The sequence below is a fragment of the Dryas octopetala genome, chromosome 8, assembly GCF_963921425.1.
Source record: "Dryas octopetala chromosome 8, drDryOcto1.1, whole genome shotgun sequence".
NCBI lineage: Eukaryota > Viridiplantae > Streptophyta > Magnoliopsida > Rosales > Rosaceae > Dryas > Dryas octopetala.
Genome location: NC_141373.1, coordinates 18569660 through 18630607, shown reverse-complemented (window position 1 = coordinate 18630607; position 60948 = coordinate 18569660). Strand labels below are relative to the sequence as shown.

Below are 60948 nucleotides of genomic sequence, written 5' to 3'. Positions count from 1 at the left end.
GAGCATAATTCTAGTTTGCATTTCTCATCCCATCCAATATTTCTCTAGCCATTGTTTTTTTTTTTTTTTTTGCAACTTGTTAATAAAAAGTAATTCCCTATATATAGAAAAAATTTGTTTTCCTATTATGGCAAAATATGTCACCTTTTGCTTATCTCCATCATGAGTTTCTTTTTCTTTTTTAAAGCATATATAATTCCTGTTTGCAGTGCTGAAATTCACTAAAAGATATAGGAATAGGCTTTAGAATTATCTGTTTTATTATTCTTTTCTAAGTAGAGGAAATAAATAGCTTATAGCCATTACATAAAAAAAGAAAGTAATTAAGCTAATTAAGCCTAAAAGTCAACTTCTAAATCTAAGCCTATAATTAAGCTAATTACAATTAACCTATAATTACGGTAATTACAATAAATCAGCTATACAAATAAATATTGAACATGTCAACACTTCCCCTCAAGCTAGTGAATAGATATCTCGAATTCCCAGCTTGGAAAGAATAAAATTGAAGACTCTGTTTGATACTTCTTTTGTTAGAATATCTGCAAGTTGATGTTCTGTTTTCACAAATGGAGTACAAATTAAGGCCTATGTTATCTTCTCCATGATAAAATGTCTATCCACCTCCACATGTTTGGTTTGATCGTGTTGGAATAGATTATGAGCCATACTAATTGCTACATTATTATCACAATACAACTTTATAGGGCCATTGACAACAACTCCTAACTAACCCAATAAGATCCTCAACCACAATAGCTCACATACACTTTGAGCCAAGGCTCTTATTCCGCTTTTGCACTAGACCTAGCAACCACTGACTGTTTTTTACTGCGCCAAGTGACTAAGTTTCCACCTACAAATGAGCAATACCCTGAAGTTGACCTGAGGTCAATTTTAGAGCCAGCCCAATCTACATCTGTGTATGCTTCGACAACCATATGATCATGCTTAAAGAATAGCAAACCTTCTTCGGGAGCTGATTTCAAGTATTTGAGTATCTTCATCACGGCATCCATATGTGGTTCACGTGAGTCATGCATAAATTGGCTAACAATACTCACAACATAAACTATATCAGGACGAGTGTGTGCCAAATATATCAATTTACCCACTAACCTCTGATATTTGCCTTTGTCAACCGGTGTTTTATCAACATGCTTGCCTAATTTGTGATTTTGTTCAATCGGCATGTCCACAGGCTTGCAAGCTAACATCCATGTCTCTGTTAATAAATCAACTACGTATTTTCGCTGCGAGACAAAGATTCCCTGATTTGAACGAGCCACTTCAATCCCTAGAAAATATCGCAAGGCACCCAGATCTTTAATTTCAAATTCCTTGGCAAAATATATTTTCAGTCTTGCAATCTCCTCTGTATCATCTCCTGTCACAATAATATCATCAACATATACAATAACAATTTTAATTTTTCCTCCCTAAGAATGGCGAAGGAACAAAGTATGATCTGCCTTACTAGGATGATACCCATATTTCCGCATAGTCTGTGAGAATCTACCAAACTAGGCTCTAGGTGATTGTTTGATGCCATATAGGGACTTCTTTAATCTGCACACTTCCCCTTTATTAGAACTCTCATCAATGCCGGGAGGAATATCCATGTACACCTCCTCCTTCAGATTGCAATGAAGAAAAGCATTCTTCACATCAAACTACTGAAAAGTCCAATCGAGATTTGTTGCTAAAGATAACAGAACTGGAATTGTGTTCATCGTTGCAACGGGCGCAAACGTCTCCTGATAGTCAATCCCATAGGTCTACGTGTATCCTTTTGCCAACAATTTTGCTTTGTACCTATCAATTGTGCCATCAGCTTTGTATTTTATCGTAAAAACCCGCTTGCAGCCAACTGGTTTATTCCCTTTTGGCCATTTCACTATCTCCTAAGTAGAGTTTTTCCGAAGGGCCCTCAATTCTTCAGCCATTGCCTCTTTCCACCTTGGATTGTCAAGTGCATCATGCAGATTCTTAGGAACAGATACAGAGGACAACTGATAGGAAAATTTTTTAAAACATGGTGAGAGACGATATGAAGACATAAAATTAGAAATTGGGTGTTTATATTTGGATTGACAAGTACTAATAGGTAAATCTGAGTCATCAGTTGCATGAGAATTAAGTGGAGCATCAAGAAAAGTATCAATAGAGGAAGAAAGAGGTTCAATAGATTGTACCTCAGGATTATCCATCGCAGGGGCAGATTGATCGGTGTCTTCGAGAGGTGTTGTGTTTCTCATTTGATACACCAGCTTATACGGTGAAATACGATGATTTTATGGGAAAAGTGTAGCACTAGGGTCCTTAGAGTCCATAATTTTTCCATTTTCACTTGCTTGATTTTTTTCATCTTTTTTTTAGGTTGTACATATTTCTTATTTTCAGACTCAAGTGTAGGCACACTATCCCAAGACTTATCTTCACTACTCAAGGTCTCCCCCGAAGAGAAGTCTCAGAGGAAGAAGAAAAATAAGCCTGATCTTCATGAAAAGTAACATCGATGGAGACAAGAAATTTTTTGGATGGAGGATGAAAACACTTCTAACCTTTTTGAGTAGTCGAATAGCCCAAGAAAACACATTTGAGAGCTCGTGGGTCAAGCTTACCTCGTGAAGAACGATGGATATGAACATAGCATGTGCATCCAAAGACTCGAAGAGGAAGATGATTAACAATAGAAGGAGAGTAAGATGTGGTGAATACCTGAAGTGGAGTTTGGAATTGAAGAACCCTGGATGGCAGCCTATTGATCAGATAGGTTGCTGTAAGAATAGCCTACCCCCAATAGGTTTTTGGAACCTGCATAGAAATAAGTAGAGAACGGGCCACCTCGAGAAGATGACGATTTTTTTGCTCTGCTACGCCATTTTGTTGAGAAGTATGACTGCAAGTTGTTTGATGAATAATTCCATTTTCAGAAAAAAAAAAAAAAAAAAAAGATTTGAGGCCAGAATTAATGTATTCACCCTCATTATTTGAGCGGAAGACTTTTATTGATAAACCATATTGTGTTTGAACCATTTGATGAAAGGATTGGAAAAGAGAAAAAACATCACTTTTTTCCTTCATCAAATAAACCCAAGTAATACGAGAACAATCATCTATAAAAGTAACGAACCACCGAGAGCCAGAAATATTAGTTACCTGAGAAGAGCCCTGTCACACCCCGAACCCTGGGTATGCGACAGAGGCACCTTTCCTGAGAATCTCGAGAGATCAATGTCAAACCACCAACGTTAATCCCCCAAGACGCTCGAGAAAAGGTTGAGCCTTTTATAATTAAATGGATCGGGTTGGAGTAAAGTACTTATTACACAACAGGATCTTTAAGAAAAAAATAAGATCAAAATAAAGATTAACCAACCCGTTAGTATGAAATAATTAAATCAACACCCAGAAAGGGAATTACCAAAGTATAAGTAAAACCCACATAAGTTCTCAAAATAAGGAAATCAAAATAACATTGTTCCAAAATGGGTTCCCAATAGGAAAGCAAGAACCACAGCAATATCAAAAGATATGACAATAGAGACCTTGAGACACCCAATAAGAGAATCCAAGTTGCGCACCCCTTTAGTCAAGACCTCTTCCAAGAGACAAATCTGTATAAGCAATAATATAGAAACAAAACAAACAAAGAAAGTAGGGGGTAAGCATCTCATACGATCATAACTTCCCTCAAGGGACCCTACTAGGTTTGAAAACCTTCAAATACATTTTCCTGTGAAAGATTGATTTCTAAAATCTAAAAACATTTCCACAAAATCGATTTAATACCTCAGCTGCAGCAATATATGGTAAACATGCATAAAAACCCATAAATAATAATAACTCATTTGGTCGATACACATTAGGTACAACTACGGCCAGCTATAATCAAAGAAATATCATTTATAGCGAGAGTGCCACGGTAAACAGAAATAGGAATTTGCAATTGAGAAGCCGTATTTACTGCCACCTGATCAATCATGGGTCCCCGTTTCGCACAAGCACACGTAGCCACGTGTTAGCCTGGCTAGACTCCCCATAATATACAGATTAATTCTTCTAGAAGGTTTAGGGATTTAAACCCAAGATCAAGTACTACGCTACCCAAACTCTCAGACCAATCACAATAATAATAACAGCATGTTATCACAGTTTAAAAACTATACATACATACACACACAAAGTCCATAGTCAGAAATGTAGGATAAATCCCCTTACCTAAAATCCAATGCACTTCAAGTATTCTCTTTCACAAGCCTTCCACGTTCGCGCACAGTCATATCTTGGTAAATCTATCGTAACTAAACAAATACGGCAACCTTAACCCTTTAACAACTCGGCAACTAGGTAATCCGATAGAAACAAACACGACAAGAGAAAACAAAATCAAAGTTAGGGACAAATTACAATAAGGGAAGACGATATGACCTTTCCTTTAGTCACACGTCGCTCGTTTCTAGTTCTAAGTGGACAAAACTCTTCTTTTTAGAGTTTACTTAAGGGTTCACGAGTTTCAACTTTTATCTTAAAGTCAAACCAATTGACTAGTTGCTTTAACTCAAAGCGATCCTCAAAATAATTTAGATTAATCCAATTTAATCTCTACAATTGAAACTTGTTAATCCTAGCATGCTAATTACTCTTAATTAAATAAATAAGTCTCAAAAAATAAGGATAGACATGCCTAATTAATAAATAAATATTGCTTAATTAATCTAAGCATGCATCTTAAAATTAAAGCCTACAAATAAATAAATAAAGTGGAAATAATAAAATACTTACCCGGTTGTAAACCTCCAAAGCTAGACTCCACTCCTAGGGTCTTCTTCTTACACTCCCAAAACTTTAAACTTTAGGAAGTTTATTCCATTTTGGTATGTCTCTTCTTAGAGAGACTCCCAAATAACCAAGGAGTGAGTAACTCTAACTTCACTTGGTGGTGCAAGTGAAAATGAGGGACAAATGTCTCTATTTATAGGCACTAGAGGGTTGGAAGAAGTTGTAAATCTCCAATGTGGGGACAAAGTGCACTAAAAATGCTCAAAAGAGGCTTAAAAGTCAAACTGGGTTGGAAAATCCTATGAAAAACCCATTTAGAGACACATGCAGACCCACGGGTCGGCCCAAATCAAACACGCGGGTCAGCCTTGACCCGCGCTACAATGACCGATTCCAGCCCCCAAATCAACGGCCAAGATCGACTTCAATTAATGAAGTCGGATGCTCCAGATTAGAACAGAGAAGAGGATCCGTTGCGACGTATGTAGGACAGCTCCCGTGAGCTCGCCCAATCTGCTACCAGCTGAGATTTTACTACCACATCATCTATGTAGACTTCAACCGTTTTGCCAATTAGTTTGTGAAAAATCGCATTCATGGCCCTTTGATATGTTGCCCCAGCATTCTTTAAACCAAAAGGCATAACCACCCATTCATAAATTCCTATTGGCGGAGGACATCTAAACACAGTTTTGTGTATATCTTCCTCGGCGATAAAAATCTGATTATAACCGGCGTGGCCATCCAAGAATGACAAGATCTCATGTTTGGCTGCGCCATCCACTAATAAGTCAATCATGAGCATTGGATATTCGTCCTTGAGTGTGGCGAGGTTGAGGTTTCCAAAGTCCACGCATACCCTTAACTTACCGTTCTGTTTTTAGCACAGGTACCACGTGAAACTCAAGTAATGTATTTCGCCGTCCTCATGAATTTTGCCTCGTGAAGTCGGCGTATTTCATATTTAATCCGCCGTTGTACTTCTACAGCGAAGCGTTTCGGCGGCTGGGCATACGGCCTGAAATTTTCTCTGAGGTTTAACCTATGCTCTACCAACTCGCAGTCGAGACTTGACATCTCCTTGTAATGCCATGCAAAGCAATCTTTGTACTCTTGGACGAGTGTTACTAGTTTGTTTCTCAATTCTGCCGTGATCAACTGGCTAACAAAAATTGGTCGTGGGTCTTCGTCAGTTCCTAAGTTAACCTCATCCAATGGATGCTGAACTTCAGCCTTTGAATCTTCAAGTTCGGCCAGAGCTGGATCTAAGTCGTCAATTCCCCATTTTTTCCTGACTTGATCTTGCTCATTAATGAACTCGGCGTTGACCACCGTTTCTTTCTACCTATAGACTTTGAGTCTTCTAGCAAGGTCTTCAAGCAACATCTAAATTTTTTTTTTGAAAAGAGTAGAGATTGCTGCAAGAACTTCCATTTTGGCGATCTGGTTGACCTTCTTGTTAGTTGTGACCTTTGTTGGTCGCCCATTTTCATCTGCCCCTTCAAAAACTAAGTAGCCCAAATTGTCATCATAGTATTGGGCCTCTACGACTCCTGTCATAACTTCAAATGGCCTTCCATCGGCAAGAACTACTTGAAATTGGTCGTCATTCCAAAATATCAATATTTGGTGAAGAGAGGATGGTATGCACCAATTGGCATGAATCCAATCTTGCTGAGTAGCAGATTGTAGTTGGTCGTGGATTCAACCACATAAAAAGCTGTAAGACGTGATTTACTTCTCACGGTAAGCTCCATAAGCAAGACACCCTTTGCCTTCATCCTTTCCTCGGCAAAACCAGTGAGCATAAGGTCAATGCTTAGAAGATCTGCCTCTGTCTTATGAAACTTTCTCATCAACCCAAAAGGAATAACATTGACCGTAGCTCCACTATCTATCATAACCTTCGAAACTGGCACTCATTCCATATGTGCCGTGATGTATAACGGTTTCGAATGACATGTCATCTCTTCAGTTGGCTTCTGAAAATATGCCTGGCCGGCCTTTGTTACAGCGACATTGCCAATTACTTAAACAATCTCCTCTTCAGCTGGGATATCCATATCGTTGACTTCGACTCCTGACAACCCTTTATCAACAAAATCTCCTTCAAGAAATCTTTTTTGGCCGGGTGGAGCATCAAATTCTGCCGATAGAGTGCACACCACATTGCACTCGGCTTCTGTCAAACCGGTTGCATCCTCGACTTTAAACTCCATTGAGCCAAAATTCCGAACCCTACTCTGTTTGGGTCTCTATTTTTCCCTTTGATCATTTTCTAGAGGTTCCTCCTTTTCTGGCTCTGGCTTGAGGTTATCTAACCTTTCTTTTGACTGGATTTGCTTTTCTTCTTGATCTGTTGAAGTCTCTTTTACGACTGATTCCAATTATCGACTACCCAGTCTCTCCTTGGCCGGGATACTTTTCGTCTCTTGCCCCCTGAGTGAAAGCTTTTCTCGCTTGGTTAGATCCATTTTGGCCTTGGTTGATTTGAGCTTTCGCCTTCGAGTCTTACCTGCAAGCCCGCCGAAGTTGACTGTGTGATCTGAACAGTTGGTTCAAACTCAATCTTTCTTTCTAAAGCTAAGCCTTCATTCTTTTTTGCCGCTCTGAATGCAATCATTTCTCTCTGAAACCTCCTGAATTGAGTCATAGTCATGGCCTCAATGGCCTCATTTCTTCTTTGCCGATACCACCTATTATCCCTCGGCACAGGTGGTTTGAAAGTTCTTGGCGGCGATCGCAGTTTAACTGGTTCTTCTCTCCGTGACCTCTGAGGTGAGTAATCGTGACGCGTCTCATTGAACTCCAGACGCCTTCCCACACTAGACCTTTCTTGCTCCATGGTCTTAGGTTATCATGTTTTGATTTCTTTTCTTTTCCGAAAATTCTTCTTTGGCGATGCCTTTCGAGACTCCTTCACCGGGATTCTTTCCACTTGACTCGGCAATACCCTTTGCCGAGGTCTCTGCTCCTGTATCATCTGGGCCTTTCTTTTTTCCTCTCTTGTCGGACCCTTTTTGATTCCAACAGCCTCCTTGAGGAATTCTTAATACCAACTTCACACTTGCACCTTGTGCACAACATAACCGGCCTTTCTGGTTGTGAAGGTACTTCTTCACTCTTCTCAGTCTGCCCTCCGAGTATGGCGAGGTCGATCCTAGTCTTCGGGTGATTTTCTGCAAGTTTTGGCACCCCCAATGATACTATGTTTACCGATACCTCACCGAAAGGCTTTGTATCGATTTTCATTTGTTGCTTCTCTTTTTGGGGAAATTTCAGCTTTGCAGACTCAATCAATTTCTGGACAAGTTCTCTAAAGGTAATGCAAGCTGCCTTAGCATGAGTCCACTTGGTGTGGTACTTGCAGAACACCTTCCCGGCCAGTTCCTCCTTTGGCGGAATCACATAATCTGCCAGCAATGTGATGATCTTATCTGCTCGCATTTGCTCAAAAATCTGATCGGCCTTTGACAAGTCAAAACTATACTCTTTAGTTATATTCAACCTGAGAGTATTGCCCCGTACTTGATAGGAAATCACTTGGCCGGTTGATCCTGGCTTTGCTAGTGAAGGTCTAGCCAAGGCCGAGCATTCATAAGGTTTCTCAATGTTGATCTCGGCGAGGATACTTCAACTTCCTCCGAGGGTTCCTCTCTCGTGCCTAAGAAGTTCATCACCATGACCTTACCTGCCCTGGCCATGACCCTTTTCTGCATTTCTTCTTTAATCAACGATTCAAACGTGCCACTCTGTCAGCCAACTCATAAAGGTCTCGAAAGTTCACCCCCTTCAAAGTGTTTCCTATATTCAAAGGTAAAGCCTGACCTAAGCAAGCTTGGCAAACTTCTTTTCAGCCAAGGCCACCCGGCAGTTCATCCTAACCCTTCTGAACCTTGCAATGTGTGCCGAAGTTGACTCATTCTCCTTATGGTATAGCTTTGCCAGATCGGCAACATAAACTTCCTTCTCATAATGATAAAATTGCTCATGGAAAACATCTTCTAACTCTCTCTATGTAGCTATGGTGTTTGGGCGCAAGACCATGAACCATTTAAATGATGCCCCTGTAAGGGAAGTAACAAACATCTTCATCTTCAATTGTTCATCTCGGCCGTGTTCACCACACTGAGCCGTAAATTTAGCAATGTGCTCCACCGAGGAAACTCTATCATCCTCGCCAGAAAAAACAATAAAATATGGCTGCCTGAAGTTCCTTGGATATTCATAATTCAAAATCATGGCCGTGAAAGGCAAAGTGTATGCTGGTCTTCGGCGCTTGCCCTAATTTCCATTGCGGCAATAGTGACCGGGTGGTCGTGGTTGGCATAGTGTGCTGCCTCCTCCTCGGCGTCTTTGAATGGAGCTCTCAATGCTATTCTTTGGCCTATATTATTTCCATTGCTGTTGCCATTACCATTACGGTTGTTCTGGCGTGAGGCGCAACATAGTGATGCTGCTGGTTCGACAGAAAAGGTTCTTGCTCTTGTGGAGGTAGTTGAAACACTGGCCTTACGTTATTTTCAACCTCTGGCGGAGGTGGTACCGGCCCTCTGTGGGGTTATGGTTGGTCGTGGCCTGCTAACCTTTGGTTCTGAACCTGTAAAAAAGCGCTCATGGTCTGGTGCATACGTTCAATACTTGCGGCCAAGTTATCCCCTATTTGATCCAAGTTTGCTGTCATGGTCATAGTTAAGGTAGAGATATTGCCTTATATACTGCCTTATATACCGGCTTGTATGACCTGCATCCTGTCTCCCAAATTCGTCTCAATACCGCCGAAGGTTGCTTCCATCATGTTCACATTATTTTGCACACCTTGGATTTCAGTCGTTATCCTTTGAGTATTCTGATCCTCGGTAACTTGTGCCGCAGCTCGATTTTCGGCCGCATTGGCTATGGCAGCCGCTGCAACCCGCTGTTGCTCGATCATCATTTCATTAGTTGGGGCTATACCGTGTTCGGCCATTATCGCCGTGAGTTCTTCGTAAGTCACTCCGTATTGCTTAGGTTCTTTAAGAAAATCTTCGATCTTTTTGTGAAACGTTCTAGTTACAGTCATCCACCAATGAAAAGTCCCACAGGGCGTGCCAAATTATGTTACCCTAAAATATTACGGCAGAGATTCCCGAAATCCTTGAATAAGAACACTGAAGTCCTTTAAATAAATTTGCGGGCGTGCCACTATCTTTCGGCCGATAAGCCGTGGACAAAATTTATAATTGAATTAGTGTATTGCGCTGTGAACTAATCTTCTAACTAAACAATTGTTCGGCGAGAAAGGAACATGAAACTCGCCTTGATTCTTGATGCATTGATCCTCAAGGACTTCTAAATATCACTAATTTCAACGATTCTATGCTCAAATTCGTAAATGCGCAAAATTGTATCCTGAGTAACAGGATGAACCGCAAAATAATGTACTTTAATGAAAAAGATGTGAATTATCTGATTATTTCTAAATTGAGTAACAATACGGGTTCTTACGATAAATCTCATAGAAAAATAAACAACGAAGGAAATGTAATAACAACGAAATCGATACTAAGAATGGATCTTAGCAGAGCCAAAAAAAAACCAAAGAACTAGGTCTTGAATAAACAAAGAAACTAAAGATCACTGAAACCTGTGAAAATTTGGGAACTTAAGGTATTGAAAAGCTTGTGCTTGATTTTTGTGAGATGTGTTGAGAGAGATTTTCTTTCTAATGCCTTGGTTTATATTGTGATTGCTCCTAGGGTTAAGAAACCTTCTCCCACTTGACTTTGGACTTCTATTTCCTTCTTGATTCTTCCCTTTCTTTACGCCCAAGTTATTGAATTCTTTCCTTATCTTGATTTTAACATTCCTACCTCGCTAAGGATTCTCGGCCGAACAAGGAAACTTTCTTCAAATATAAGTTTGGCAGTTTGGGCTTTTTAATTATGTAACACATCGTGGGCTTCACCTTCAACCATAAATGAGCTTTATTATTAACGCCATGGACCTGGCCGTTATCTCGGCCCAAAACCAAAATAGGGTGTAAACACTATCCCACATTGAAAAATTATAAAAACTTATCACTCTCAAGTGCCTATAAATAGAGACCATTGTACCTCATTTTCACTTGCACTACCAAGTAAAGTTAGAATTACTCACTTTTTGGTTCTTTGAGAATCTCTCTAAGAAGAAACATACCAAAATGGAAGAAAATTCTCATAGTTTAAAAGTTTTCTTTGGAGAGCTTGTCGAGGAGGAGGAGTCCCTAGGAGTAGAGCTTTGAATGTCTACAACCGGGTAAGTATTTTTTTATTTCTGCTTTATTTATTTTTCTTAGGTTTTAATATTAGGTTGCATGTTTAGATTGATTAAGTAGGATTTATTTATTAATTAAGCATGTCTAGATTTATTTTGAAAATTTAATTGCTTAATTTATTTGGTTAATTAAGCATGATTAGTTGTAACATTAATTTGAATATTTAATTAAAGGCTAATAACTTGTTAGGTTTAGCAAGTTTCTATTGTAGATATTAAATTGGATTTAAGCTATTATTCAAGCTTGATTAATTAGTGAAATATTTTAGAGAAATACTAATTAATTAAGTACTTGAATAATACTTAGTTTTGATTTATTCTAACATAAATTAATTTGTAGAATTTTTTTTGAACTAAAGCAATTACTCAAGTAATTTGATTTTAAGATAAAACTTGAAACTTAGAAACCCTAAAGAATAAAGTTTAGTTCACTCAGGATTAGAGTCTTTAGAGACGTGTGACCTAAAAGGATGAGTTATAACGAGATTCTATTGAACTTAATTTTTGATTAAGTTGTCGTATTGTTGGATACTAGGAACATCAGTTGCCGAAAGATTTATTTGTGACATGATAAGAAAGCGATGGATTCAAGACGGATGAGGATGCACTGGCTATGTAAAAGAATACATGAAGAGCATTGGATTCCAAGTATGGAGATTTATCCTACATTTCTGATTATGGACTTTGTGTGTGTTTTTGTTTTAAAATTATTATAACATTCTATTATTATGATTGATTTGAGAGTTAAGGTAGCCTAGTCAGTGACCTTGAGTTCAAGTTCCTAAACCTTCTAGAAGTGATCGGTCAAGATTATAGGGTGCCTAGCCAAGACAATATGTGTGACGTGTGCTTGTGCGAAGCCAGAGCTCATAACTGATCAAATGGCAGGTGACAGGACCGTCCTCGGATTCCACCTTGAAACTCGGAGAGGTCTTGTGGGATCCAAAATCAAGGAAAATCCTACCGAAATTCGATAGAATCTCTCCTGAAATTGGACTAACCCAAAAATTTATAAACCTGTAAATAACACTTCTAAAATTCAACAGCCACCTCTACCGCAAACAACAGGGAGTCTTAAATTCAATAAATAAAAATAATTTATTCGTAAGGTCCAGATGCGGTTATTAGAGCCACTAATACAACAAGTTTCATACTAGAGCTAAAAGAAATAACAAAGTGGACATGTCGCCTACAATGTCCGAGGAATGAGAGTGGAAAAATTATGTTTCAACGTATATGGCTCGACCTCTACCACCGCTACTACCTGGGGAGAAAATTTAAAACAAAATATAGAGGAAAAACGTGAGATAATCTCAGAAAGTGGACGAGTTAAGAAAACGAAACCTAAAATTTATTTATTCTTTTAGAAGTCTTAAAATAATAATCTCTAATTGGTCAAAAAAAAATAATAATAATCTCTAGGACCTCACAATCGTTCTTTGAAATTCCCCAGTTTTAAAACTATTTTGGAATCTTTTCTAAAACGTCATAAAACTATTTAACATAAGATATATAAATAAAACCGATATGCAGTCATTCATTGAGAACTTTCTAAATAAAAGTATCATGCAAAACTAGAAGTCCAAGAATCAAGATAAAGCATAAAAAGAACTTCTCATTTAAACTTTTGTAATATAATTCCTTGGAAGAATAATGAAACTACACCATACTCATACCTGTACTGTAGACAATGTCCTGGCCACATTCCCGAGCACGGGCAGGCTCAAATCCTGGCCACAATCTCATACATAGAGGTTACTTTGCACGAGCAGGCTCATATCCTGGCCACAATCTCGTACGGAGAGGTCACTCCGCACGAGCAGGCTCATATCCTGGCCAAAATCCCGTGCATTTTACACAGGCAGGCTTGTCCGATCAATACTTGTATTTTCACATCAGTTTTTAAATATTCCTTAAATCTCTACTTACTTTTGAGATAAATGGTTAAGCATTTTTTAATTCCTTCCAAAACTCTCCTTAACAATCCAACTCATCAAAATGTGTCTTTCCTCAGAATCACAACGTCTCAAACCAAACATAAATATTCAAATAAATGAACATCCAAGTTATAATATAATCTTTTAATAAACTAAGTAACAATTAAAGACCCCTTTTTTAAAATAAAGAATTTCTTCGATAGAAATCACATCCAAAAGCTTGTCGAAATATTTCTTAATCGTCTAAAATATAAATTCTAAGATAAGGGAAATCGAACTATACGAATAATAATTTAAGCAAGCTTAAGAATTAAAACTCAAATTGATTTCAAATTAAATTAAGGAGACCGAAATCACATGGTAAAACATAATTTAATAAAAAGAATCAAGGTCCACTCACAAATTGGGGAAGTCTAGCTCGGATCCTCCGTCGGATCGTTACGTGTCACGGCAGTGTCACCTATAAAGTAGAACCATAAAAAAACAATGAAATAAGGAATTAGACCCTACTCAATGACATTTCAAAGTGCATGTGTGTGATGCCTAGACGTTCCGCAAAATTCTGAAATTTTCTCACGGTTCATTTATAATTTCTCTTAAACCCCATATACTCAAATTCATCTCGGCTCAAATCCAAACATTTCCCCACACCTTTTAATTCGTCAATTTCATCCCAACAAAACTTACGTACGATATACGTCCGGGAGTTCCTTCGGTACTGAAAAAGTGTCTAGTTATGTCCAATTTGGGGTTTTATAATTCCCAGCTACTTCAACTCATCTAAACTCAAAAACTAACTAAAAATAAACTTCAATTTCATAATATTTAAAGAATTTGACAGCTAGGTGATCGAAACCATCGCCGTCGCCACCCAAAGTGACCGTGTCTAAACCAAAAGTCACCAATTCTTCAAATTTCTTTAAATTTCTAAATCTAATAATCAATTAAAGGTTCCTAAGGATGTGAATTGTCCAAAAATAACTCAAAACACCACTAAATTTTGAATTCCTAAGAGAACCCGAATTGGGTTCCAAATCCCCAAAATTTCAACTTCTAAATATTCAAAATAAATCAACAATTTCATAAGGGAAAATGAAGCCCAAAGTGAGGGGAGAAAAACCCACCTGAAATTGAGGGAATTGGTGTCAGAAATTGGCTGGAAATGAGGAGAGAGGCCGGCGGCCTGTGGTGGTTTCCGAGTAGAAATCGTGCAGGTGGAGGGACGGGCTGGTGCGAGAAAGCAGCTGGGAGCTTGACCGGCGCCAGGGGATCACGCCGGTGGGTCTGGGTCGGTGAGAGGGGCCGACGGTGTGAGTTTCGGTGGTGGTTGTGTGTGTGCGGATGGGAGGTGCAAGAGAGAGAGGGAGAGAGAGAAAGAGATAGAGAAAGAGAGAGAGGGAGATCAGGGGAGGTTGGTCGGTGTCTGGGGGTGCTTGCTAAAGATCGAGGTCGGCGGGGATGGCAGACGATGGTGGCTGGGAGGGGGGTGTGTGTGCGCGGGGAGGAAGATTAGAGAGAGAGAGAGAGAGAGAGAGAGAGAGAGTGAGTGAAGTCAGGGGGAGAGAGAAAATGAGGAGAGAGAGAGACTAATTTTGGGATTTTAAAACTCATTTTGTAAATTTACAAAATTGCCCCTCACTTTAAATGCCTGTATCTCTCAAACCGTAACTCGGATCAACGCATGCTACGTGACTACGAACTCGTGGACTCAAGACCTATTCAACTTGCCCAAAGTCAAAGACGAAAGCCCACTAATTTTAAAAGTCAACTTTTTGGTCAAGCCCAATTTAAAACAAAAATTAAAAATTAAATCCAAAACTTTTTATTTCTCAAATAAATTCTCAAAATATTTAGAATAAATTCTTGAAAAATACGAGGGCTCACAATTTAATCTCCCACTACGCCTCTAAATGACCATTACGAATAAAAATTTAAATTTTTCGTGAAATTTGGGTTGGGTCGTTACAGCAGGTGGTACGGTTCTCAAATCCCTACCTCTATAATTATGGCAGTCTCACTATGGATGATATTTCTTTTAATAGCTGATCATAGTTGTACCTAACGTGTACAGATCATCAGGTATGAATGATTTGTTGTGAATTTGCATGTTTATAATCATATTGTTGTACAGCCGAGTTATAAATGTTTTGAAAATGATTTAAAAGGAAAGATTTGGAGAACTTATTTTGATGATTTGAGGATCCGTAAGAAAATAATTTTCACTATGATTTACATTGAGAAATGTTTTGTGGTTTTCAAACTAGTCAAGGTCCCCTGAAGGAAAACTATGATCGAATCAGATGCTTACCCCTACATTATTTTTGTGTTCCTTGTTTATTAGATGTTTTTATAGGTACGAGCATGGTAAAGAGACGAACTTGGAAGAGGGTCGAGTAGAGCAGCATCTTGAGATTTGTCAACTATTTGGATTTAATTAGTGATGTCATTTAATTATTTTCTCGTATTGAGAATGTTTTGAATGATTTTCCTCCATTGTTTGGAGATGATTTGAGCTATTTACTTTAATTTTAAATTTGTGTGGTTTTGAAACCTTTATTCTATACTTGCTATGTATTTCGAATTATGTAATTCTTCAAAGTTGCAATGAACTACCGTAACCTTGGGAGTTGGTTTAATAAAGAAGTTTTATTTTTACTGAATATGTTTTCCGCTATTTATTATCTCTGATCCAACCTGTACTAAACACAAAAGGCTTAACCCGTCTTGAGTATCTTAGGAGATTAATACTTGATTTAGTGGTATTAATCTTTTGGGGCATTCAAGGTAAATGCCTCTGTTGCATACCCGGGGTTCGAGGTGTGACACAAAGTATATAAATGAAGTTTAGGGTTTAGAAATGAGGTTTAGGGTTTAGAATTAAGGTTTCGGAGCTTATAACTTAGGGTTTAGGTCAAAGCCCAAAACCCGACAGCTAAATCCTAAGACGTTTTGCTACGTAGCAGTCAAATACAAACCTAATACAAATATAAATATAAATAGTAATGTATGTTTTTTAATTTATTGTAATTCATATTTTTTCATTTTTGTCAATAGTGATTAAAATAAAATTATGAAAAAGTGCATTGATTAAAATGTAATTATAAAAAATTTTATTGACTTCTTTGTAATTAACCCTACAAAAAATTATATCTATTTAAAATTAGGAACAGAAAACAAATCAAACTAAGTTGAGAGAGGGGGACACGTGTACCCCGATCTTGTTGTGGCTCCGCCACTGGGAGAGAGATTCAACAGTAATTAAAATAGGTGGGCCTACAGTGGCACGACCGTAAATTTGTTGAAGTTCACCCTTTTTTATTTTTTATTTTTTCAATTGAAAATATAAATTGGTCTGCAACTTATGTTTTGGGCCAGTTGGATTTAGAGTTAAATTTTCTAATAGTTTAGGCCTGGAAATTAAAGCATCCTTTATATTTTGGCACCGAAACTAAATATCATAACTCCGGCCCTACCTCTAACATAAAGCATCATCCATTGTTGGGAATTTTCTAAAATGCCTCACATTCTCTAATGATGGGCAATATTATTTTACTTCTAAGAAGGAGCATGCGTTAGAGTTGACTGAGAGCTGCGCTTCTGAACTGCCAGGTCTGAGGTCGCAGAATGATCAAGCTCCATAAAAATGGAGTTCAGCTCATTGTAGTACTCGGTGAAAGGCCGGTCACCATACATTCTTAACAGCATCAAAATAGCTCCTCTTAGTTCATTAGTTCATAAACCTGAGAAGAGTCAGAAGCATCAAAATAGCTCCTCTTAACAGCATCCCATACATTCTTCGTCGTTCCACACTGAGCAAAATGTGACATAAGATTAGGGGTCATGGAGTTGATGAGCCACGACTTAACTAGAGCATCTTGACTTTTCCATTCATCGTAGCCTGGATCATTCTCTGCAGGGGCAACCTTCCTCCTTATAATATAGCCCTTCTTCATCCTACCAGCAATATGCATTTTCAGAATTTTAGACCAAACACGATAATTCGTACCATCCAGTTTAACATGGATTTGAGAAGAATTCTCCTGAATAGTCACAATAGATGGCAACTTGTTGTCATAAGTCGCAGGGGCCTTGTTGTTTGATAGAGCCTGAGATATAACTTCGTCATACATGATGATCAAGTAGGAAGAGAGGCTTATCGACTAAGAAGACAGGGATGATTGGCTATTTTTTTTTTATATTATATATTTTCTATTTTATATTAGTAAAATAAAACAAAAATATACAATAGACTTTACGAGACCCATCTCAATTATCAAAATACCCCAACTTAATTAATCTTACCAAATTTCATTTACACACCTTACTCAATCCATTCAAACAATACATACCTCACTCAACTCATTCAGACAACACACATCCCACCCCCACCCCCACCCCTACCCCTACCCCTCCTCCTCTTACCTCGACCACCTCTCTCTCTCTCTCTCTCTCTCTCTCTCTCTCTCTCTCTCTCTCTCTCTCTCTCTCTCTCTCTCTCTCTCTCTCTCTCTACGGCAACCACCCCACCCCGTCCCTGCCCTTCCGACGACCACCCCCTCCCTTTCCTTCTCTCCTCTCTCCCTTTCTCTGTCTCTGTCCAGCTCCGACAACCACCCCACCCCCTCCCTTTCCCTCTCCCTCTCTCCTTTCTCCCTTTCTCCCTTTCTCTGTCTTTGTCCAGCTTCGGCGACCACCCCACCTCCTCTCTCGCTGCACCCCAACTCCAGCGACCAACCCACCTAAATTTTTCTTTATACTAATTTTATCAAGTACATTAGAGAACCATGATGGTCATTTTCAATCTATACAACAAAGTCAGAGAACACCAAAGCATTCTTAGCAATAGTGTGAGTCACCTGATTACAGACATGAAGAACATAAGCACAAACAAAAGAAACAAACAAACCACATTATTTCTTAATTTCATCTACTAGAGCATCTTCGGTCATCAAACAATTTTTATCTGCACTAAGAGCGTTGACAACAATATGCAGTAGCTATCTATATTGTTAAATATCTTGTACAAACTGTATTGTTAAATATTCAGTTAAATATATATACAAGCAACTCATTTTTTGAGAAAAAAACATTTAGGACAGAGTCAGCAGACTTGGTGCATCATAACAGATTGGATTGGTTTCAATAAAAAATATATATAAAAAATAAAAGATTGGATTGGGTTGTACTATAATATGTAATGGCTAAGATTTGATAATTAATATTAGTAATAAATGGCTAAGATGCTTTTATAAAAGTAATAAAATGCAGAATTTATATTTTGGCCCCGAAACTAAATATCATAACTCCGGCCCTACCTCTGACATAAAGCATCATCCATTGTTGGCAATTTTCTAAAATGCCTCACATTCTCTAATGATGGGCACTATTATGTTACTTGTATGTTTATCCTTTGATTAATTGGATATGATGAACTTCATAGTGGGTAGAAAATAGAAAGAACCAGTGAGCTGCTAAATTACCTTTTAAAGTCCAATTTGTTTCTGTCACTAATCGAATCTCCGAAAAAATTAAAATGAATTTTCTTGTAGCCTTGAACAACTAACAAGACTGAAACAAAAGGTATCGTGCCAAAAGTTTACCAATCAACATATAGGATCATTTGGCAAAGTGCTTGTATCTTTCAACACATATATAAAGCATATATAGGTGACTTCATCGATCAGGTATGTTTTGGAAGCTTCATATGCATGGTGGACTAACACAAAAGCCAAAACAAAAAGAAAAGAGAAAATCCTTGCTCCTATAAGGTCCATTGGAAATAGATAGTTCAAAGAGAGTCACCACATATATACCAGTGGTGCAACTATTAACACCGAATAATAGTGCTTCTTTCTCACACAAACTAAGTAGAAATACATGTAGTGAAAAACTATAGATGGACAAATACATGTAGTCTTACTCTTACATGATTTATGTAAGAAAAATGCTAGCCATCTCTGCGTGAGCAAGTGATTGGCAACTGTCGATAGATTTGGATCTCACTTTAAATCCAGTACTTATTGATGATTTGAAATTGTACAAATAAAACAATTTATGCTATCGAATTCTTTATGTAAACTGGTCTCTTGGCACGCGCTCACGCACGCGCTAATTTGCCTTTTGATAAAATAAGAAAATAAATAAATAAATAAATAGTTGTTTAGTGTGTTAGTTTTTTAAATATAGTTTTTTAGAAAGATTATTTTGTTAGTGGTAATAGATAATATATATAAATATAAATAAATAGATAAATTGATATATTTGAGTATAAAAATCACAACGCTTCACATCTCATTGAACCTCAAATGGTTCTTATGAATTAGGGAGTTAATTGTTAACAATTTGCTAATCTTTGTAGTGTTGATCTTCTGTTTATATACAAAACGACACCAATTTGGGGTTGAAGGGTTAAACCTTTTGGGTTTAGAGTTTAGCACTTAAAAATGATTTTGGAAAAACAATTATATTAAAGTTTAAAACAACGTAATTTTAAATATAAACACAATGACAACATCAAAAGAATTAGTAGAGGATCTAGCTAGAAGCCAAGAAGTTACAGTTCAGAATGGTTGCTAGCTAAACTCTATGTAAATATATTTGTATAAAATTCACAACGCTTAAGACTTTACACCGAAATGGTTGTTAGAATTAGAGATTAAAGTGTTGAAAAAATAGCTCATAGTTGAGAAGGATATCATTTTTCCTTTTGCTTGTAACCCTTGTAACCCAGTTGGTTTGATAGAATATGTCACATTCAGAGCCCACAAAGCATAGATTATGTATGGATGTTGGATATGGACATTGTAGAATTTAATTAATTAATTGGATTGGAGGTCCCTTTCAATTGAGAGGTTCAGTGAATGAGGGAGAAACTTGAGGGACAGTTTGGTAAACACTGGGTCCTATCCTGATTTTCTATATCTAATAATGGGGGAACTGGGTCCAGCATGAGCTAAGCCTCCATGACTTCAGATCACACTCACAGTGATACTATTGATTAGGATGATTGAAAATCCAAAAGAAAAAAAAAGGAAAAACTTTCACAGAGCAAAACGTCAAAACTTACAAGATATCTAAGAGTGACACAAGGCGTCCATGGCTCCATGGTTTGTAGTGTTAGTCAAGCAGCGAATTTTGGAAGCCATTTGATTTTGCTGACGAGCTGGATATTAAGTTGTATAAAATTTATAGGGCACCACTCACATATTCACCAAAATATCTATAACTCACATGTATACACTTATTAAAGGGCACCCAATTAAATAGCAATGATTGGGTTCTTAGATTATATGTAAATCTACCACAGTGTATGAGTGTATCTTACATAACTCACTTTTCACAAACCAAAGAAATGTATGTCCTCTAGACATGCTCACTCTAATTAAGTAGAATTGTATAGGCAATTCCCTGAGTGACCTGAATAGATCCATCTTTCAATTTTACATGTTTATCAAGAGCATCAGGAGGAGAAACAGAGCTGACTTGTCCGAAATATAGTGTAGTCGCCTTTAAGTTGTGAAATGGGCTTCTCAGTTTTGTGTGTTGGAACAAGTTCAATATAACATAACGACCCAAGGCTTCCTATAAAATGCTGGCTACAATTAGCATTTGGGTTTTTAGACCTTACTCAAGACCCTAAATCTCCCCAACACATAACCAATATAAGACTTGGGAGAATCACACCGCATTCTACCACAAAGAGATGAATGGCACCTAACAACACAATTCAGGAATCAGAGCCCCTACAAGCACAAAGGGCTGAAATTTCTTTAACTTCATTCCCAAACTCATAAATTTTTCAGTCCTATATTGAGCCTAACCATCAATTTCAGTCCTATATATAGCCTTGCTAAATGCTAAGGAGGTTACATACAATACAATTATTGCTAGAAAAGTGAGCAAGCAACCTGCTATGCTACTCACAAGAACACACTTTACAGGAACAGGAATCAGCAACACAATCATACCACATGCCTCACGAATGACAAACTATGCCCACATGTAGCAGCACTCAATGATAAGTTATTTAATGAAGACAAAGCTTCCATTTAGCTTTACATAAAAATCAAACCAGTTTTATACAGGTCTTTTGAATTTTGCACAATACGCTTCCTACCTACAGATCATCCACAACTTACCATATTTGATTCTTATAAAAAAACAAGTTACCAAGGTTGACTCCACCAACATGATGGGGTTAATACTTCAGCTCTATGCATTGGCTCTGATGATAAAGAGATGGGTGTAGTTGGTTTTTGTTTGTAGCCAAACTATACGGATTTTTTTATTTTTTTATTTTTTTGAGAAGCAACATAATTTATTGAACAAACAAACAAAAGGCACACCAAGAGTAGAAAAGAAGTCCACTGAAAAAAAGGAAAAAACTAACTACATTATAGTTAAGCTAAACACCAGCAGCTTAGGAATTATCTAAGAATGGCTTTCCAACCTAGCAAAATAGTCGTAAGGGATAGGTCCTTGAACTCTGTTGAGACTGAGGCCCAAAGAGAGGACAAAAACCTCACCCTTTCCCAAAGATCCACCACTCCCACCCCTTTATAATTATAAAAAATTCTTCTATTCCTTCCCATCCAAACCACCCAAAGAACAGCCAGCCTGCAGCAGCCCCAGAGAACTTTGGCTTTCTTTCCTCTACCAAAAGAGGCAGGATTTTCGCTAAGAAAAGAATAGCAGCCAGCTGAAATTACCCAACTCACTCCAGCTTCTTTAAACAGAATGCGGCAGAGTTGAATGGTTAATGGGCAATGAACGAACAAGTAATCCGCAGTCTCCCCCTTCATCTTGCACACGATGCACCAACTAGGAGAAAAACAGCAACTGGGTCTCCTTCTTTGAAGAAGATCACACGTATTTATCCTCTTATTAGCCACTAACCAGCCAAAAATCTTCACCTTGGTTGAAACCGGTATGGCCAAACCATACTAGTTATAATAATATAATTATAATTATCATTGCTTGAAAGAGTCATATGTAACTAATTGCCACAGGCCCACATATGATACATATTTAAAGTAACCTGTCAAACTGCTGAATTGAACTTCAGCTCAGATTTAATAAATTATGAATTATTAAACAATACGAATCTGGATAGGGTTGTCTGAAAATAGATCGATTATATGTCCAATGGAGCAAAAAACTTCCCTAAATTATAGTTTGCTTAGCTATTCTTCGTTTCCTTTTTATTCCTTGATTGGGATGAAATCATTTCCTTCTAATTTACAAAAAGGTGTCACTTAATGACAGCTAGATGAGTCACAAAGCTAGTTGTAGTATAAAATGGTCAAAAAACCTAGTTATAGACATAACTATAAGCATTTACTGGCACCATCAGCCATTAAAGACCATAACCTAGTGCTATATTTAAGTCATTGAAAACTATCAAATAATGACATTGAGATGTTATAAGAAGAGTTACCAACATGTTTTTTTATCAGTACCAAAGGGGGGAGGTTGACTCTTATTCAATCAGTATTAAGTAGTTTGTCAATCTACTTTTTGTCACTTTTTTGGGTTCCTACTCCTGTGGCCAACAATTTTGAATGTTTAATGAGATATTTCTTGTGGGAAGGGGTTATGGAAGAGAAAAGGGATCATTTGGTCAAAATGGGAGATAGTCTCGCAAGTCGCAAGTTAAGGAGAAATGGGGATTGGAAGTTGGGAAGATGCTCTTTGGTGCACTGTCATTAGAAGTAAATATGGACTGAATGAGAATGGATGAGATTCCAATATTATGTTGAGAATGGATGAGATAACTCTCAAGCCCTTGACACTTGTTAAATGTTAGTTTCTTCCAATATCTCAAATCCTAACGGTATCTCATTCTTCGCATTTATATACATGTGGCTACAACATCACAAAACAATTTTTGTGTTTCGTATGATCTTTTCATTAAAAAGACATGTGTGTGATGCTGGTATATGCGCAATTGAAAAAACATCTTATAGACATACACAAACAATTCCAAGGCATCATGCAATTTATTCATGAGGCTAAATCAAATACATACATCATGTAGCAATTCCAAGGCATTCGTTGAGACATAAAATTCTATTGATTTGCATAAAGACATTCAATTAACAATACAACAGCATCTCAAATTATACAACAAGTGTGGGGTTTTCTGGCTCAAACCTTTGTTGAACCCCATCAAGGCAATGGGGTGAACCCAGCCTCGAAAACGAACCCCCGGCAAAGCCCATCACCGCTTCCCGGAACGCCGTCTATCCACCGCCACTCGGCTTTCCCGGAACAATGGTCCCACAAAGCCAACTTCCCCACTCTTTTGGCCGAAAAACAAACACTATCGCCGCCACCAAACACCTTGAACTTGCTGGACTCCTGAAAACACCTGAACATCTCCACCGGCATTCGACCCGCCTCGTCCCACTCCAAGCTCTCCAAATCCAGCCTCAGGATCAAAATCGTCGAGCACGACGTGTTCATCAAGAACGACGACTTCAACCCACCCACCATCAAAACCTTGTTCCCCGTTCCGCGAACCAAACGGGGTCGTTTCAGAACCTCAAAGACGTCCCCCCACTCGTGCTTTTCGAGCCGAGACCATGTCTGCGTGCTCTTAAGCTTTGAAATTGTGCAAGCAAACAGCTTCCATTGGCTCCTCCAAGGCGAGCCCACATCGCAGAGAGCGTAGACCGAGTCGCAGACTAAAATTGGGCTTCTGGGTTTTGACGGGAGGTTCGAAGAGAACTTGAGCCACTGGTTCGCGCCGCCTGAGAAGTAGAGCGCGGCGAGCTCGGTGAGCACCATGACTCGGCTGGCGGAGTCGACGAGGACCGAGCCGTGGCGCGACCAAGCCGAGCCGAGCCGAGGCAAGACGCGGAATTGATGAGTCAAAGGGTTGCAGACCAGGAGCGACTTGTTTGACTCGGGCGAGTTGGGTGAGTCGCCCCAGAGGTAGATGAGGCCCGACGACGAGGCCACGGGGTGTGGGGATCGGAATGGGAGGAAATCGAGGGTGAATCTGAGCCATTGATTCTGGTCGGGGTCCAACACGTGGAGGCAGGGAGGGGAGGACACGTGGTGGCGGTGGTTGTGATGGTGAGGAGGGCGGAGGGCTAGGAGGCGGAGAGGTGGTGATTTGGTGGAGATGAGGTGTATGAAGCACGGTGAGGTCAGGACTTGGTTGAAGAGCTTGCAGACTGAGCGGCAGATCATGATCTGACGGAGGGGAAGGCCCGAGAAGATCTGATGGAGCGTGTCGTGTGGGAGGGAGTCCATGGTCTTTCCGGTGCGCCGGCGGAGTACTGGATCACAAACTATTTAACATAAGATATATAAATAAAACCGATATGCAGTCATTCATTGAGAACTTTCTAAATAAAAGTATCATGCAAAACTAGAAGTCCAAGAATCAAGATAAAGCATAAAAAGAACTTCTCATTTAAACTTTTGTAATAGAATTCCTTGGAAGAATAATGAAACTACACCATACTCATACCTGTACTGTAGACAATGTCCTGGCCACATTCTCGAGCACGGGCAGGCTCAAATCCTGGCCACAATCTCATACATAGAGGTTACTTTGCACGAGCAGGCTCATATCCTGGCCACAATCTCGTACGGAGAGGTCACTCCGCACGAGCAGGCTCATATCCTGGCCAAAATCCCGTGCATTTTACACAGGCAGGCTTGTCCGATCAATACTTGCATTTTCACATCAGTTTTTAAATATTCCTTAAATCTCTACTTACTTTTGAGATAAATGGTTAAGCATTTTTTAATTCCTTCCAAAACTCTCCTTAACAATCCAACTCATCAAAATGTGTCTTTCCTCAGAATCACAACGTCTCAAACCAAACATAAATATTCAAATAAATGAACATCCAAGTTATAATGTAATCTTTTAATAAACTAAGTAACAATTAAAGACCCCCTTTTTAAAATAAAGAATTTCTTCGATAGAAATCACATCCAAAAGCTTGTCGAAATATTTCTTAATCGTCTAAAATATAAATTCTAAGATAAGGGAAATCGAACTATACGAATAATAATTTAAGCAAGCTTAAGAATTAAAACTCAAATTGATTTCAAATTAAATTAAGGAGACCGAAATCACATGGTAAAACATAATTTAATAAAAAGAATCAAGGTCCACTCACAAATTGGGGAAGTCTAGCTCGGATCCTCCGTCGGATCGTTACGTGTCACGGCAGTGTCACCTATAAAGTAGAACCATAAAAAAACAATGAAATAAGGAATTAGACCCTACTCAATGACATTTCAAAGTGCATGTGTGTGATGCCTAGACGTTCCGCAAAATTCTGAAATTTTCTCACGGTTCATTTATAATTTCTCTTAAACCCCATATACTCAAATTCATCTCGGCTCAAATCCAAACATTTCCCCACACCTTTTAATTCGTCAATTTCATCCCAACAAAACTTACGTACGATATACGTCCGGGAGTTCCTTCGGTACTGAAAAAGTGTCTAGTTATGTCCAATTTGGGGTTTTATAATTCCCAGCTACTTCAACTCATCTAAACTCAAAAACTAACTAAAAATAAACTTCAATTTCATAATATTTAAAGAATTTGACAGCTAGGTGGTCGAAACCATCGCCGTCGCCACCCAAAGTGACCGTGTCTAAACCAAAAGTCACCAATTCTTCAAATTTCTTTAAATTTCTAAATCTAATAATCAATTAAAGGTTCCTAAGGATGTGAATTGTCCAAAAATAACTCAAAACACCACTAAATTTTGAATTCCTAAAAGAACCCGAATTGGGTTCCAAATCCCCAAAATTTCAACTTCTAAATATTCAAAATAAATCAACAATTTCATAAGGGAAAATGAAGCCCAAAGTGAGGGGAGAAAAACCCACCTGAAATTGAGGGAATTGGTGTCAGAAATTGGCTGGAAATGAGGAGAGAGGCCGGCGGCCTGTGGTGGTTTCCGAGTAGAAATCGTGCAGGTGGAGGGACGGGCTGGCGCGAGAAAGCAGCTGGGAGCTTGACTGGCGCCAGGGGATCACGCCGGTGGGTCTGGGTCGGTGAGAGGGGCCGACGGTGTGAGTTTCGGTGGTGGTTGTGTGTGTGCGGATGGGAGGTGCAAGAGAGAGAGGGAGAGAGAGAAAGAGATAGAGAAAGAGAGAGAGGGAGATCAGGGGAGGTTGGTCGGTGTCTGGGGGTGCTTGCTGAAGATCGAGGTCGGCGGGGATGGCAGACGATGGTGGCTGGGAGGGGGGTGTGTGTGCGCGGGGAGGAAGATTAGAGAGAGAGAGAGAGAGAGAGAGAGAGAGAGAGAGAGTGAGTGAAGTCAGGGGGAGAGAGAAAATGAGGAGAGAGAGACTAATTTTGGGATTTTAAAACTCATTTTGTAAATTTACAAAATTGCCCCTCACTTTAAATGCCTGTATCTCTCAAACCGTAACTCGGATCAACGCATGCTACGTGACTACGAACTCGTGGACTCGAGACCTATTCAACTTGCCCTAAGTCAAAGACGAAAGCCCACTAATTTTAAAAGTCAACTTTTTGGTCAAGCCCAATTTAAAACAAAAATTAAAAATTAAATCCAAAACTTTTTATTTCTCAAATAAATTCTCAAAATATTTAGATAAAAAATGATTGTTTAAGATATTTATCTTTCACAAGTTAATTATAACGTTCATTAATTTATATGTATATATAGAGCCTTACTAAGGAACAGAGCCGTCTTCCGGATGAGTCATAAGCCTACTTATCCCACCACAACGACTGTGTCCAATGACCAAAATATTTTCCACCTGTAAAATTTTCTTCTTGTTAGGATTCATATATATATATATATATTCATAAAATTAGAAATAATAATATTTTATCAAGTATATATATATATTAGAAAATTAGGATTAAATACCAAATCCTAATAATTTTTTGGTATAGCATGAAGACCATATAATATTTCAATTGAACTACTAAATTTAAATCTAATTTTTAGATTAGGTCACAAACATGTTGGCCCTTTTAATTTGAGCATTTTCCATTTGACATTTTTGTCCTTTGCCCCACATATGATAGATGTTAATTAAAATTTATAAGGTTTTGACAAAATTGCTCTTGAGGCTTTTATATTATCTTGAAAATTTGTTAATGTAGTCTCAATTTCACATTTAGTTGTGACTGTACGACACTCACAACTTCAAATTTAGTTGTGACTGAACGACAGTCACATCTAAGTTGTGAGACAGTCACAATTAAGTTGGGACTTAATTGAATTTTTTTTAAGAGAAATTATACTATAATATAGTATAAATAGAGGTCAAAACAATACTTTTACTCAAAATAATACATAGTATAGTGGTGTGAGTTGTCTCTTTCAATTTACCAAGACAGTCACAGTTAAGTTGTGACTGAATTGATTTTTATTTTTTTTTAAATACAATATAGTATAAATTAATGTAATATTTGTGATGTAATATTTTTTTTATTTTTTTATTGTAGTGGCATGTGATGTAATATTTGTAAATTCTAATACCTTTTACTTTATTATTTTGTTTGACTTTTCAACTAATAGCTAATCTAAAATGCTATTTAAGTTTGGTACCTAAACTAAAAAGTTATTGAAATTTAGTAGTTAAAATCAATGCACCTTATATATATATAGTTCTTTGTAATGCTCACCCTGAGTGCCGTTATAGCATATTCTATGATTGCTCCAACTCCAGAGTATTTTAGCTGTGAAGCATATAACAAATAATAATACATGACTGTATAATATATATTATGAGGTATTAGTAGGAAATAAATTGTCAAAAATTGATTAGAATAACTAATAGGGTTTTTTTTTTTTTTTTAAAGTCTATTTTAGAAATTAGGCTTTTTTTAAGGTCCACTATAAAAAATCAAATCCCAATAAAATCACATAGAAAAATGCTGCCCATCGCCCAGTTTTTTTTTTTTGGGTCAGGAGAATTGCCTCCAGTTTTTTTTTATAGTTATTGCTGGACAGTAATAATTTTCATTGTACAACAATATCCAAAAAAAGACAACTTATATAAATCATTGTCATTGTACGACAATAACTATTTGAATTGCAAAAAACACTATTAATTGTCATTATGCAACAGTGACAATTTGCTCAGTTTAAAAAAAAAAAAAACATTACATGGATTTTATTTGTATAAAGTGGACCTATTTATCATTCTAACTTTTTAGGTGAGTTTAATTATCATTAAGAGCTATAAAATATACTTTAGAGTAATTTACTTTAACTAATAACTATTAACTTGAAGTTTAAGAGAATAGTAAACCTTGTTAAATGCAGGAACCAAGTTAGCAATATTTCGGAGCATGAAGGCTTCTCCAGGTTGAAAGTTAAGGATATGGGAGGGGCTCACTCGAGAGTCCGAGCATGCAAATACCAGAAACTACATTGGATAATTAATTAGAAACAACGTCAAATTAAATATATCTTAGCCACTCATAGTGAAAAAAGTAGAAATAAAAATAAAATTTGATTAATAATATTATGATCCAAGAGTTATCAGGCTAAATATGAAAGCTAGCTTAGCCTTTAGGCTCATATAGTACCTTAGGGCTTTGTCCTCGGGCAAGTTCATTGAAACACTTTGGATACTTGCTGCAACCAAGGAATAAAATTTCGAGTTTCGAGGAAATTTCGATGGAAATTTCGACGGAAATTTCGATGGAAATTTCGAGAAATTTTAAATTTCAACAAAAATTAGACAGAAACGACGGAAATTGCTATCAAAATATGGAAATTTTGAATGAAACTTTACTATATGTTTATTTAACATATTATCTACTACATTGATAAAAAATATTGAAGAAATCTAATTATATAGTAGGTTTTATGTTATATAAGATAAATATAATGCACGCTGGAGACAAATACTGTTAAATAAAATTAGTATAATTAATAAATAAAATTAGTATATTTTTTATACTCTATAATCTATATACTAAACCTTATATACTTTATAATTTATACTCTATATTATTTATGATATGGTATAAGATATTAGAGTTTAGGCCCTTTAGGGTATTTTTAATTATTTTTTATATATAAATATATTAGAATTTAGAATTTAAAAACAACTAAACGAAACTCCAAACTTTTTTTTTCATTCCAATTGCCCAATTGTCCAAATACCTCAAACCCCAATCAACCCCTTAACTCTTTTTTTTTTTTTTTTTCTTTTATTCCTTTTCCTTCCCGTGAGTCCTTTGACTTCTTTCTTTATTTGTTGTTCACTTTTTCACTTTTCAAATCTTTTTCTTTCTTTTATTTAATCTTATTTTTATTTTTGTTTTATTATTTCTCTATCTAGCTTTAACTAACAAAAACCAAAAGAACCAAATGGGTTTGTTTCTATTACTAGTTTTTCCAACAGTGCAGTAGCAGAGGCTAAAAACAAAATTGGAAACTATGATCTGAATGAGAAGTAATGAAGACCCAGATCAGAAAATGATGTGATTAAAGAGAAACGTTAGCACAAAGATTGAGGCTTGAAGAGATTAATCAAAAGCAATACTAAGCTTTTGAGAGCTTAGCTAAAGAGAGGAGGCAGATAGAATTCTAGCCAATCCCACATTCCCACCTCCTTTTCTCTTTTTATCTCCCGAAAGGGCCAAAACAACAAAGCCCATTTCTTTCTTTTATTTTATACTAACATTACTGTTTGTCATTACATTTATTCCTCCTGGCATCTTCGGTCTTCCCCACTCAGCAACTCTCTTCTTGCATCTGTGATGTATTTTGAAATCAAACTGTATGTTTTGGGTCCTATGGCTGTGACTTCTTCCCTCTCATCTCTCTCCCTGCCCAGTCACATATTTTCCTCCTTCCTTCTTCTCCTCTCCCTCTTCTCCTCCCCGATCTCTTCTCCTTCTCTTGGGCCGTCGAGATCTGGCCGGAGTTGGTTGGGTTTGTGCAATTAAGTGAGCGAAGAGTTGGGCCAGTTGGCTGGGTTTATTTTCGTTTGACTGGATTTGATTGTTTAGTTGTTTGAATTGTTTCATTTTGCCAAAGACAGAGAAGCGGTGAGAGCGAAATTTCGCCGAAATTTCGGCGAAATCTTGGCGAAATCTTGACGAATGCATGTTAAAATTTCGATATCCCTGAAAATCGAAATTTAACTCCTTGGCTGCAACGTCAGGACAAAAAGGAAAATTAATTAAGTAAAAAATGCTTAGCATTTATTATATGGGTCCATTAACGATACGTGACAGATCATATAAACAAAAAATTATTGTGTATTATACTAATTAAACATATTGATCTCTAATAAGAAACTTATGGCCCCCAAATCAAAGAAATGTGTGTTTCGCCTCTCATATTAATTACGTCATACTTTGAATCGTGGGTTATAGACTTATAGAATCAAGTAAATATTGATTTAATAGTATTTCTTTCTATAATATTTAATTACAATAATTATTATAATATAAACTATAAGCATCGCACATATGAATTGCATGTGTAGTATACTAGTATATATGAGAAAAGTTACTGCACTACGATGAAAGTTAATTAAAATAAGGATAAGATAGGGTAGAAAATAGATATGGTACGTAGAATTAAGTGAGATTTAAGGATTGTCCCCAACTTAGATTTTAATGAATTTTAAAATTTATAAAATTTATCAAAATCTAAGAGAATTGAATAAAATTCTTATGTAATTTATTATGTGTAAAAAATACATTTTAAATGCATTGAAATCCTTCACTTAATAAAATTTATAACTTTTTGAAGACATTTAAATTTCATTATAATCCATTGAGGACACTTAGATTTCATTGCTGATTAATTACTACATTAACTTTAGTTTTTAAATTTTATTATTAAACTTGTTTAAGGTTAGAAGATTAGAAGGCTTATATATTACAAATGACAAAAAAAAAAAAAAAGGTTAGAACTTAGAAGGTGTATATTTGTGTTTCCATTATTTTTGATTGACAAAGTGAGTTTTCTTTACTCGAATTTGTTGATCTTGAAGTATGTGAAGCCATCTATTATCCTTCGAACAGCTGGGTCAAAATCAGCAGGACTGGGCCTTTGCAACTCAGTCGTCAGTGTTTCAATTTTGGCAGCAGCCACATCGTCCAGCTCTTCCTTCTCACTGCAAATATGCCAACCATATATATATATGCAAGTTTAATTAAGTAGAAATATATATTTGGGTAAAACTGATTCAATTCTATTCATCTCCATAAGGAGCTATTTATATGTTTACATAGGGCTTTACAGGTTTTACAAGGAAATAAGAATAAACTAGGAAACAAAGTCCTAATTGTACAAGAACTAGTCAACTACACTAATTAGGAAATCTCTTTCCTGATCTCACGCACACGCCAACACTCCCCCTCAAGCTGGAGCATAAATATCACCAAGGTCCAACTTGCTTAGTGTGTGCTGAAATACTCGGCTTGAAACTGCTTTCGTCAAGATATCTGCCAACTGATCTTCTGACTTTACAAACGGACACTGAAGTGTCTTGTTTTCTAATTTCTCTTTGATGAAATGCCTATCCACTTCAACATGTTTAGTTCGATCATGTTGAACTGGATTATGAGCAATATTAATGGCCGCAATATTATCGCAATATAATTTCATGGGTTTTTTAGGCTCAAAACCTAACTCTGTTAGAACATGCTTAATCCATAACAACTCACAAACACCATGTGCCATACCTCTATATTCTGCCTCCGCACTCGATCTTGAAACAACATTTTGTTTCTTACTACGCCAAGTAACAAGGTTACCTCCTACAAAAGTAAAGTAACCTGAAGTGGATCGCCTGTCTGTTTGGGACCCAGCCCAATCTGCATCTGTATACCCAATTACATCCAGATGTCCTTGCTTCGAATACATTAACCCTTTACCAGGAGTTGATTTCAAATATCTCAAGATGCGATTCACTGCATCTCTATGAATTTCGCTTGGGGAGTGCATAAATTGGCTTACAACACTCACAGCATATGCAATGTCCGGTCTCGTATGTGCCAAATAAATTAACCTCCCAACTAGGCGCTGGTATTGCTCCTTGTTAGTTGGTTTATGATCAGTACACTCACCAAGCTTGTGATTTTCCTCCATAGGTGTATTAACAGGTTTACACCCCAGCATCCCTGTTTCAGTTAATAAATCCATAACATATTTTCGTTGAGATAAGAAGATACCTTGCTGTGATCTAGATACTTCTATCCCAAGAAAATACTTAAGTGTACCAAGATCTTTCATCTCAAACTCCTTAGATAAGTACTCTTGCAGTGCTTTTCTTTCGTCAGGATCATCACCTGTTACGATCATATCATCAACATATACTATCAGAGCTGTAATTTTATTTTTCCTATGCTTCAAGAACAAAGTATGATCAAAATTACTTTGTTTATATCCGAATGCCCTCATAGACTTTGTCAATCGCCCAAACCATGCTCTAGGTGACTGCTTCAGACCGTACAAAGACTTCTTTGATTTGCACACATAGTGTTTCGATTCAGAACTCATGTTACATCCAGGTGGAGGATCCATATAAACTTCTTCTTCTAAGTCACCATGTAAAAAAGCATTTTTTACATCGAATTGATGTAATGGCCAATCCAAGTTCGCAGCAAGTGATATCAGGATTCGTACAGTATTGATTTTTGCTACTGGCGCAAACGTCTCCTGATAATCCACTCCATGTCTCTGAGTATACCCTTTTGCCACCAATCGAGCTTTGTACCGTTCGATTGATCCATCCGCCTTTAATTTAATTGTATAAATCCATCTACAACCCACAGTTCGTTTGCCACTTGGGAGAGGAACAAGTTCCCATGTGGAATTCTTTTGAAGAGCTTGCATCTCATCATTCATCGCTTGTTTCCAGTTTGGATCCATCAGAGCCTCTTCTACACTGCTTGGTGTAGACAAAGAATCTAGTTGTTTGATCAACATGGCATGTGGTGCTGATAATCTGTGAGTGGAAACATGGTTGTTAATCGGGTACTTTATTTTAGCTTTGGGATCTGCTTCGTATTGAATCTTCGGGACACCACGATTCTTACGAATAGGTAATTGGTATGGTTGTAGATGTACCTCATTAGATGGATCATCTGAAAACAAATCAGTTAAATATAAATCTTCAACATCAATGGTCTGGGATGTTACCTGGGTTGTAGTTTCAGAAGACACCTCGGAGGATAATTGGTTAAATGGTACAGAAGCTTCAAAAACGGGCATCAATACATCATTCTTCTCCCCCTGACCGGGTGACGGGGTTGTTGGTGAGGAGACCAACGACGACCGGTCATTAAGACTTTCGTGCGCAGTTTCTGAAGTGGTACCTGACGAGCCGATTAGTGCATCCTCAACCGGCGAATGACATAACGACTCCAAAGTAACAAATCCTTCCGAGTCGAATTGATCATCAATAGTATCCGAACTCGCCTGTGCCTGAACTCCCCCAGAAAAATACATTTCTTCTTCTCGAAAAACCACATCCATAGTGATGTAGAGCTTCTGAGTAGGTGGATGATAGCAACGGTACCCTTTTTGATGTTGGGCATAGCCAATAAACACACACTTGAGTGCTCGAGGCTCCAACTTGTTGCGCTGATGTGTATAAAGGTGAACAAAAGTTACACACCCAAAGACTCGTGGCTCCAAATTGGGAGTGGAATGAAGAGCACAAAACTGACGAAGGGCTTGTAATGGCGTTTGGAAGTTCAAGACACTGGAGGGAACCCGATTAATAAGATAAGCAGCAGAACACACTGCTTCTCCCCAAAAAAAACGAGGCATTTGAGCATCAAACAATGAAGCTCGAACCACTTCTAACAAATGACGATTTTTTCGCTCTGCTACCCCATTTTGCTGAGGGGTATATGGACATGTTCGCTGATGTTCAATCCCATGAGCTTCTAAAAATTGACAAAGATCATGATTCACAAATTCACCCCCATTATCAGAACGAAGGATCTTAATTTTTGCATGAAATTGAGTGTCTACCATCTTGTAAAATTGTTGAAATGTGCTACACACCTCCCCTTTGGTTTTTAAGAGAGAAATCCAAGTCATACGTGTGCAATCATCAATAAATGTAACAAACCAACGAGCACCAGAAGGAGTAGAAATTGGGGCAGGACCCCAAACATCAGAATGAACAATCGCAAATGGCACCGTACTTTTATTCATACTCAAAGGGAAGGAAACTCTATGGCTTTTTGCCAGTTCACAGACATCACACTTAAAATTAAAATCTGAAAGTTTACTAAACCATGAAGGAAACAACTTTTTAAGATATCCAAAGGAGGCATGACCCAATCGTCTATGCCACAACCAAATAAAATTCTGATTTTTCTCGGTCGCATCTCCACTAGTCTTGAAGGCTTGAGAAATCCGGGTCTCACCACTCGGTGCCAAATCCAGATAATACAGCTTGCCCCTCCTAGTACCATAACCAATTATCTTCCTTGTGAGGATGTCCTGAAAAATACAACAATTTGGCCAAAACGTTACAGTACAAGAAAGAGCATGAGTAATTTGCGCAATAGATAGCAAATTAAAATCCAAGGATGTCACAACAAGTACTGAATCTAGGTGTAACGAATCTGTAAGGGATAAAGAACCCTCTCCAACAACATGAGAGGAACTACCGTTTGCATTAGATACTACTGACTGTGAAGATGGAGACAAAGATGTGATTTTATTCGAATCACATGTCATATGATCAGAGGCGCCTGAATCAATAATCCAAACATCACTGGTGGGTGAGGTGGAAGAAACATTCAGTGCATAACCAGTTGTACCTGATGTAGCCACAGCCGCAGATGCAGAAGCATGTTCATTCCATTTGTTGCCACTTACAGGGGGGATTTCTGGAGTAGCAGAGGCTTGGAGTGCCTTATGACCACTTCTTTTATTCTTAGAGTGATCCCACCAAGATGGAAAGCCAACTAATTCATAACAATGTTCACGAGTATGCTTCGAACCACCACAATGAGTGCACTTGAAAACTGGTTTCACCCCTTGGGTTGAGGAACTCCCGTGAGATGAAGGTGGTCCCTTAGAACGTTGTGCCACCATGACAGTAGCATCAAGAGAGGCGGTAGCACCAGTAAAATTGGCGCGTTGTTGTGCATCACGACGAACATAAGCAAAACTTTGGTCGAGATCCAGCTTAGGTTCCTTGCGGAGGATTTCACTACGGACTTGATCAAATTCGGGATCCAGTCCAGAAAGAAAAATATGAACTCGAAGACGGTCGAGTTTTTTCTGGTATGCATCAGTGTCAGCAGCGCACACCATAGATGGGGGGTCGCGATGATCCAGTTCCTGAAAAAGACTCTGAAGCATGCTATAATATTTGGAAACAGGTTGGGCATTCTGTTTGAGGGTGAATGCCTTCCTGTTCAATTCATAAACTTGAGATTCGTCGGATCCATCATAAAATACTTTCTTGACAGCAGCCCAAATCTCCCTGGCAGTGCGAAGACGAATAAAGCGGCCCATCAACTCAGGGGACATAGAGTCAATTAACCAACCTTTGACCCGTAGATTTTCAGTGGTCCACGCATCAAAAGTAGGAGCAGATTCGGCTGGCATAGCAATAGATCCAGTAAGATAGCCCAACTTTCCACGGGTAGCAATTCGAATTTCCATGAGTTGAGACCAGAGTGCATAATTGGTCTCATTGAGAATAACTCCTGTAGGCAACGCAGAATTATCATTCTGGATGGTGACAATCTGTGGAACCGACAGAGTTAGAGATTGTGCAGGGGGGAGAATAATGGAAGACTCAGGTGTTGTCATCGCAGCGGAAATTGATGGTGTGGACGTATGAAATCAATATATATGTGGGAGATGAATAAAAAAAACTAATGAACTCAATATAGGTTTGAATTCAATTAGAGGGTTTGGGAAAAACAAGAAACCACCAGATCGGTGGCTCTGATACCAAGTAGAAATATATATTTGGGTAAAACTGATTCAATTCTATTCATCTCCATAAGGAGCTATTTATATGTTTACATAGGGCTTTACAGGTTTTACAAGGAAATAAGAATAAACTAGGAAACAAAGTCCTAATTGTACAAGAACTAGTCAACTACACAAATTAGGAAATCTCTTTCCTGATCTCACGCACACGCCAACAAATTATACCATTTATTACTTCAACAATATTCCATGCAACAAATTAATTCTTTCACCAAATTTTAATTCCCTGTACCCTATTATATGGACAATGAGAAGGACTTGCCACCTTCTATCCCCTCCTCCCCTTCTCTCTTTATCTCTCTCATTCTCTCAATCTCTATCTCTCTCTCTCTCTCTTAATTTTTTTTTCTTTATTGGGATAACACATATCCCTATAACAGAGACAAATAAGTTATTTTCTATAGACAATACTTGGATCACACCAAGGGTGACCTCCATATATACCCCACCCCCCCAAAAATGTAGCCACATCGTCCAGCTACTGCAAATCTGCCAACCATATATATATGCAAGTTTAATTGTACCATTTATTACTTCAACAATATTCCATGCAACAAATTAATTCTTTCACCAAAGTTTAATTTCCCTGTACTCCTATACAATACTTGGGTCACAACAGGGGTAACCTCCATATTTATCCCACCCCCACAAAAATGTTTGTTCGGCAGTACAGACTCAGGATCAAAACCGTTCATTTTTTAGATAACCTATTAAAGATTATATCTGCAAAAAACCAATTAAATTGAAAATTGTAACTGTAATCAAATAAATAAAATAAATAGACAAGTTATATTTAAAGAGTGGTTTATTGACCAAACCGTCCATTTATTCAAGGAAAACTTAGAGTCCAGTTCATTTTACAAGTCTTTCTTAAATTAAGACTGGTGGTGATTTAGGGTTTTTAATGAAGTCCTTTTATTTTTCTTCTTTGACGGCTTTATGTTAGGTTTTAACTTCGGGATTTTGGGAATTAAGACCGGTAGTGATTTAGGGTTTTTAATCAAGTTCTTTTATTTTTTCTCTTTGACGGCTTTATGTTAGGTCTTAACTCCGGAATTTTGGGTAGACCCAAAATTCCGGAGTTAAAACCTAACATGTACCCTCTACAAAGTCTACTCTACACCCTAGGAGGGGAAATACTCTTTAAATCGGGGAAAATACCCTTCAATCATGAGAAATATCCTTCAAATCGGGAAAATACTTTATTATGAATTAAAATGAGTTTCTTTTGAATTAAAATGATATTCTTATAAATTAAAAGGACTTTATTATGAATTTTAAAAAAATTCTTATAAATTAAAGAATTTTATTATGAATTAAAAAGATTTTCTTATAAATTTTAAAACACACCCTATCTTCATCTAAAAATTGTTTTTTTAAAGGACTCAAGCCTAATTATCTCAAATTTGTTCGAGAATAGTTATATAACCAAACGAGATTAAGTTGATTTTTTTGCAGAGATGATCGATTTTCATAATATAGGTGATTTAAAAAATAAACGGTTTTGATTCTGAGACTGCACTACCAAACAAGCATTTTTGGGAGTGGGGTGATCTGCAAGTACCCCAGGGGTGACCCAAGCATATATTGTCCCTGTTATATTCAATAAACTTTGGCCGATGATCGAGCTTGTATATTAATACAAGAAAATAAGACGGCTTAGTCTCAAGATTATGCATGGAATGAGTACGGAAACCTGAGGAGCTTCTGCAGTCGTTGAATGGCCATCTGGCTAGCCATATTGTGCTATTTTCTTTCTGCAAATTTAAAAAAAAAAAAAAACACGCATTAATAACTTACAAGAAAACACTATTTAATATCATATACGTAATTCAGTAATTGTGTAAAAATTTGTTCATTTTAGCATTAATTAGCTAGTTTTTATTTTAAATCAAATGAAAGAATTTTTCATTTGTTAAGTACTTAATTAAATTATTAAACTGGCTTAAGCATTAGAAAAATAAAATAAAAAATAAAATAAAACCCCTATATATACCATCCATGCTTACATATAATTTCTTCCAAATTAGGTAATTTGTCTTCCCCCTCAAAATTAGAACATGCAAATTTCTCAATCAAATTAAGAAGAACAAGTGAAGTTTACATGCATGAGCTCTGTATTCACTAACAATACCTTTGAAATGCATGAGATGCAGTTTATAAAGCCAAGGTATATGCAATAATATTATATCTTGTGACTAAAAACATAGTAATGTGGCATTTAAATATTGCTTGAAATACATTGCCTAAAGATATTAGCAAATAGCACATAGTTTCACACACACACACACACACACACATATATATAGATATTTAAACTAACCTTAGGTTTTTGAAGAATCTTGTCTATGAATTGAAGGAGAATTCGCTGCCTAATTGCTATACAAGTAACAACAAGGCATGCACATCGATATCTTTTCAGCAAGGGGTGGAGCCACTATTTATAGGCCAAGGCTAAGAATTCAATGGACACGTTTCCTCTTTGAATTATTGTAGCACGATAAAAGTACTTGGACCACATTTAAGCCGTGACATGGTAAAATACAAACAAGTCCAACTCCTACCATCCTACATCTTTGAAAATTAATTTTGTATCTACTAGCTAATAATTTGTTCACTAGGTATATTTTATGTTCCCATATATACATGTGCAAGTAGTGTCGATCACCCAATGTGTAAATTAATAAACATGACAACCTGTGTTAACGAGTTGTACGTGTTTGGGTTTCATCATTTCGATCATTTTTGTTTTGAAAGTTAATTAACAGTTACTTAATGTTTTGGCTAAAAAATAAGCCTATTACTAACACGTACTTAACTTATGTAATTAATCGATCATGACTTGATAACCTAATTTATTTATTAATTGTTTTGTATTCAAGTTAACTCACATATTTTATTAGGGTTGGGTCGGTTCTTCGAAAAACTGAAGAACCGACGTCATCGAATTGAAAAAGAGGCCGTCCGAAATATTGTCCAAAGAGTCGATGTTAGTGCGCCTATCAAACCGAAGGTGGCGGTGTGGTTTGGAAATCACAAACCGTTGGTTTACCGATACCGAACCGACGACTTCTTCTTCTTCTCTGGTTTCTCTTCTTCACTGGTTTCTCCTCATGAGCATCCCACAGCCACTAGGAACCACCACCCACCACCACCACCATCCCGAAGGTGGACGGTGAGCTCAAGCTTGGCAGCGGCAAAGCTCCGGGGAGTGGGTGCGACGGGTGGGGCTTGGGTGTGGGTGAGGTGAGCTGCGCGCAGTGGTGAGTCGCAGGCGAAGCTCCAGGGCTGAGTGGTCGAACCAGCACCATGCAGAGGCTGAAGCTGGAGTTGTAGCAGGTGACTGGGCGTTGGAGTTGGAGTTGCAGCAGGTGACTGGAGTTGGAGTTGCAAAGAGAGAAGGTGAAGTCCCAGCCACTGAAACCGACCAAACCGACTGACAACTACCGAAGCCGACCTTGTCTATAGCTGTGGCAGTTCCGAAGTAGGCCATATCGCCAGTGGTTGATTGATGGACGGTTTGTGGGTTTCGGTTCAGTTACCGAACCGAACCCAGCCCCATATTTTATGAGCTAAAATTTTAAAACTAAGGTTTTCTTATTTTTCTAAATCAAATCGATCTATCTTGCACGTAGTCATACATTTATTATAAAATAAAAACTTATTTAGCTGAGATATTAGCATAATAAAAACTAAGGAAAATTCTTATAATTAATTTTTGTTAAATAGTGTTTGTCGTGTCTACATTGAGTTATTCGAACTTATATTAATTTGACATGTTTATTATTTGTATTAATAGATCGTGTCGTATATATGAGTTCCTTTCATTCATGATCTATCCAAAATTCCAAATCTATCAATTTCGTATTGGTTTCAGTCTTTGTTGAAAGTTTTACTAGCTAGATTATGACATATATAATATAAAAACTTTACCTCTTTACCTCTTTATTTCTCTAATTCCTTTTTATTTCATCAGTAAAAGATATAAGTTACAGACCTGTAAAACTTTCCTCCTAGGATTTTAAAAACTAAATTGTAAAGAAAAAAAAAATGTAGCTAGGGAGTAAAGAAGACTGATTCTTTAACCAATTATTTTATTTTACCATATTTCCTCCTTAAAAGTGTAATTTTTTTTATATTAAAATACCTCGTTTTATTTTGTTTGAAGAAGGATATTTAATTTAGACATATTTAAGTTTTGGTGAAGCTTTGACAGCAACTGTATTGGCTCCCCTTTATAATAGTAGAGATTGTAGATTCTTTAAATAGATATTTAATGCATTTATCTGAAATTGTAGACTCAATTATTTTGTGACTTCCCAAAAGGAGTTAACTCCTCTTAGTATTAATACTTTTCTATCAAGTATCAACAGTTCATTAATGGAAGTCTTACATAAGCTACGAAAGTTTTTTTTATTACAAATATATATAAATATAACATAACATTATTTGAATGTTTTTATGCATGAGTACGCAAAAAAGGATTGTAATTTTAATATCATATATATGTGCATGTAATGGAAATTAAAGTACTTTTGCACAATAATCATGAGAATATATAGAGTGGTTCACCACGATATATTAGATTGATCGGGCTACGTCTATTTGGGTCTTTAGGTTTCACTATAAACAAAGAGTGATTACAACGTACAAGAGAGTATGAGATCATGAGCTCTAGAGAGTGATGAATGAGTGAACTAGGTCTAAACAATAGCGGATCATTTTCTATGTGTCTGAGGGTCCTATTTATAAAAATAGGAGGCTCTCGATCTCCTACAATTACTCTAAGTGTGAGACTTTAGAACTAACTATGGCCCAATACAATAGATTGGTCCAATATGACACAAACATATACACAAACAAGGTTTAAAATATAGGGGATCTTATTCTATATGGGTGATGATCCTATTTATAAAGAGAGTTGTTATTTGCACACCTTTTTTTTTTGCACACCATTTTTTTTTTCTCCTACATACCCTCCATCCTCTTCTAAAATTTAAAAACTCTCTTAACACACCCCTCTAATTACCCTAATGCCCCTATTTTATTCATTTCACAAAATTTCTTAACACAACACATCCTATCAAAAAAAAAAAAAAACTACACACAGCCCATCCTTCTCCCTCACCCTGACCACCTCACTCCTTCCCTTGCCTTCCCTCACCGACCACCTTACTCCTTCCCTCCCTCCCTTCCTTCCTTTCTGTCTGTCTCTGTCCGGCGACAACAACCCTCACCCACCCTTTCCCAGCCCCTCCTTCTCCTTCACCGACCACCTCTCTCCCTCCCTCTGTTTTTGTCCAACTCCGGCGACAACAACCCCTTCCCAGCCCTTCCTTCTCCCTCACCCCGACCACCTCTCTCCCTCACCGACCACCCCTACCTCATTTTTCTGTCTCTGTCCAACTCCAACCTTTAACTTCCCTCAAACAAACTCGATCGATCACCAATTCACCATAAATCTACAAGGTATGCCTTCTTAGAAATTGATTAGGGTTTTTTTTCCCCTGAAATTTCCTTAATCTCTCTATCTCTTCTCAATTGGAAAATAAGGTCTTCCGATTTTAATTCTTTTCCTATTAACAGTTTTCTTTGATAATTGTTTGGGGACGTTCTTGATTATGCGTGAATTGATAAATTTTTGTTTTTTTGTTTTTTTTTGTTTTCTTCTTTCCCAGTATTATATAGTTTTTATGTTGCTTGAATGTGGTGAATTTAAGGTTTTATAAAAGTGGTTTGCGGATTGGAGATTTTTCTGACAAATTCACAAAAAAAAAAAAAAAAAAAAAAACTTAAAGTCAGAATATTACATTCCCCGAACCCAATTCGAATTTGCACCAATTTTCTTCTTGCTACATATAGTTTGATACATACAGTTGAATTCTCATGGTCAATTGCTTTGCAGATGGCATTGCAAGAAAGATTAGATAGATTCAAGAAGCAGCAAGAGAAGTGCCAGTCAACCCTTTCCAGCATTGCCTCTAGCAGGGCCGTGGCGACTCCGAAAGCCAATCATGCTGCGCCTTCTGCTCCTGCTGCTCCTGCCAGGCCTCCTGCACCAGCTGTCAAATTTTCGAATGATACTGAGAGACTCCAACATATTAATAGCATTCGTAAAGCCCCTGTTGGAGCTCAGATCAAGCGTGTTATAGACCTGCTGCTGGAGGTTCAAATTTCCCTTTCTTTGCTTGATTCAATTGTTTTGTTTACAACCCTCCTAATCAGTTGCAATAATTCATATCCGTGTGCACTTTAAAGCCTAAGGGCGATGACTTTGTGCTTTCCATGTTAGATTATCCTGTTAGCTCATCTGAAATCTAGAACAATTTTTTGTTTTCTTGTTGATATGTAATGGTATGGAGCAGGATACGTTTAAACTCTTAAGTGGAAATTTTTTTGTCATGACTTGTGACTTTTGATGGCCATTGGCTAAAGTTCTCTTCTACCTTGTTTTTTCTCTGTCAAACAAATAAAACTTAATCAATTTGGAAATAATATCAACGTTGCTTGCTCTAAAAATGGAAGTAGACTATGATGTGGACTGGATTTGTGGAATAGCCAATGGAAAGTTTACTAAATTTTTAATGGACAAAATTGATACAACAATGCTTAGTTTTGTTTCTCTTAACCAGTACAAGTTGCTTATCAGCCTTATTCCAAGAATTAGAGTCAAAGTAGTTGGTGCTGGATCTTGGCATTTTAGCTTAATGGTGTGCCACTTCTGACTATGGGTTTTGCCATTGGTGACTTGCTGTGTCCTGCACTTTTTATCCTTAGCACCAAAAGAAAAACCAAAGTGGTGGAAATTGTGATATGTAGGCCAAAGTTAGTTTGGTTCATTGTTTTGTTGGAGGTAACAAAGCAAGGAATCCTGTAGATGTAGATATGTTGACAGATTAGTATCAAGAATACGCAGAGTTCAAATAAACAAATTGGTTGGTACATGTATTTCTATGTCTTTTGTAGTCTAATAAACGGACACAAGTTCATATGTATTTTTTTATAATGATGTTGAACTCTTTGGTTTGGTAGAATATTTGTTGACCCATCTTTTTTTCCTTTTTGATAATGAAGTATTTAGCAGGGGTCTGATATATATCAGCATTTTGTAATCTATATGTGGGCTATGCTCAATACTTAAGATGGGGGATTTGTTTATTTCTTATCCCATGGATGTCAATGATACAGTAATTATTTGTGTGGTAAAATGGGGAAATGCACATTTTTTATGATGTTTAGGTGGAAGCAGTTTTTTGGTTAAGATTTTAGTTTCGTTATAAAGCAAGACAGATTCAGTTACATTAATCAGAAAGCCAATAACATAGATTTGGTAGCAAATATGGGTCATGGAATGATAGCTAGCTGGTTGCCTTTTTTTTTTTCCTGAACTGCTAACAACTTTTATGCTCGGTTCCCCTGCTCTTTTTTCCTTTCCATGTTTTATTTCCTGCTTTTGAGCCTTTTCCAGGGCCAGATGTTTAGTGTAGCAAGAGATATGCTAACTTTTCCACGACCAGTTGAGACAAATTAATAATCTGATGACTATGGATCTCTATGTTTATTGCAGACAAGACAGGCCTTTACACCTGAGCAAATTAATGAAGCATGTTATGTTGATGCAAAAGCCAATAAAGCTGTCTTTGACAGTCTGAGGAATAACCCAAAAGTTTACTATGATGGGAAGCGCTTCTCTTACAAGGTAACTTTGAGTTGTATCTACCTGCATGCCTCAGTAGACTGGCATATTTATGGTTTTTGTATTTGAAGTATGGATAGCCTTTCCGTTTATCACTTCCAAGAAGGATGACATTTTGACTTGTATTTTTTTTTTTATCTGTAGTCCAAGCATGCTCTGAAGGACAAAAGTCAACTTCGTGCCTTAGTTCGGAAATTTGCAGAGGGCATACCTGTCATTGATCTCAAGGATTCATACCCAAATGTGATGGAGGACTTGCAGGTACATACCATCATTTGAATACCATATTACTGTTTAGAGATCTCAGAGATAGAGATAGATATGGATAGATAGATAGATAGATAGATAGATAGACAGACGATCGAGATCCCTGAAAATGATTTTATATGGCACTGAAGCTCACTGTACAAGACCTTTTTTCCCCCCGAAATTATAATGGCTAATGTTGTAACTTGCAAACAACGTGAGTGGAACTGTCAATATTCAGGGGATCCAAGGAGCTATGGCCATGGGGTTTCCATTTCTCCAAGGAACTTCATAGGAATAGTTTCAAGTGCCTTTAGCTTGGTCTTACTGATCCCAAAATAAAATTTTAGCAATTGAAATTTCACAAGGTGCTTTTTGGATGCTTAGGATGCTCATCTCAAAAGCCAATCTCTTAGCAGAAGATGTTTTTATTTTTTTATTTTTTGGGTACATGAAGAGATTTATTCATTTAGAGATCTTTTTATTTATGAAGGATAAATTTGGCCTTCAACCAAAACAAGAGAGGATAAATTTGGCCAAAAAGATTTATTAAGGATAAATTTGGCCATAAAGATTTATGAAGGATGAAGGTTATGCATCTTCATATTTCATCCAAGCATTCTGTTTTTAGTTGAGGTTTCAAACAAGCTACTGTGTGTCTTCGGTGGTATGAATTATTGATATTTTCTTGATCACTTCTCTTGCAATAGAATCTTGAAAAGGTGATTATTTTCTAGGCTTTGAAAGCTGCGGGTGACATCTGGCTGCTTTCAAACTTTGATTCACAAGAGGACATAGCATATCCAAATGACCCCAGGTTGCCGGGCATGAAGGTGGATGATGACCTTAAACTACTCTTTAGGGGGATTGAATTGCCCCGTGATATGATCGACATTGAGAAGGATCTCCAGAAGAATGGGATCAAGCCGGCCACAGACACCGCGAAGAGGAGGGCCATAGAGCAGGGTCTAGGCATTTCTTCCAAGCCCAAGCCCAAGAAGAAGAAGCATGAGATCAGCAAGAGGACCAAGCTAACCAACGCCCATCTTCCAGAGCTTTTCCAGAAGCTAAATGGTTCCTGATTTCTAAGTAATTGAAGCGGTCGTTGGAATGACAATGCATTGATGGTCATTTTGCTAGTTGCATGGATTATTATGTTTATAGGAAGTGTAAATTTTTTATCATCACAATACAATACAGTCATTGCTGTTTCATTTGTCTGTTTTAATATAATTTTCTCAAAACAAAGTCATTTTCATAGGACGGGACCAAAATAGAAGATTGCCTTCACAATCCTGAAGTTCCTTGTGAAAGGTCTCGGAGATGTTATGGCTGTATGCAGTTCTGCACTATGCAGAGGACATATTGGATGATAGCCTAAAAGAATGAATCTAACTTGTGCACTAAGTTTATAATAGTTTTTTATGGTCTGTTTATGGTTGGGGTTACCAACCAGAGCTAGTTTGCCCCTTTTTTTTTAATTTTTTTTTTATTTAACTTCTAATTGCACTCAAAGATTTGATCAATATATGTAGATGGCATATAATAATAGGCGATGAACACCTTTGTCGTCAATTTTTATGTGATATGATCCAGCAGTTCCTCTATCTCTCTATATTTAGGGCATCAGAAAGCAATAGAAGAGGCAGCACATGATGGCTGCTATTTATTATTACCACAGTTTCCTTCAAAAGAGGTACATAGAAATATAGAATGCCTAGTTCAACTGAACAAGCAACAAAGCAACAAACATTACACAGACATTGTGATGAAAAACCAACACACAAGAGGAAGCAATAGCACTAAGACTAGGGGATCCTCTGCTTTATTTATCATTCACTTATTCATAGAGGCACATTACTATAAATTAAGGTGGTGGTATGATGATGGGAGGTGAAATGTGCGATTCAAGGTCCCAAAGCTCGAAAACTCCATGGACAAAGTCATAGTAACCACCCTTGAGTGCTAGGTTTCTGTTGGAGATCTCCCTTTGAACATAAGGATAAGTTTGTAGGTTTACCAATGACAAATTCACTGCTTCCTGCATAAAATTATATATTATTAATTCAAGATAAAAAAAAAAAGATGTAATTGAGTGATCAGATTTATTTCAAACATGAAAGGTGAACAAAGTGCACAATGCCTTGAAAATAATATTCCATTAACCCAATATGAAAATGTATAACCAAATGAGTTGGGAGTTAATTAATTAAGCTTACCCTTGCACAAGCCTCAGATTGTTCATTGATATCATTACCACCTTGTCCCTCTCCTATAACCTTAGCCTTGGCAGGTAAACCAATTTTAACCCATTCATCTATGAAGTCACTGCAAATTTCATTCAATGAAGGCAAAATTATGTACAATTAGCAAGTTCTCATGTTACTTCAAAAATTCACTACTTAGTTGATTAAGGGTTTAGGGTTTTTCCTCGCCAAAAAAAAAGTTCAGGGTTTTGGGTTTTTTTTTTTTTTTTTTTTGTTTTATATTTATTTATGAAAGGTGTTTAAGGTTTATATGGGATTAGGCCCATTAAGAGAACACTTTTGGTGCTTTCTTGTGAAGCAATGAATTTTTTGTTCTACTAGAAACCTTACTAACAAAAACTCTACTCGACAAACAATTGATTAATTAAATCTCATAGACAATAATTATTAATTAATAAAAAATGATTGTTTAAGATATTTATCTTTCACAAGTTAATTACAACTTTCATTAATTTATATGTATATATAGAGCCTTACTAAGGAACAGAGCCGTCTTCCGGATGAGTCATAAGCCTACTTATCCCACCACAACGACTGTGTCCAATGACCAAAATATTTTCCACCTGTAAAATTTTCTTCTTGTTAGGATTCATATATATATATATATATATATATATATTGAACATAAAATTAGAAATAATAATATTTAATCAAGTATATATATATATATATATATATATATATATAGTTCTTTGTAATGCTCACCCTGAGTGCCGTTATAGCATATTCTATGATTGCTCCAACTCCAGAGTATTTTAGCTGTGAAGCAGATAACAAATAATAATACATGACTGTATAATATATATTATGAGATATTAGTAGGAAATAAATTGTCAAAATTTGATTAGAATAACTAATAGGGTTTATTTTTTTTTTAAAGTCTATTTTAGAAATTAGGCTTTTTTTAAGGTCCACTATAAAAAATCAAATCCCAATAAATCCACTCTAATAAAATCACATAGAAAAATGCTGCCCATCGCTCAGTTTTTTTTTTTTTTTTTGGGTCAGGAGAATTGCCTCCAGCTTTTTTTATAGTTATTACTGGACAGTAATAATTTTCATTGTGCAACAATATCCAAAAAAAGACAACTTATATAAATCATTGTCATTATACGACAATAACTATTTGAATTGCAAAAAACACTATTAATTATCATTGTGCAACACAGCAACAATGACAATTTGCCCAGTTTTTTTAACAAACAAAATCATGGAAAAAAACATTACATGGATTTTATTTGTACAAAGTAGACCTATTTATCATTCTAACTTTTTAGGTGAGTTTAATTATCATTAAGAATTAACTATAAAATAGACTTTAGAGTAATTTACTTTAACTAATAACTATTAATTTGAAGTTTAAGAGAATAGTAAACCTTGTTAAATGCAGGAACCAAGTTAGCAATATTTCGGACCATGAAGGCTTCTCCAGGTTGAAAGTTAAGGATATGGGAGGGGCTCACTCGAGAGTCCGAGCATGCAAATACCAGAAACTACATTGGATAATTAATTAGCAACAACGTCAAATTAAATATATCTTAGCCACTCATAGTGAAAAAAGTAGAAATAAAAATAAAATTTGATTAATAATATTATGATCCAAGAGTTATCAGGCTAAATATGAAAGCTAGCTTAGCCTTTAGGCTCATATAGTACCTTAGGGCTTTGTCCTTGGGCAAGTTCATTGAAACACTCTGGATATTTGCTGCAACGTCAGGACAAAAAGGAAAATTAATTAAGAAAAAATTGTTTAGCATTTATTATATGGGTCCGTTAACCATACGTGACAGATCATATAAACAAAAAATTATTGTGTATTATACTAATTAAACATATTGATCTCTAATAAGAAACTTATGGCCCCCAAATCAAAGAAATTTGTGTTTCGCCTCTCATATTAATTACGTCATACTTTGAATCGTGAGTTATAGTATCAAGTAAATATTGATTTAATAGTATTTCTCTCTATAATATTTAATTACAATAATTATTATAATATAAACTATAAGCATCGCACATATGAATTGCATGTGTAGTATACTAGTATATATGAGAAAAGTTACTGCACTACGATGAAAGTTAATTAAAATAAGGATAAGATAGGGTAGAAATTAGATATGGTACGTAGAATTAAGTGAGATTTAAGGGTTGTTCCCAACTTAGATTTTAATAAATTTTAAAATTTATAAAATTTATCAAAATCTAAGAGAATTGAATAAAATTCTTATAAAATTTATTATATGTAAAAAATACATTTAAAATGCATTGAAATCCTTCACTTAATAAAATTCATAACTTTTTGAAGACATTTAAATTTCATTATAATCCATTGAGAACACTTAGATTTCATTGCTGATTAATTACTACATTAACTTTAGTTTTTAAATTTTATTATTAAACTTGTTTAAGGTTAGAAGATTAGAAGGCTTATATATTACAAATGACAAAAAAAAAAAAGGTTAGAACTTAGAAGGTGTATATTTGTGTTTCCATTATTTTTGATTGACAAAGTGAGTTTTCTTTACTCGAATTTGTTGATCTTGAAGTATGTGAAGCCATCTATTATCCTTCGAACAGCTGGGTCAAAATCAGCAGGACTGGGCCTTTGCAACTCAGTCGTCAATGTTTCAATTTTGGCAGCAGCCACATCGTCCAGCTCTTCCTTCTCACTGCAAATATGCCAACCATATATATATATGCAAGTTTAATTATACCATTTATTACTTCAACAATATTCCATGCAACAAATTAATTCTTTCACCAAATTTTAATTCCCTGTACCCTATTATATGGACAATGAGAAGGACTTGCCACCTTCTATCCCCTCCTCCCCTTCTCTCTTTATCTCTCTCATTCTCTCAATCTCTATCTCTCTCTCTCTCTCTTAATTTTTTTTTCTTTATTGGGATAACACATATTCCTATAACAGAGACAAATAAGTTATTTTCTATAGACAATACTTGGATCACACCAAGGGTGACCTCCATATATACCCCACCACCCCAAAAATGTAGCCACATCGTCCAGCTACTGCAAATCTGCCAACCATATATATATGCAAGTTTAATTGTACCATTTATTACTTCAACAATATTCCATGCAACAAATTAATTCTTTCACCAAAGTTTAATTTCCCTGTACTCCTATACAATACTTGGGTCACAACAGGGGTAACCTCCATATTTATCCCACCCCCACAAAAATGTTTGTTCGGCAGTACAGTTCATTTTTTAGATAACCTATTAAAGATTATATCTGCAAAAAACCAATTAAATTGAAAATTGTTTAGTTATATAACTGTAATCAAATAAATAAAATAAATAGACAAGTTATATTTAAAGAGTGGTTTATTGACCAAACCGTCCATTTATTCAAGGAAAACTTAGAGTCCAGTTCATTTTACAAGTCTTTCTTAAATTAAGACTGGTGGTGATTTAGGGTTTTTAATGAAGTCCTTTTATTTTTCTTCTTTGACGGCTTTATGTTAGGTTTTAACTTCGGAATTTTGGGAATTAAGACCGGTAGTGATTTAGGGTTTTTAATCAAGTTCTTTTATTTTTTTTCTTTGACGGCTTTATGTTAGGTTTTAACTCCGGAATTTTGGGTAGACCCAAACTTCCGGAGTTAAAACCTAACATGTACCCTCTACAAAGTCTACTCTACACCCTAGGAGGGGAAATACTCTTTAAATCGGGGAAAATACCCTTCAATCATGAGAAATATCCTTCAAATCGGGAAAATACTTTATTATGAATTAAAATGAGTTTCTTTTGAATTAAAATGATATTCTTATAAATTAAAAAGACTTTATTATGAATTTTAAAAAAATTCTTATAAATTAAAGAATTTTATTATGAATTAAAAAGATTTTCTTATAAATTTTAAAACACACCCTATCTTCATCTAAAAATTGTTTTTTTAAAGGACTCAAGCCTAATTATCTCAAATTTGTTCGAGAATAGTTATATAACCAAACGAGATTAAGTTGATTTTTTTGCAGAGATGATCGATTTTCATAATATAGGTGATTTAAAAAATAAACGGTTTTGATTCTGAGACTGCACTACCAAACAAGCATTTTTGGGAGTGGGGTGATCTGCAAGTACCCCAGGGGTGACCCAAGCATATATTGTCCCTGTTATATTCAATAAACTTTGGCCTATGATCGAGCTTGTATATTAATACAAGAAAATAAGACGGCTTAGTCTCAAGATTATGCATGGAATGAGTAGGGAAACCTGAGGAGCTTCTGCAGTCGTTGAATGGCCAATTGGCTAGCCATATTGTGCTATTTTCTTTCTGCAAATTAAAAAAAAAAAACACGCATTAATAACTTACAAGAAAACACTATTTAATATCATATACGTAATTCAGTAATTGTGTAAAAATTTGTTCATTTTAGCATTAATTAGCTAGTTTTTATTTTAAATCAAATGAAAGAATTTTTCATTTGTTAAGTACTTAATTAAATTATTAAACTGGCTTAAGCATTAGAAAAATAAAATAAAAAATAAAATAAAACCCCTATATATACCATCCATGCTTACATATAATTTCTTCCAAATTAGGTAATTTGTCTTCCCCCTCAAAATTAGAACATGCAAATTTCTCAATCAAATTAAGAAGAACAAGTGAAGTTTACATGCATGAGCTCTGTATTCACTAACAATACCTTTGAAATGCATGAGATGCAGTTTATAAAGCCAAGGCATATGCAATAATATTATATCTTGTGACTAAAAACATAGTAATGTGCCATTTAAATATTGCTTGAAATACATAGCCTAAAGATATTAGCAAATAGCACATAGTTTCACACACACACACACACACACATATATATATAGATATTTAAACTAACCTTAGGTTTTTGAAGAATCTTGTCTATGAATTGAAGGAGAATTCGCTGCCTATATAATTGCTATACAAGTAACAACAAGGCATGCACATCGATATCTTTTCAGCAAGGGGTGGAGCCACTATTTATAGGCCAAGGCTAAGAATTCAATGGACACGTTTCCTCTTTGAATTATTGTAGCACGATAAAAGTACTTGGACCACATTTAAGCCGTGACATGGTAAAATACAAACAAGTCCAACTCCTACCATCCTACATCTTTGAAAATTAATTTTGTATCTACTAGCTAATAATTTGTTCACTAGGTATATTTTATATTCCCATATATACATGTGCAAGTAGTGTCACCCAATGTGTAAATTAATAAACATGACAACCTGTGTTAACGAGTTGTACGTGTTTGGGTTTCATCATTTCGATCATTTTTGTTTTGAAAGTTAATTAACAGTTACTTAATGTTTTGGCTAAAAAATAAGCCTATTACTAACACGTACTTAACTTATGTAATTAATCGATCATGACTTGATAACCTAATTTATTTATTAATTGTTTTGTAGTCAAGTTAACTCACATATTTTATTAGGGTTGGGTCGGTTCTTCGAAAAACTGAAGAACCGACGTCATCGAATTGAAAAAGAGGCCGTCTGAAAGATTGTCCAAAGAGTCGATGTTAGTGCGCCTATCAAACCGAAGGTGGTGGTGCGGTTTGGAAATCACAAACCGTTGGTTTACCGATACCGAACCGACGACTTCTTCTTCTTCTCTGGTTTCTCTCCTTCACTGGTTTCTCCTCATGAGCATCCCACAGCCACTAGGAACCACCATCCACCACCACCACCATCCCGAAGGTGGACGGTGAGCTCAAGCTTGGCAGCGGCAAAGCTCCGGGGAGTGGGTGCGAGTTGGGTGTGGGTGAGGTGAGCTGCGCGCAGTGGTGAGTCGCAGGCGAAGCTCCAGGGCTGAGTGGTCGAACCAGCACCATGCAGAGGCTGAAGTTGGAGTTGTAGCAGGTGACTGGGCGTTGGAGTTGGAGTTGCAGCAGGTGACTGGAGTTGGAGTTGCAAAGAGAGAAGGTGAAGTCCCAGCCACTGAAACCGACCAAACCGACTGACAACTACCGAAGCCGACCTTGTCTATAGCTGTGGCAGTTCCGAAGTTGGCCATATCGCCAGTGGTTGATGATGGACGGTTTGTGGGTTTCGGTTCAATTACCGAACCGAACCCAGCCCCATATTTTACGAGCTAAAATTTTAAAACTAAGGTTTTCTTATTTTTCTAAATCAAATCGATCTATCTTGCACGTAGTCATACATTTATTATAAAATAAAAACTTATTTAGCTGAGATATTAGCATAATAAAAACTAAGGAAAATTCTTATAATTAATTTTTGTTACATAGTGTTTGTCGTGTCTACATTGAGTTATTCGAACTTATATTAATTTGACATGTTTATTATTTGTATTAATAGATCGTGTCGTATATATGAGTTCCTTTCATTCATGATCTATCCAAAATTCCAAATCTATCAATTTCGTATTGGTTTCAGTCTTTGTTGAAAGTTTTACTAGCTAATATAACAACTTTACCTCTTTACCTCTTTATTTCTCTAATTCCTTTTTATTTCATCAGTAAAAGATATAAGTTACAGACTTACAGGCCTGTAAAACTTTCCTCCTAGGATTTTAAAAACTAAATTGTAAAGAAAAAAATATGTAGCTAGGGAGTAAAGAAGACTGATTCTTTAACCAATTATTTTATTTTACCATATTTCCTCCTTAAAAGTGTAATTTTTTTTTTATATTAAAATACCTCGTTTTATTTTGTTTGAAGAAGGATATTTAATTTAGACATATTTAAGTTTTGGTGAAGCTTTGACAGCAACTGTATTGGCTCCCCTTTATAATAGTAGAGATTATAGATTCCTTAAATAGATATTTAATGCATTTATCTGAAATTGTAGACTCAATTATTTTGTGACTTCCCAAAAGGAGTTAACTCCTCTTAGTATTAATACTTTTCTATCAACAGTTCATTAATGGAAGTCTTACATAAGCTACGAAAGTTTTTTTTTTAATTACAAATATATATAAATATAACATATATAGCATTGTTTGATTTAATGTTTTTTATGCCTGAGTATGCAAAAAAGGATTGTAATTTTAATATCATATATATGTGTAATGGAAATTAAAGTACTTTTGCACAATAATCATGAGAATATATAGAGTGGTTCACCACGATATATTAGATTGATCGGGCTACGTCTATTTGGGTCTTTAGGTTTCACTATAAACAAAGAGTGATTACAACGTACAAGAGAGTATGAGATCATGAGCTCTAGAGAGTGATGAATGAGTGAACTAGGTCTAAACAATAGGGGATCATTTTCTACATGTGTGAGGGTCCTATTTATAAAAATTCGAGGCTCTCGATCTCCTACAATTACTCTAAGTGTGAGACTTTAGAACTAACTATGGCCCAATACAATAGATTGGTCCAATATGACACAAACATATACACAAACAAGGTTTATAATATAGGGGATCTTATTCTATATGGGTGATGATCCTATTTATAAAGAGAGTTGCTATTTGCACACTTTTTTTTTTTTTTTTTCACACATTTTTCTTTTTGCACACCATTTTTCTCTCTTTTTTTTTTTCTCCTACATACCCTCTATCCTCTTCTAAAATTTAAAAACTCTCTTAACACACCCCTCTAATTACCCTAATGCCCCTATTTTATTCATTTCACAAAATTTCTTAACACAACACACCCTATCAAAAAAAAAAAAAAAAACCACACACAACCCATCCTTCTCCCTTACCCCGACCACCTCACTCCTTCCCTTGCCTTCCCTCACCGACCATCTTATTCCCTCCCTCTGACGACAACAACCTCGGCCTACCCCTTCCCAGCCCTTCCTTCTCCCTCACCCCGACCACCTCTCTCCCTCACCGACCACCCTCTACCTCATTTTCTGTCTCTGTCCAGCTCCAACAACAACCCTGGCCCACCCCCTCCCTGCCCCTCTGATTATGACCACCCTCTCCTTTTCCCCCTCTTTATCTCTCTCTCCACCTTAAAAAAAAAATGCAGATGGTGGCTGGTTCGGCAGGCCAGTGTCGAAACCGGTGGTTTCGCTTAGCAGGTACCCGCCGAACAAAACCATAGGTTTCGACACTGGCCCTCCAAACCAGCCACCACTTGGAAAATTTTTTACTACCGAACCAGCCACCATTTTCTCCGGTGAAGTCATCGTTTCCAGCGGCGTCAACGAAGAAGAGTGAGGCTCGAGAGAGAAAGAAAGAGAGTGAGGGAGAAGGTGGGTTCGAGAGAGAGGAGAGTGAGGTGAGAGTGAGTAGGTTCAGGAGAGAGAGAATGAGAGAGATTGGGCTGGGGAGGGAGATGGTCGGGGTGACTGGTGAGGGAAAGGGAGGGGCTGCTGGGTTTGTGTTTTTTTGTTTTTATCTGAATTGATAGGGGGGGTGTGTGTGTTGGGTGAAGGAATGAGAGAATGGGAAAGAGAGGAGGGTGTGTTTGGCTAATAATATGTGTGCAAATAGTAGCTCTCTTTATATAGGATATGAGATTCTCCCCTAACAATTGTCCAAATGTGAGACTTTAGCCTAACTATGGCTCAATATAGCCTAATACAACAAAGAGGCCGAACATGACCCAAACATATACCCAAACAGTAGGTATCAGGCCGGCTAGCAGGTTAGCTCACTACACCATTTGTTGCTTAAATCCACTATTGATTTATGTTATCTATTGATGCATCAGCAACTAAAAATTAGTTTGAAGGATCAATAGCCACTCTGCAATCACTCTTAGGCAGTAGGTTGCAGAGAAAGGGGTGGCAAAGTGGCTACCCAAACCAATTTTTGGAATGGTGGAATTTGGAGACAAAAATTGTCTAACACTGCTAACAGTTTATTTCTCCACCAATGTTGCAGGTAGTTGCAAATAAAGACTCACCATTGTTGCATATAGTTGATGTATTGGTGAATCTAGTAAAAGATTAAACAAATACTAGCCATGGATTTTAGGACCTTACGTATATATAATAGTGGATAAAAGTAATTCTCCCACCAATTTTCAAATATTACAGTATCATTTAGTTACAAAAGTAATTCTGCATTCCATTAAATCTTGCAGTACTCACTGCATGATTATTGAGCTGCTATAATTAACCATCCTTTAAATTTTCATGTCTTGCATCTAATACATCTTAAACACTAGTGCTACACTTAATGATAAAATGGAAATTCAGTAGCAGAACATGGAAGAAAGCATCACATAAACTTCATTAAACTTCATTGATTAAACATCAACCATCCATCTAACAACTGATTTACAAATACAAATACAAATGAAGATACCAACCTGCCATCTACATTACATCAACCATCACCAACATACCCACAATACAAAAGAGAGTTTCTCAACCAACTTCACAATGCGAAATCTATACTATACTATATAAAAGAGAGTTTCTGAACCAATATTGCACAGAAGTTAATTCCACAGCCATACTATAATCGGAAAATTGACTTGTACTAAACCTTAAAATAGATTTGTACAATTTTCAAATAACTAAAAAATATTTCAAAAACAACATACCATACCAAATCAGAAATTGATCTAGAGAGTAAAGACCTGCAAATGAAAAAAAAAATTATAATGAAAACAGAGAAGTTTAATGAGACCTGCACCAATGTAACGGCCATGATGAGAAGAGGAAACCCCAATGAAGGTCGCCGAAATCCGCCGCCTAGATCGCTAGAAATGACGGAGGAGGGTCAAGACTGTTAGGGTTTCAAACCACCACGTATGACAGCTGAACGAGCTGGGTGTTTACACCATTGAACTTCAAGAGGTCACCGGAATTAGAGACCCATCGGAGGAAAAGGCCGGTTCAGGTTTGGTTTAAATCCATGTTTTCATTGGGTTGTTGGGCAATCAAAAGGCAGGAATAGAGTGAGGAGGAAGAAACAAGTTGATTGGGGTCTATGTCGCCGACATTGGTTGTCGGACGATGAAGAGATGGTCGGAATGAGCTCACGGTAGAGGAGAGAGAAAGGGGTGTGCAGCTGTTAAGGAGGAAAATGAGAAAAAATGTTGAAGTTAGGTTTTATAGTAAAACCCTAGCTGACGAATTTACAAAATTGCCCTTTAACTTAAAATACCTGAAACTTGATGGTCGTAGCTCCGTTTCACGTCTTCTTCGTGTCTACGCGCTCGTACTCCCGAGCCCTATCCAACTAGATCAAAATATCGTTTAAAATCTAAACATTTAATTTTGTCAAAATAAAACCTTAAACCAATTTATAAAAGCATTTCTTTTTAAAACAAACAATTTTATAAATTCATAGAAAAATAATTTTAATGAAATATATAATAGGAAATAATTTCAAAATTTTCTATAATAAGTATTTAGAGCTTTTTTTTTAATGGGAATGGGCTAGTGGTAGGGGTGTGATTTGGATTGGAAAATCCGAATCCGACCGATTCCAATTTGAAAATTTCCAATTTTGGAACGCTCGATTCAAATTCGAAATCTGAAAATGCCGAAATCCAAAAAAAAAAAAAATGATTGGAATTGGAATGTTTCTATAAATTCCGATCCGAAATTTTCCTAAGGCATTCTGATCCAATATTTCATAAATTATGCCAAATTTATTTAGTATTTATATTAAATATTTTATCATTTTTTAGTTTTCTACTATATGTTTCAATAATTTTTTTATTTGTTTCAAACATGCACATACATATATATATTAAAAACAGATGACTAATTATAAAGATATGTATATTATAAATATATGTGTATCATAATAATATAAATTCTAACAAAAACACTCACATTTTTGTACTTGTAATTACTTTTTTTTTTAATCATGGGCAATTAATTTCATCATTATTCGAAAGTTCCGAAAATGTAATATTCTGAAAAAATATAAAAAATCAAAGAAATTCGAAAATTCCAAATTTGAATGAGATGTTGAAATTCTGATTTTTTGGAATAGAAATTTCATTCCGAAATTTTTTGGATTGGAATTAGAATATCCTATTTCCGTTCCCTCATTTCCGAACACACCCCTAGCTAGTGGGAATGAGCAAAGGTTATGTTTAGTGGCAATGGTCTAATAGTGTTCTATTTATTGGAAATGGGTGAGGGACATGTAATCCACTTTTAACAAATAGTGGAGATTTGTAACTATTACTTTTATAGTTTGAGTCTTAAGTGGGAAATAATAGTTTATCAAATTTTATTAATCCCACCCTTTGTCTCTTTTGGTTGGATTTGGAGTGGCAAAGGAATAACAAGCCCACTAATTTTTTTATTTGTTTCAATGTTTATCATGCCATTTATTAGTCAACTATTGTAAAACTTAGTGGGACCTAAAGCAACCATCTTTTCCACCATAATTTTTAAAACAAATCAAAATATTAATTGGTGACTCCAAAAATGTCAATTGTCACTAATTTCAATCTAGTTTCAATTCAAGGTGGCTTTTAAGCCATAATTGTTGTAGTGGCTCTTAATAAATTGGAAGTCTTTATACTATATTTATTGTTTATATTGATGAATCATATCATATCTCTAACATAGAAAAGGTGATCGATAAGTTAATACAAATAGAAGTGGTCGTCTCAAAACACAATATGCCCACAAGAAAAACGCATATATCTACTCTTGTTTGAAAGATTACAGAATACTAACAAACACGTAGGTAAATTGGAATGAAGACATCGACACTTTTCACTGTTTGTGGAGATGATCCTTCTTTTATAGTTATTATTGTCCTGAACTAGTAAATTGATTTGGAAATAATTAACTTACTATATGGAAGTATTTCATTTGAAAGGGACTGGCTTTTCGTCGAATCGATGAGTTCAATGCACTAGCTATGATGCCAACACCTAGCTAGCTACCCTTTGAAAGGGACTGACATTTTCATAGGCACGACTATGTTCACTGGACATGTACATGAAAAATGCACTAGCTATGATGCCAACACCTAGCTACCCTTTGTAATTATATATATTTTGACTGAATATACTAAATGGTCGATATTGTTGACCAAAAACAAAAATTGTCCATATCATATTTACTGTGAATATGATGTATGATTTTCAACCAAAAAAAAAAAAAAAAAACACAGAATATGATGTATAATTGAAGTCCCTGTCTAGTTTAGAAATTTGAGAAATAAAATAAATGCATTTTGTGCTTCCCAACATGCACCAATGATATTGAATTATGTGAAGTTATCGTTAACCCAGTTATTCTTTTCTGAACTTTCCTTCAAACCAGAAAAAAATTATTAGTTTGAACAATGTAATAATCAATTGGAACATGCAGCATGCAGGACACAATTTCCTTGTGGAATGAAAACATATGCATGTTTGTGACTTTGTGTGTGGAGTGAGAAATTTTGTTTAATTAGCAACTTAATTGCATGGTGTACTACCACCACTCAATATATATGCGTGTCTTGGAGCTAAGTTGCGTACGTAGCTTATCACTCAAGCAAGGGCATGAATGTGGTGAAACAATGGTTTGGCTCATGACTTGGCAGGGTTGGCTGTTGCAAACTGTTGGCTTGACAGTGAAAGAATAACGGGCCGGTGAACAGTCAGCTCGTTTGGTGGGCTGATTTAGTTGAACCACCGTTTATTTTTAGTGTGTCAATAATTATTTGATTGAGTGGATAACACACGGTTTTTCTTTTGTCGAGAAGAGATTTTAAGTTTAAATTTCATGAATTACAGTTGTTGATAAAAAAACATATTGTTAAGTGAAATTTTCAAAATACCAAAAAATGTTCATGCCTAATTTAAATGTCAACATAAAGAAATATTATTAGTAGAGGTCAAATAGTAAAAGTAAGCAACCTATTAAACAATTGAAAAAAAATTGAGAACATGTTCCTAAAAAGGAAGAACCACAAACAACATATTAAAAAAAAAAACTAAAAAGCCAATTAGCGTGCGTGAGCGCGTCCCAAGGGGCTAGTAATTAATTAATTTATACTAAAATTGGAAGCTTAGATCTAGCCCATTGTTTTCAAAACTGCCCTTGTAGAACATAGATTTGTGCCTATTGTTTTCCTAAACCGCTATTCTAGAACCTTCCTATCCACCTATAAGACTGACTCAAGAAACTCATTTGTTGTGCACAAACTAGTGGTCATATCTCCTTGATAGATTTAGTTTTCCATAAATAAAAGGGATTAATACCATTTTGCTCCCCCGACTATTACACTTGTATCAGTTTGCTCCCCAGACTTCTAATTTGGAAAATTAAGGACTCTGACTTTTTCAATTTTGCCAATTGAGGTTCTTTTGTCAATTTACACATTTTTTATCCAAATCTTTGAGGGCAAAATGGTCCCTTCCAATTAGATCTTATCATTTTTTCCTCATGCATCATTTTTCCTCTTTTATTTCTTGCTAAATTTTGCTTGATCATCTCGACATTTTAGATGAAAAATGTATAAATTGACGGAATAACCTTAATTGGCAAAATTGAAAAAGTCAGGGTCCTTAATTTTCCAAATTAGAAGTCTGGGGAGCAAACTGATACATGTGTAATAGTCTGGGGAGCAAAATGACATTAATCCCTAAATAAAATGATGAAGATACGTAATTTTTAAGACTTCTGAAGGCCTTGAAGAGGAAGATGGTGCTAGTGAAGAGCCTATACCATACTTTTCTTGATCAATCAACAACTCAATGATTTACCAGAGGTGTATACCTCTTGTTAGATCAATCTTAGTTCCGATCTTCACCAATTTAATTTTTATTTTCTCACACACACAGTTACGTGTGTGTATATATATATATATTTGTATATATATCTTAGTGTCATTTTTTAATTTTTTTTTTCCATATGTGTGTGCTTTATGTATATTTATTGGATAAATCTTTGTTTTCTTCTTGTATGGTAGTTTGATCGATCAATTTCAGTTTGTGAAGCTTGAGCCTATAAGCATGAAAAATATCTTAAGAATCAGCCTAACTTGATTAGATATTAATCAATTGAGTTGGAAAGGATTTGTGTTATGCAATATCCATAAGACTCATTAGTTTAGATTTTATGTTTTTGTATAGTTATTGTGTTTATAGTTAAAAATGTTGTTTCATGGCTGGAATTCGGGGAGTGACATTGTTTGACTTACCTCCACAACCACCACCACCACCACCAACACCATTGTTGTCTGACGGCACCAGTGGACTCAGGATGACGAGAGGAAGCTATGAGATCCCAAAAATTTGTTTATAATTTATTTTGAAGTAATTGTAGTTTATTGATTATCTTGTTAATTTGGAGACAATACAATTTATCTGAGAAATTTTTGGAGTAAATAAAGGAATTTGAGGTCGTAGAAAAATAAGATTAATTGAAATGAGTTCATAGGATTTTATAGAATGTTTTTCGGATCTCGAAAGTGATTTTGGTGATTTATTTGGATTAGAAATGATTTCGGTGGGCCATTGAAGATCAATAAAAAATAAGGAAAGGCCCAACCTTGATTTTAGTTTTGTTGGAAAGGTCTTGAGTTCACGAGAATGTAGACTCGAAGCACGCGTAAATCGAAGTTACGGTTTGAGAGTTACGAATGTGCGAACTTAGGAGCTTTTTTGTAATTTCGTGTGGAAGGGTTTTAAAACCCAAAATTATTATTTATATCTCATTTCTCTCTCTCTCTCTCTCTCTCTCTCTCTCTCTCTCTCTCTTCTCCCCCCTAACCTTTACCGTACGTGCCTGCCACCTACGCGTGGCGACACATCCGGCCGTGGCATGCGACGAGACCGGCCTAGAACTCCCCCAAAAGTCGACACCAGCTAGTTCTGGCCGTTTAGACCTCCGGGGTTGACTCGTCATTT

General features: G+C 36.3%; 4 protein-coding genes and 1 long non-coding RNA gene across 9 annotated transcripts; 1 reads left to right on the top strand and 4 right to left on the bottom strand.

Moving 5' to 3' along the window:
• Positions 1 to 12132: 12132 nt before the first annotated feature.
• Positions 12133 to 14524, bottom strand: LOC147277773 (uncharacterized). The gene is made up of 3 exons (XR_015124027.1): positions 14141 to 14524; positions 13417 to 13476; positions 12133 to 12343 (listed from the first exon to the last, which is right to left on the bottom strand). It is a non-coding gene; the product is annotated as an uncharacterized LOC147277773 (long non-coding RNA).
• Positions 14525 to 16561: 2037 nt separating this feature from the next.
• LOC147277772 (F-box family protein) lies at positions 16562 to 26283 on the bottom strand. 5 transcript variants are annotated; one of them, XM_086253959.1, is made up of 4 exons: positions 25881 to 26283; positions 25157 to 25216; positions 24496 to 24651; positions 22996 to 24313 (listed from the first exon to the last, which is right to left on the bottom strand). In XM_086253959.1, exons 3-4 carry the CDS (start codon positions 24563 to 24565, stop codon positions 23184 to 23186), a joined length of 1200 nt encoding a protein of 399 aa, XP_086110085.1. In that variant the 5' UTR covers positions 24566 to 24651; positions 25157 to 25216; positions 25881 to 26283; the 3' UTR covers positions 22996 to 23183. The 5 variants fall into 5 exon arrangements, 4 of the variants coding, with proteins under 4 accessions (XP_086110085.1, XP_086110086.1, XP_086110088.1 ...); XM_086253960.1 differs by having other exon boundaries at positions 22996 to 24301; XR_015123838.1 differs by lacking the exons at positions 22996 to 24313; positions 24496 to 24651 and adding an exon at positions 16562 to 16970.
• A 413-nt stretch (positions 26284 to 26696) lies between these two features.
• Positions 26697 to 38382, bottom strand: LOC147277771 (carbonic anhydrase, chloroplastic-like). Its single transcript, XM_086254742.1, has 7 exons — positions 38304 to 38382; positions 37677 to 37737; positions 30978 to 31121; positions 28570 to 28618; positions 28290 to 28406; positions 27661 to 27714; positions 26697 to 26783 (listed from the first exon to the last, which is right to left on the bottom strand). Exons 2-7 carry the CDS (start codon positions 37718 to 37720, stop codon positions 26697 to 26699), a joined length of 495 nt encoding a protein of 164 aa, XP_086110868.1. The 5' UTR covers positions 37721 to 37737; positions 38304 to 38382.
• Positions 38383 to 41098: 2716 nt separating this feature from the next.
• Positions 41099 to 45379, top strand: LOC147277770 (transcription initiation factor IIE subunit beta-like). The gene is made up of 5 exons (XM_086252930.1): positions 41099 to 41449; positions 41886 to 42146; positions 43548 to 43679; positions 43821 to 43937; positions 44660 to 45379. The coding sequence occupies exons 2-5, from the start codon at positions 41886 to 41888 to the stop codon at positions 45002 to 45004; spliced, it is 855 nt and encodes a 284-aa protein (XP_086109056.1). The 5' UTR covers positions 41099 to 41449; the 3' UTR covers positions 45005 to 45379.
• Positions 45380 to 45554: 175 nt separating this feature from the next.
• On the bottom strand, positions 45555 to 51135 carry LOC147277769 (carbonic anhydrase 2-like). The gene is made up of 9 exons (XM_086252931.1): positions 51051 to 51135; positions 50428 to 50488; positions 48715 to 48858; positions 47846 to 47894; positions 47566 to 47682; positions 46895 to 46948; positions 46667 to 46752; positions 46142 to 46250; positions 45555 to 45963 (listed from the first exon to the last, which is right to left on the bottom strand). The coding sequence occupies exons 2-9, from the start codon at positions 50469 to 50471 to the stop codon at positions 45790 to 45792; spliced, it is 777 nt and encodes a 258-aa protein (XP_086109057.1). The 5' UTR covers positions 50472 to 50488; positions 51051 to 51135; the 3' UTR covers positions 45555 to 45789.
• Between the last annotated feature and the right edge of the window lie 9813 nt (positions 51136 to 60948).

What these genes read in the sequence shown, in the direction of transcription:
- LOC147277770 (XM_086252930.1), top strand. Translation starts at nt 41,886, where the DNA reads ATGGCATTGCAAGAAAGATTAGATAGATTCAAGAAGCAGCAAGAGAAG. An exon ending in TTATAGACCTGCTGCTGGAG is followed by an intron (nt 42,147 to 43,547) that starts GTTCAAATTTCC and finishes TGTTTATTGCAG; the next exon opens with ACAAGACAGGCCTTTACACC. An exon ending in ATGTGATGGAGGACTTGCAG is followed by an intron (nt 43,938 to 44,659) that starts GTACATACCATC and finishes ATTATTTTCTAG; the next exon opens with GCTTTGAAAGCTGCGGGTGA.
- LOC147277769 (XM_086252931.1), bottom strand. Translation starts at nt 50,471, where the DNA reads ATGGCTAGCCAATTGGCCATTCAACGACTGCAGAAGCTCCTCAG. An exon ending in TGGTTCCTGCATTTAACAAG is followed by an intron (nt 46,949 to 47,565) that starts GTTTACTATTCT and finishes TCTGCTTCACAG; the next exon opens with CTAAAATACTCTGGAGTTGG. An exon ending in AATCTGAGGCTTGTGCAAGG is followed by an intron (nt 45,964 to 46,141) that starts GTAAGCTTAATT and finishes AATTTTATGCAG; the next exon opens with GAAGCAGTGAATTTGTCATT.
- LOC147277772 (XM_086253959.1), bottom strand. Translation starts at nt 24,565, where the DNA reads ATGAGATTGTGGCCAGGATTTGAGCCTGCCCGTGCTCGAGAATGTGGC. An exon ending in GGACATTGTCTACAGTACAG is followed by an intron (nt 24,314 to 24,495) that starts GTATGAGTATGG and finishes TATGTTAAATAG; the next exon opens with TTTGTGATCCAGTACTCCGC.
- LOC147277771 (XM_086254742.1), bottom strand. Translation starts at nt 37,720, where the DNA reads ATGGCTAGCCAGATGGCCATTCAACGACTGCAGAAGCTCCTCAG. An exon ending in TTCAAGATCAACAAATTCGA is followed by an intron (nt 28,619 to 30,977) that starts GTAAAGAAAACT and finishes CCTTGGTTGCAG; the next exon opens with CAAGTATCCAAAGTGTTTCA. An exon ending in CCCGAGGACAAAGCCCTAAG is followed by an intron (nt 28,407 to 28,569) that starts GTACTATATGAG and finishes TATCCAATGTAG; the next exon opens with TTTCTGGTATTTGCATGCTC.